Raw genomic sequence first — 69582 nt, 5'->3', positions numbered from 1 at the left:
TGCCACCATGTTAACACCTATGCATGCTTTGGAATAGCACAAACTTTTTCTAAATCAAACCATTTTCTAGAGCTCGCTAGTTACAATAAAAACAAATCTATAGGGGCCTAGGAATCCGAAAGCACATATATGTGTCTCTATTGTTTCTACATGCCTATTTTTTGACCCTTCTCTCTCTGCATTTTATCATAGGTTGCTACATAATAGGTATTGCTGGTTTCTGTTTGTTTCTAATAGACTAGGACTACCCTAAGTGACCATGAATTGCTAGCTATATCTTTGCCTAAGTTGATTTGAAAATTTAGGAATTTGGTCAATATATGTAAAGTTATTCTTAGAATTAACAAGGATATATATATATATATATATATATATATATATATATATATATCCTTAGATGTAACTACTAATCATCTATTTAAATTGATGTTAGGCATTATAGTAGAATGCTTTGGTTAAAAGATGAAAATGGAGAAGCGAGAAGGAAATGGAGTTTTGGGAAGGAGATGGGATTCACTCTCTTAAGAGAAGAAGAGGTTGTCTTAAACAGACTTCGCAGTTTGGAGAGTCGGGATTATAGGAGTGTTCAAAAGGAGAATAGTGTTTTAGATGATGAGTCTAATTAGCATGAACATAAGGGGGATATGAGGAAGTACGAAAAGATCTTACATAAGAGACTTGATTAGAAAATAGGAGGTTTGAATGGTTTGTGTACAGGAGACGAAGTGTGTAGAAATTGGTAAGGAAAATTGCTATTTTTTTGTGGGGCTCAAATGAAATTGAATGGGTGGAAAACGGGACAGTTAATAATGCAGGAGGAATTATTACTATGTGGAGAAGAAGTAGTTTTAATATGACGAGCTACAAGGAGTTGAGATACAAATTACGATAGTGAGTGTGTACAGTTCTGGTTCGTTGAAAGAAAGGAAGGAGGTATGGGATGAGGTTAGTGAACTCAGGAAGAATCAACAAAACAGGGTGTGGTGTGTTGTTGGGAACTTTTATTCAATTAGAAGGAGGAGGAAATAAAAAGTGTAGTTTCAGTTTCAGATTATAGTAGAGAGACCAAGGGATTCAATGGTTTCATCGAAAATGCAGAGTTGTTGGATATTCCGATGGTTGGAAGAAAGTTCATGTGATACAAGCTGAATGGAACACTTAAGAGCAAAATTGACAGGATTCTTGTGTCTAGGGAAGGGATGGATGTATGGCCAAATAGTAAACAACTAGTTCTTAGCATATCGATCTCTGACCATTGTGCTCTAGTGCTCAAAACTGCGTTGGTAGATTGGGGGAAAAAACCTTTTAGAAGTCTGGACGTATGGCAAAGTGACAGAAGGTTGTTAGATTTTGTTTGGAGTAAATGGCAAAGTTATGAAGTGTTAGGTGGAGGGATGTTTGTATTAAAAGAAAAATTGAAAAAGTTAAAGCTAGATTTGAAGAAGTGGAATATCGAGAACGTTAATCAAGAAGGGGACGAATTACAAAAGAAAATTCAAGAGTTGGATACAAGAGACGATGAAAACGTATTAGATGAGTTTGGGCGGGAGGAGAGGAGACTCTTGTTGGCTGAACAAAGTCGGAACTTATTAAAACAAGAAGCGGTCGTGCAACAAAAAGCAAGGAAAAAACGGTTGAAACAAGGTGACTTAAACACAAGAATTTTCCATTCATTTGTGAAGTGAATGAGAATGAGAAACGGGATAAACGAGGTAGAAGTGAACTGTCAGTAGTGTGAAGAGAAAGAGGTGGTAAAGACCAAGGCCAAAAAGTTTTTCGAAGCTAGATTTGTTGGGGAGTTCGAGCCATTGATTAGGCTGAATAATGTTCGGTTCACCTCATTATCAAACGAAGATAATGTGTAACTCATTGGAGCAGTGTCTGCAGAGGAAATTAAGAACATTGTTTGGAGTGGTGATAGTTTGAAGAGCCTTGGTCCTTCTTCTTCTCTACCAAAAATATAGAAAACCCTATGGTTCTTCTTCTCTACCAAAAATGCAACCCAAAACTCACCTTTAGATCAATAATGATAATGGATTCTTCTTCTCTACCTCCTCACCCATATGTTCCCTCTTTCACTTAAAGATTGGAGCTTTCAATCCGAGTTCAATTTCAAACTCCTTTTCTACATTATCATTAGGGTTTTTCGAACCACTACTCCCCAATGTAAATAGTAAAGGTATCCAAGATCACTTACCTTTTGTCACCATAGCCAACTGCTGATTACTGAGAAAAGGGGAACTCAGGTCCTCCACAAGGAATATAGGGCACAAAACCAAAAATTAGAAAGTCAAAGTGAACCTCTGAAACTTCTAGATATATTTTATCTTGATTTATATTCATGAGTTTTGGTATGACCACGACACTAACTTTTTAAACAAATAAAGCGTCCCAGAAACTAACACTATATATATTATTAAAAAAATAGTAATTTTGTATGGGCTAAACCTAGTATAGCTTTTCTAATATTTCCTTTAAATTATTTAAATAATTTTCATGTCACTTAGATCGCTGCTATGCTTATATTATTTAATTCAAAACATTGATTTAATGCCCACTTGTGTGTTCTTGAAATTGATGCATTATGTTTTATTTTTAGTGTGACCTTAGCATCTCCTTAACTCACTCAATATTTTCTATTTAAGTTAGTGTCCATCAGAGTGGGCTTGACCCACTCTAATAGCGTCCTCCACTTGACCTACACTCTACTAGTATTACTCACTTGGCTAATGTTGAAGTGGTAGCTAAATATTGATTTTTTTTAGTGTCTAGTTCAAGTAATTTATTTGTTTGTTATTTGTTTTAATTATTGAAAAATATTCATTCTATTATTTTTATCTTTGTAAAATATTTATTTTCAACTTTTTTCTCTTACAAAATATTTTCAAAATTACAAATTTAAAATAAAAATATATACTACAGATATTAAGAACCAAGTCTATTGGGGAATGTTCAAAGAAGCTTTAACCATTACACCAATTAAATTTTGTTGTCATGTTATGATTATTCTTATACTTATTAGTATGATTATCAATATTAATATAATTAATAAAATAAAAATGAATAACATTATTATATATTTAATATCATTAATATTAGTAAATATTATTAATTATTATTAATATTATTATTAATAATATATATTATTAATTTTATTATTACTAATATTATTAATTTTGTTATATTATTAATATAGTTAATACTATTAATATTACTAATATTATTATTATTATTCATATTATTAATATAATATTAATTATATTATTTATATTATTATATTAATATTATTAATTTTATATTATTAATAATATGTATACTTATTAGTTATGATTATTATTATTTATGAATATTAATTATGATTTTATAATTATTTATATTATAATAATATTTTAATATTATGCATATAATTATTATGATAATAGTTGATATGTAATAGAGATTTGTGGATGATAGTTCGTAGGTAATAGAAATTGGTGGATAATAGTTGGTAGGTAATGTTGAATTTACCTACGAATTCAGAATTTGTGGGTAATATCTGTAGGTAATGTTTTCCGTAGATAATGTTTTTCGTGGGTAATATCCGTAGGTAATGTTTTCCGTGGGTTATATCCGTAGGTAATGCTAAATTTAATTATGGATTCAGATCTGTGGATAAAAATCCGTAGATAATACTTATTTTTTTTTATAGTGAACTATATATAGTTTTAATATATTTTATAACTAAATTCTATAAAATTTTGAAAATGTAACTTTACATTACAAATAAGTTTTCTAAAGTTTAAAAATTTTATTTTAAAAAATCATCAAAATAATCTTGGATAATAAGAATTTCAACAACTAATCTTGGATAATATGTATTTCAACAGTAGTTGTTGGTAATTGGTTTATATAATTCTTAGTTTTTTTTACAAACTCATTCTTTAAAAACCTAACTCATTTTGTTTTATCTTTTGATGTGCGTATATTGTGCAATTTTAGTTTTAGTTATAATTGTTAATATTTAATTCTCATAATTTTGAAATATTTTAAAATAAGACCTTTATTTTAAAATGCATCTAATAATTAATTCACTGTAAAAGTGATAAGCGATAAAGTTAATTTCTCCCCAAAATATGTTCTTGCAATCTTTGATGTCATCGAAGCCAAGAACACACATGACTTTGAAGCACACATTTGAGAAATAATGCAATTATTAAGGATATATTAAACAATGATCAACACTAGTTGTTGCCGAGCTAGGATGATGGAAGAAGCAATGATAGTGTCTCATTTAGTGTTTCTTCTCCTTACATATAATATACATAAGTGTAGCTGAATTGTGATTTCTTGTTAGAACTATTGTCGACGACCATTGAGCCTCTACCGGAGAGCAGTGTGTCTTTGGTGGAAGAGAGAAGTTAGGAGGATCATGAAAAATGGGTTTGAAGGTTATTTCAAACGACAAGTCATGTTATGGAAATTTTGAAACTCATGATATTTTACGAAGGTTCTTAAATCCATGATATTTAACGAAGGTTTTAAACCCATGATATTTAACGAAGGTTTTAAACCCATGGTATTTAACGAAGGTTTTAAACCCATGGTATTTTATGGAGGTTTTGAAGTCCATTGTATTTAACGAAGATTCTTAAACCCATGATATTTAACAAGGGTTCGAAAAGACTTTTTCCATAATTTAAAAAAACCCAGAAAACATTTTCCTAAAAAATGTGGGAAACTGCAACCCTGAATAAATGACTTAATAGAGGTTTTAACCCTAGATAATGTAAAAATTAACCTCAACTAAATCAATTTTTTCTCGTAGTGTGAAACAATCTTTTTAAATAACAACGAAAATTAAATATTTTTTAAGAAAAACATAATTATATAACTAACAGTATATTAATGCAATTTTAGTATTTCATAATATTCCAAAATTTAATTTTAATTTCTATAAAAATGGTAAGTTTTTATTTTTTACATTTTAAAAGTAAGTTTTGGTTCTTATTAGGGATTAAAATAATGTGTTTATGAAAAAAAAATTAAAACTTATTAGAACTGAAAATGATTTGAAAAATCTAAATTTTTTTTTTGCAAACTATTTTATATAAAAAAATGCTAGAGGATATGGAATAAAAGTTATGCCCTTCTCACTTTTAGTATAGGTAACTATGGGATAAACTCAAATGAAATAATTTTAAAATTGGGTATCTTTAAATTATTATAGCTTATTCTAAAACGTGTTAGATCATTACGCCAAAGAAATAAATATCTTACAATTTAAGGCCTTATAAAACAGAGAATGATATCACTTTCTGCCAAACTTAAAAGAAATAATGTTTCTCTCTAGAGTAGGGAACACACATTTGGAGGTATGATGAGACTAATTAATTAGAAGCATAATCTCACTTAATAACTTGACATATTCTTCTTCAAACCAATTAATTCAGGAGTGAAACGGGATATATTCTTTCTACATTATTCCTATGACTATTTCTCATAGAAAACAAAGGTTAGTGGAGTAAAAAATTCAATCAGTGAAATCATGAAGCTTTAAAACTTTACCATTTTGTATTCTTCTTAACAAGAAAACAGAAAAAAAAATCATTTAAAAGATAATAAAATCATTTAAAAGATAATAGGTTGTTATAGTCTCATCAATCTTTTGAATGAATTCAATTCAAAAAAAGCAGCAGTTAGGTTGTTGATTGGAAAAGAATATTCATGACCACAAAAACAAGGCAAGAAAAAGCTACCAAGAAGTATTATTGGAACAAAGAAAAACTTTCCATTATGGAAGTACTTTACATATGTTTCACAAACCCTGGATTTGGTTAGCATGATAAACTCATTGTGGAAACCATGCACAAGACCTATCTGCAGTTTTAGATACTGTAGTTCTAAAGTCGCTTTCAAACATAATTGGTGGAACAATAGTGCACATGACAGAACATTTTGCAACAATTGTGCCAATTTTCTTAATCACAACAAGATTAAGGTGCATTTGATATATGAAGCAATATACTTACCATACTGCTGGAGGGAGTTAATCTTAACATTACTTTTCCTTATTTATAGTAATTTATGAGGAAAAGAAGTGTCGCCAAACTTGAGACAGCAACATCTGTGATCATGACACACAATTGGGCATGTTATGTGGCAATCAGCCGTCTAAATGTGTGGACATGAAAACAATATGCTAACAACCTCGTGCTGAAGAGTGGCTCATCATATTGTCCACTTCTCAATGAGGGCAAGAATATGGTTCACAAAGATTGGTCTATTCAAAATCCTCCTTCTCCCCACATATTTACTACCTTTCTCCTTCCAAATCTATATCAACATAGATAATGACATAATGTAAAAAAAGAGTGTACAAATAAAGTTGGTATTGCGTAACTTAAGTTAATCTTATTATGGACAACATGTGGATTGCGTTGGTTAGTAAGATATGGAGGCATAGAAATAACTGTTTATATATTTAAAGGTGGAGTGGTTAATCATACTGAAGTGTTCTCTCAGGCATAGATTAAGGTTTGGTCCTAAATCTCATCAAAGATACTGTCAACTAATTTCTCATTCTGTGATTGATGCTAGAATCCTTGGTATGTATGCATTCAATTTAGTATTTTACAAGGATTCATCCTTGTTATTCTTTTTTTTATTATTAGTAGAGATGAGATAGACGGTAGAAAGTTTTTTTGGTTGATATGTAGATGAAAATGTATTTTATGAACATTATTTTGTTGTATAAGGGTGAGACCACTCATAAAATGATATTTTTAATTTCATTGCTATTTGCTAAAAAAAAAATCAAAGTTGGTGAGATAAAGATAAGGGTTTATGTATCATTGTGATCTTCAAAATATACGGGTAAGATCTTGTGATTTTTTTACATACATACACATGTTGCCATGTTATGTTCCTACACTGCAACTGGTTCAATTTGCACTGGAGCAACACATTTGGCAGTTATGGTGGTTAAAGAAACTTTACTCTCATTCCCCAGAACAATTATTGCTACACACTACGTTAAGTATATCATGGTGAGATTTGAAAATGACAAGATTTTTTATTTTGGCCACATCTGTATTTAATTGATGATAAACTAAAGTGGAGTGGCAAAGGTATTTGTACTTTAGTCTTTCTTTTAATAAATTTACATCTAGATTTGAAGCATAAGGGTTTGTTTGTGTACGTTTTCTTTAGTTCAGTGACACAAGTTATTAATATGGGTATGGAAAACTTTGATTGACACTGTTTTTTTAAAAACTGTCCAGTGAAACTGTTGTTACAAATGATAATTTAGTAAATATTATATAAACCTTGAAAAATGGTTGGTTAAGAGAGTGTTACGGTATCACTACTTTATTATTAGACTTTGATATGTAGATAACCTTTTTTTCTACCTCAAAAACTTTACAATCAATAATATTATTATTTTAATATTTATTATATTATTTAATTATTAATATATTTTTATATATTTATTTATAAACTTACGAGTGTATGTCAAATTATAATTTTTCATTAATATTCACTCTAAGAAAATTATGAAATAGAAACTAATTTTTAGATACTAAAATAATTAGTTCTAATAGTAACTAAAATAGATATCATTTTAGAAACTAAAAAAAAATTGGTTTCTAAATTAATTTCAATTATTGTTAAATAGTTTCTAAATTGGTATCTAATTAACAACTAAGATTTTTGCTGCCAAATTTAAAAATTAAATAATTGGTAGTTAAAACATTGGTTGCTATTTAGATACCAATTTATAAACTATTTAACAATAATATAAATTAATTTAAAAACCAATATTTTTTTTTAGCTTTTAAAATGGTTTCTAATTTAGTTACTATTGCAACTAATTATTTTAGTTTCTAAAAATTAGTTTTTATTTTATGATTTTCTGGTAGTGATTGTATTATGAATTCTAATTATATCCATCCCCTTCAATTTTTTTTTCTTCTGTTTTTTTTTTCATGGTGTTACATATATAACTTTGAGAGCTCCTTTTTGTTTTTTTCCCTACAACCCTACAAGTTCAAGTTCAGTTGAAGCTTCTCAAGGAAGCTTTGAACTTTAACGAGAATAAAAAATGTCTATTTTCTCAAAATCTAAATTTAAATCTCTAATTTGATTAACCCTAAAATGACTACTTTTCAAACCAAATCATTTCATGTCTGACATTAAGAGACAAATTATCGAAATATTGAAATGTAAAAATTTAATTTTTCAATAAGCAGTTTTTCAAGAATAATTTTTTTATCAATAAATAATAAATTAAATAAATTGAACATACATTTTACATGAAGAATAAAACCTTCACATAATTTTTTTATCAGTAAAAAATAATAAATAAATATGAACCACTTCAGGGATGATCCAACCTTATTCAAACTAGAAACAATCAAATACTCCACTCAATCAAACTTAAGCTACTAAGCAGAGAAATATAATAACACCAAACAAGCGTTCTACCCAAACTAAAAGCTTACAAAGTCAATGATTTTTAATCATAAATAAACACGTTAATGGGTCTAGACACCAATCCGATCAAGAAAAACAGGCATGCACAACTTTAAATGTAATCAAAGACCAGACTTTTAGTTGGATCAAAGAAAATATTTCAAAATGATTTATCACTCCACATTTAAAGATGAATTTATTCTTATGCCTCCAATCTCACCAATAACGACAATCTAGACACTTCCCTAAAAGACATTAATATAGGTTGGAACATTACACAGTTTAAAATGCAGAAAATGTGAAACAGGATCAATATGATCTACCAATGCCACCTCAAGCCAAGCAAAACACTTGTTCCAAACTAACCAAGTAATTATATTAAAAAATGAATGCCTTGTGGTCTCTTCTACCACCCCACACAAACAACAAACAATACAATCAACCATAACCCCTATTCTTAACAGATTGGCTTTAGAAGCAATCGTGTTACCCATCACTCTCCAGGCAGTAAAATGAGCTGAGGGTATAGATAACATCTTCCAAAAAGATTCAAACACAGTTGAACAAACCCTTTCAGAAGAACCTCTCATTACACTGTAGGCCGAACTAACCGTGTACCTAGTAGTCACACCACCCTTTCAGACCCCAACAATCTTCCTTATCCAAGGCAAAACACAATCCATTAAGCGCCTGGAGAAGTTGAAGTTCCTTAGTCTTCTCCCAATCAAACAAGCCCATTCTCCAAACTAAATCCCACTTCTAAGACCTGTTAAGCCACTTGTCAAAAGAAGTCAAATTTGCATCTTTGCTAATACTTAAAGAAAACAATCTTGTTCAAATCTGGGTTGGTATGGAGCTGCCATAATATCACCACGTTCTGCTGTTGGAACCTTGGATTTGCTTTTGGTGACCTGCGGTGCCTCCATCCAATTTTGGCCACTTGTGTAGTTAAATAGCACGGTGGTGGAAAGTGCACTTTTACTCATAATAGTTCTTTAGAATTTATGCATTTTTCAGTAGGTTTTTTGGGTGCTCTGAATGTCAAGGTTGGTACCAATTTTTATCTAGATTAGGAGCATCCACTTGATGTATACGGGTTGGGACATCCCTGAAATGTCCCACTTTAATTATATTTATTCTTTGCTGATAAAAAAAAAAAATATCATCAATACCCACCCAAACATCATCCTCGTATGAAATTTTCTCCCCATTAACAACTGCCCACTCAAAACAATACTCAAAACTTCTACCCGACTCCATCTTCCAAATCCCCTTCAAAACTCTTTACCAAAGAGAGTCCTTGTTGTAAACACGATTTACTTTCAAGCTTCTCCTCCCTTCATATTTAAACTCAAGGACCTCTTTTCACAAGCCACCCTTATCAAAGCTCAAACGCCAAATCTATTTCCCCAACATAGCCACATTTTAGATCTAGAATACCTAGACCACCTTCTTTCCATGGCTCACATATCGTTTTCCAAGAAGCCCAAGCAATCTTCCTCCCTTCCGAACCCCAACCCCACAAGAAGTCTCTCTGTAATTAACAATTTACTTCAACACCAAAGAAGGCATTTTATACAGAGAAACATAAAACAACTGTATAAACCAAAGAACAGACTTAATTAAACAAATCCTCCCTGCCATCAACAAAAATCTACCTTTCCACCTATCCAGTATGTTTTTAGTTCTATCAACCACTCCAATCCAAAACACACCTCTCTTTTGACATCCCCCCACAAGCATCCCCAAATACTTAAAAGGAGTATTTATCACTTCACAATTGAGAATTGCAACAAAACGTAGGATCATTAACACCCACCCCACCAATCTTGCTCATCAAGAAGTTGACCTTAAGATCAAAGACTAGCTCAAAGCAATTCAAAATTATCTTGATTGTAAACAAAGTGTCATCTGCGAATTGAAGCATATTAACTTTTACCTTCTTAACCCCAACCTCAAAGCTTTCAACCAAATTCAACTCGACAACTTTTCTTAACACACCTGCTAGACCTTCTACCACAATAAAGAATAAGAAAGGTGTTAGAGGGTCACCTTGACGAAGACTCCTCCTCGGATGAAACTCCTTAGTTGAACTCTGATTAACTAGTACCGAAACAGAAGAAGAATCCAAACATGCTTTTATCCCATTAATCCATTAGCTGCATGTTGATAAACTATTAGTTTATTTTCCTAGTTTATATTTAATGTTTTTTATTTGCTTTTCTCTTCCTTCTCTAAAGCATTATATGCTCAACATAGTTTAATAATATTTTTTTGTAATGGTGAGTTCATGGAATATCATATCATATAGAAATTAAATAATTAAATTTCACTGGCGTATAGTGGGAATATACTGGAGAATAATTTAGCGTGAACACAAGATCTAGAGAAACAGCCAATCAAAATCATAGAAAAATACTAAAATAATTTAAGTAATAAGTTTATTAAAAATATTTTATTATTATTTAATGAGTTATGTAAAAATCTTCACAATGAACAAATTAACCATTTTTTGCATGACTTCTAAATTTTAACTCACTAATAATTGTACACTTAAAAATAAAATATAGAAATTTAAAATTAACATCACAACAGTATGAGTTTTGTTCATAATACTTGAATCCTTTATTTGAGTACATCAGAAACTCTTGATTTGTTGTGTTCATGTAAAACTTACTTGTACATGAAGAAGATGGGTACCCTAATTTTGGAAGGGTATATGAGTAATTGAGTGTGTGTATGTGAGTGATCAAGTGGTGTGGTCCTGTTATTTATGACTTGTGACAAGCTGTTTGGGTTAAAATCTCAGGCCCCGCACCCAACTAAGCCTTTCATTTCTTGTTCCCATCTCCCATTCCTCCCTTTAAAAACACTCTCAATTCCCTCTTTTGTTATACATCACTAGACTTCACCCACCTAAGTTGCAGATTCCACTCCAAATATTCACCACCTCTTTCTTTAGCCTTTCTGCTTCTTCAATAACTTTTCTTCCTTTTCTTCTAAGCCTCAGAAAACTACTATTACCATAGCAAGTCACATGATCATCAGAATTGAAGGTGCATGTTAGCAAGATGGAGAAGCAGGGCACGTGCAACACTGACTCATCAACACAACCCAAGGGGTCTGAACTCAGAAAATTCTCACATTCTTTTCTGTTATAGAGACCCTATATTTGCTGCAGCGAGTTAGTCCTTCATGTGCCCCTCTTCCCCATCATGACAACAGCACCTTATATTGCATTTCCAAGTGTTGAAGGATGGGGTTTTTATTGGCTTCTGTTCACAATCCAGCATCAAATTCAAAAGCTTCATATACAAGGTGAGTAGTACTGTATATCATCATCATCTTCATTCATTTTAGCCCCTTTTTTCTTGAACATTAGCATGCCTCAGTACTCAACATGTGTTGAGATCGAGAACACTGTTTGAAATCAGTGTAAACACAACAAAAAGGTGCATTTATAGCAATATATACTTAAAACATTTAGAAAAATCATTATTTGGTAGCAAGACTTGATTATTAAATGTTATGACTGAATCAAACAAGCATTTATTCAGTTGAATAGACATTCAAACTTTGATGATATTGAGTGGCTTGGAATATATATAAATGTAGGTTTTACAAATATTATGGTGTACATATAGAGTGAACTATTTTAATTGTGTCTTAATCAAAGAGCATTACATCTTAAACATGTATATTAATCAAAATGATGAAGGGGTTAGTGTGAGTCACAGTCTAATTCGTAGGTTTCGCGTTCCCTCTTTTTCTCTCTTTCTTCCCCCCAATCACCCATCGCAAAAAAAGATTTTCTCTGATGTGGAAAACCCAATGTTGCATAAAGATCATCATGCTTTGGCTTCAGTTTCATCTTGTGTCAACCGAGGTCATTCTCAATGAAGCACTAGTTATGTTAATGACCTTGCCACCCCCTCAATTTCTTATGGTTTTATTGTTTAAATTGACCAAAGTGGTATATGACTCAGTGCCAGGTTTATCCTCCTCAAAAGAAAAAGTTCATCTGTTGTGCGCACTTGGGAAATATATTGACATAGTGGCATGCTTTTTCATGGCATAACCATTGATTACACAAGTCTCTTGCAAAAAGTGGCCATATAATTTTACACCGTAAGTTTATGTTCATATAACTTCTTTTGCTCGTTTTGCATGCCATCATTGTGATGTCAATTGGAAGGAAGCCTTTGAACAAGACAAAATGAGTTTTGAACTTTTGTAATATACCTAGAGGAGTCGAAGGGGTAAAAAAAATGCAGGTATTCCATTCTCCTCTAGTTGTTGTGCTAATTTCCGCAATATGACAAATATGCATGGCTAGTTTGTAGTAGCTAGGTTTATCAAGCCTCAGTTTCTTCTTGCTTATTGTGTTGGTGTGGGGCTTAATTGTTTTTTTCTTTGTATCATCTATGGTTAAAATTAACTTTCAAACTTGATATGAAATTGTGGTCGATGTTGTTGCTAATGGAGAAATCTAAATTGTACTCATCGGCTGCATTTTTACTTGTAAATTTTCAGATTTTTTGCAGTCTTAGTAGTAGTGAATATTTTTTTTTTCTCCAATAAACTAATTACATTAAACAAAATGAGATAATTAAAGAATGTTTCAATATATATACAAGAGGCTAGATGCCTCCACACCATAATTCATTATAATCCAACAACATACTATCTAACAAAACCTATGTACATACTATGCAACCTCTTATTGAAATGATTTGAATATAAAAATTTAACTACAATTTCAAAAGATCACATAATAATGATGCAACAACTAATAAAAAAAACTAAAACTAGAAGCTGTATAGAGTACTTAGTGGTAAATATTAAAAATGGTCATAAATTCAGTCAGGGAATTAGGTGATCTTCACTATTATATCATCATAGTTGTTGATTATTGTCCTAAAGTCTTGAGACAACTATAAAAACTCCACCATGAGAGAACATATAGGCCAGATGTCTCTGGTAATACAAGCCAGATACTTACCAAAATTACATAAAATATAACTTCTTTGATACACATATAAGAAGTAATCCTGGTTGTTAACTGAGACAAATATCTTTCTAGAAGTCTAAAAGCATTAAAAGGTGAGCTACCTCACAAATAGGTTTCCTTCATACATACAAGAGCTAGTGTTTGAGAACCTGATCATTTATTTGAATTCCTTCTCTCATGAAGGACAATTTTATATATCACTTTGAATGCTAGCTAGTATAAGAATTGTCCCAAAACTTCATCAGTTTGTTTACCAGTTTGTGACAGTATAATTGATGGTGATGTTAAGAAAAAAAAAAGAAAAGGAAAGGATGTGAAAACAACAACGCGTCCAAGAGACAGCACATGTAAATGCCATAGTGAGGAGTCCCCATATGATGCTTTGGCCTTACCCTTTCCGTACACCTACTTAAAGGATCTGTCTTTAATTAATAACCACACTAAAAAGGGTTTTGAAAACTTTGCAAATATGTGATTGTTTCAAGGGACTGTTCGTTTTGTTTGCATATATAGCATCTAAGGAAACATGGGGTCGTGGATACAGCTGAGAAGGGATAAGACTTGAGTGTATTACCATTACTTATTGGTTATCTTAATTCAGATGCCAATTTATGACATCAATTCATCATTAACTCATCACTCACATTTTGGAACACAATAGGACCATTCCATTTCCATTACAAACCAAAAATTCATTGTGAGCCTGGGAAAGTATCAATCAAAATCCTCTTTTTTAACTGTGACAGTGATGAAGAAAATTGGCTTTTTTTCCTATCAGTACCTCGCCCTAGACAGCAATTGTCTATAGCAGGAGTCTTCATATTTTAAGATACGTGGGCCATTTTGTGATCAAGTGGTTTAGTATTTGCACCGACACACTCTAATTTGAAATTATCTACTCAAATTATTTTCTTTTTCTACATCTTATTTCTCTTGGTTTTCTGTCTTTTAAACATGGCAAAGCACTTGTCAAGGTTTAAACTGGAGATAAAACTGGGTGATTAATTAAGTCTAATTAACCTTAAATGCAGTTTTTTTTTATTTATTCAACTTGAAGCTTAATTCACCATAGTATCTTTTCTTTTTTACTTTCTAAGGTTTAATAAGGCTTTTTTTTAAGGGTTTAAGTTTTAATTTGACATAAAAATTTGTTCAAATGTTTATTTTATGATAGATTAGTTGTATACTTAAAAATAATTTTTAATTTCTATATAAAATCAGTTCCTTTTTTTGGTTCTTGTTATTAAAAAGAAATTAATTTGGTATGTTAGAAAATTTCCATACCTAGAAATCATTATTCTCTTATAGAGAAGTGAATTAGGTTGGTAAATATTCACATAAAGTTTCTTGGAAACCAAATACAATATGTTATTTTTATTAAAAACTAATCTATTAGTATATTAAATTATTTAACACAAGTAATATAATATTTTTCAATTTTTTTATTTTAACCAGGAAAAGTTAGAATTTTAACTTTCTCATAAAAATATTCTGTAGAAAACTTGGCTAAAAATCATTCATGCAAAAACCTGATTTCTCGAGTGTATTTTTTTTAAAAAGTAATCTAAACATCCAGAAAACTAAATTTATCTACTAGAAAAAGTTACCTTAATATTATCAGTAGACGTTGATATGTAGACCTTTTCATTTTAGAACTTGTACTTTCATTAATTATTTTTTTAAGTTTTAGTTCCAATAATTGTAATATAAAATATAAAACTACTGATTTTAGCTTGTATACGAGCATCTTTTTTAACTATTTTAGTCCCATCAATACTCTCTCTTTTGTTTGTTGTCTTTTCTTTTTCCTCCTCTTTTATTTTGTGGATTTTGTTTCTTTTATATTATCTTATATATTTTCATTTATTTAAATGAAATAGTGTTGAAGTTGCAAAAGTTCAAACATGTTTGTCGCACAAGACAAGGTAGCTTGCTCAGCGATTTATGTTCACTCCTTGTAGAGACCACACTTGCATCATTTTAATCTTTACATAAAACACCCAAAAACTTGGACCACTGTTTCAAATGCTGGAATATTTGCCTTGATTAGAGGTTTTCTAACATTGCCACAAAATAAAAAAATTTGACAATCAAAATGGTTACATTATCCATTGCAATATCACTATATATATAAATTAAGTAGAATATAAATATTTTATTATTTAACATAGGTTCAAAGTGTGTATATAAGAAGACATAAAAACAAAAATAAATATACAGTAGACGCTATGTTTTCACAAATACTTTTTCATAACATCATTCGTTCTTACGTTCAAACACAATCATCATAAATTTAGAGAAAATAAAAAAATAAAGATAAATTAAATTAAAATATATAAGAAAAAACACATAAAAAACCTTTAAAAAAATCATTAAATATAAATCAAATTTAAAGACAAATGAATAATTAGTTACTATATTCACTAATTTAGAGATTAAAAAAATTATTGATATTTAAATTAGTTCCATTGTTCCTAAATAGTTTCTAAATTATTATCTAATTAGTTATCAAGTTCTAGTTTCCAACTTTAGAATCTAAAAATTGGTAACTAAAATCTAGATAACTAATTATATACCAATTTAGAAACTATTTATCAATAATGGAAGCTAATTTAGATATCAATAATTCTTGAAGTGTATGAAATATTATTTAATTTATGTTGAATATCTCAAGCTACTCAAATAAATATGTTTGATGAAGTCATAAGCCTTGAAGAGAAGTCTTGTTGCCTCATGAGAGTCTAGGTAGTTTTGTCTAGTGTTTGTGTCTTAATTTATCGTCTATCTCAAGCATATGATGAAAGGTCCAAACACAAAACCTTTTCAAAATAGTTAAATTGTTTTTACTTGACTAAAAGGTTTTTCAATCAATTAAAAGAGCTTTTAACTGGTTAAAATTTTGTTTCCTGAAATACTGCAACTTTTGCAATTGGTTAAAACTGTTTTCAATTGGTTTAAATTTCTCTTACCCGAAAAGTATAATTTTTCAATTGATTATTTGAAGAAATAATCTGTTAAATTTTCTCTGATGAAGTTTATTTCTAAAATTTTTTTTTGAGTTAGTTTTGTTTCCATTTTTAGTTTTCAATTACTCAAAATTTGTTTTAAATCCGATTAAGTGTTTTTTTGAAAATCAACATGTTATTTCCTTTTTCAGCCTGTTATTTTCTTAACAGATTTCAAAACTATTTTGAATCTTGTTTCTGTTTTAAATCTATAAAAGGAAGGTTTGGTTTATGATTTGAGTATCTCTTCACTACACACATACATACTTGTTTTCAAAGCTTTAGAGAATTCTGAGTGAATTAGTATTTGGAGAGATTTTGAGTTTTTAAGAGTTATTGGTGCTTTCACTTTCATCCCTTGCTTGAGGTCAAGGATTCATCAAAGTGTGCTACTATTTGGAGGTCCCTTTAGAGTTTTCTAAGTCTGCAGAAAGGTGTTTTCATTATGTTCTCTTTACTGTATTGTAATCTTTATGGTTTTGTTTGTAAGATAGTGTTTCTTGGAAGTGGTGCACTTAGTGTTTTCAAGGTGTATTTCAGTTCTTGTAATGTTCAAGAGTTATTCTTGGTTGTATTTGTGTAAAAAGATACTTTGATTTAGTGAAATCCATCTTAGTGTGAGTTGGGACTGGATGTGCCTCATTTTGAGTGAATCAATATAAATATTTGTGTTCTTTAAGTTTTCTTTCCCTGCACATTTTCTTTTCTGCATAAAGTTGTGCTTACCGCGGTAAAATACAACCTATTGTTTTACAATTTAATCAATTTTTTTTCATTTGTTGGTTTTGTTATCCTGTTAACTGAAAAGATGATCTGCTAATTTTTCTTGACTGAGACTTGAATTAAAATTTCAATCTATTCTTTTCAGTTTTAATATGTTAAATCTGGGAGACTTAAATTGATATCAAGAACGACTGTTGTTCAAGAATATTAATAATCTGATGAAATTTCTTTTAAGTGAATATCTTGAAACCGGTTGCAAAAACTTTAGTTGCTAATTAGACACCAATTTAAAAATCATTTAACAATAATAGAAACTAATTTAGAAACCAAAATTTCTTTAATCTCTAAAATAGTCTCTGATTTAATCTCTATAGCAACTAATTATTTTTTGTCTCTAAAAATTGGTTTTTATTTCACTTACTTTCAATCATAGAAACCAAACTCATTTGCTATTAAATTTGTTGCCACACGATTCTAGACTTGTTAATTTTATCCCTTTCATATAATTTTTTGGAGACCGACACCATATTCCATTTCCATGTATTATTAATCCACAAACTCATATCCGACACTCTGACTAATTTATTATAGGAATTTTTGTATAACTTAGGAAATTTTTCATAAAGTGGAATATATCCATTCCACCTATCTTCTCAAAACCTCCATTTGGTTCTCTTACCTATTTTCCATTAGATAGTTTTGTCAAACCATCCTTTGTAACTACCACATTCAGTCAATTTCTTAATTGCCATCAGATAGTTTTATCTAACCATCCTTCGTAACTCCCACATTCAGACAATTTCTTAGTATCTTTCTACCAAATCGATTCATAATTACACTTAGTTTGTTGATTCAAGATCATTTAATCCTCATATTTTTTTATTATAATATTTCTTTCCATAATCCATGATCTACAGTTAAGAATTTTCATTTTATTTTCATTTTATTTGACTACAAGTGCATAATTAAACTATTGTATTCCTTTGTGCCTAAGTCTCCTAATTCTTTTGGCCTATAATTTTTTTCCATTTCACTTATGCTATTTTCTTTTGTCCAAAACCCCATTCCTATAGAAATTTCCTTTTATTTTTTCTAATTTCCTGTAGCACTAATTTTGGCATTACCAAAAAAGATAAAAAGAATAAGAGAAAAGCAAGAAATAACATACTTGAGCAAACATAGTCTTCTAGCAAAAGAAGGTGATCTCCTTTTCCATCGAGAAAGTCTCTTCTAATTTTAAGAATTATATTATCTCACATCATCACCTTTCTTGGATTTTCCCATTAGGTATTTGTAAATATGCAAATGAAAATTTGATCAATGAACAATTTAATATGATAGTAGATCTATCCAATTTTTTTGAATCCGTATACCCCCAAAACTACTTTTACAGAAATTTACTTTCAGCCTAGATACCACTTCAAAGCATCGTAATATGGTTATGAGAGATATAAAATTTTGTATTTTATCTTGATATATAAAAGGTGTGATCTACAAATTAAATCATATTTATTTCTATTTTCTTTTTATCCACCTTGAAACCTTTTAACATTTTTAAATTTTTCGTTTTCCTAACCATTTTTACCAGTCATTCAACTACAATAAAAAAAAAATAGAAATAGAGTTAGGGAATCTCCTTACCTTACCTAAGTCCTTCAGTGGGATTGAACTCCTATGTTGTACTTCTACCTCATACCACACCATTAATATTCATCCCTTTGATTCCATTTTTCTTTCTCTTATAATTAATTATTGAATGATAATACTTTTTAAGTTAGAATCTCCTAGATACAGTCTTTTGTTTATATACACTACAAGAAAATCATTAAATAAAAACTAATTTTAGATATCAAAATAATTAGTTACTATATTGATTAAATTAGAGACCATTTTATAAACTAAAAAATTATTGGTATTTAAAGTAATTTCTATTATTAATAAAAATTTATAAAGTAGTTTCTAAAGTAGACACCACCATCTAGAATTGTGCTTCTTTAGATTAGGGGCATAAGGATTCTTCCAAGACCCATATTTTGAGGTGATAATGTCTTTGCATAGACCTGTCTCTGTAGACCTTAACCTCCATTTCCATTTACCTAGTAGGGCTTTATTGAAACCATCAATCTGCTTAATACCCAGTCCACCTTCTAATTTGGATTTTCATATATTTTCCCATTTAATCCATGTGATTTTCCTTCCCTCAACACCCATCTCCAAAGAAAGTTGTGTTGTAGTTTTGTAATCTTTTTACAGATGCTCGATGGGGCTTTAAAAAAAGATAAGTAATACAAAGGGATTTCATTCAACACCAATTTAATCAAACAGACACAACCAGCATAGATTTTTACCTATCCAAATAGATAGTCTCTTCCTGATCTTTGTCATCATCGGATCCCAGAAAGTTTCCTTAACCGAATTCCCTCCTATGGGAAATCCAAGATAAGTGAAAGATATATTCATAATGTTGCATTGTATCACCTATGAGAACAAATCTAAAGAGTTCCTATCCACTCCCACTGCACCAATTTTGCTTTTGTGGAAGTTAACTCTTAGTCTATACCCGATTTCAAAGCACCTAAGCATAATAGTTCAAATATTTTTTATATTAGGTTCACACAAGAACAAGGTGTCATCAGTAAACTGAAGTAAATTCACTTCCACTTTATTTGCCCCAACTTTCAAACCTGGGAAGAGATTCTTTCTAGTAGTTTGGTTTACTAGTCCTGATAATCCCGGAGCCACACTATAAAGAAAAGGAACGAAGTAATCGAGTCCCCTTGTCCGAGACCTCTAAAAGGTTTAAACTCTTTAAAGGGCTTCTATTAACTAACACTGAGATGTACGAGTACTTCAAACTGTAAGAATTGATGGCTTAAACAAGAGGGGGGGTGAATTTCTTTATGAAAGATTTTCGCAAAGACTTGATTTAGAATGAATCTTTATTAAACAATCCAGATAAGTAATTAAGGAAAACAATCAATCAATGATACAGAAACAGCTTTCAGAATTATAACTGGTTAAAATTGCATTTTAATCGGTTGTTTATACCACCAGCAGAAATGGAATTAACACAAACAATTATAGAGAGAAAGAGATAGAAAGATTCACACAGCAGGAGTTATACTGGTTCACTCACTCTTGAGCTACATCCAGTTCTCAGAACAACCTCTGAGTTCCACTAGTAATCAAAACTAGATTACAACAACACACCACAAAGAGGTGACCTTGAAACCCACAAGATCTACTCACCCTCTTTGTAACACCAAACCCTCAAGACAGAACACACTCTGTCTTTACATGATTTCAAAAACACACAATAGGTAAAAGAAGTACTATTACAAGAATATACACAAGGATAGAAAACACCTGAATTCGCACAATATAGGAAACCCTATAATCAAATTTTGTTACCACAGCAAAGCTTGAACAACAATCTTGCACTTTCATAAACTCCTTTCAAAAACAAATCTCTTTTTTTGATCTCAAATCTGTATCAATACTTGTTGTGTTTTTTGCTTTGAGAGAAAGGGCTATATTTATAGCACTTGAAATGTAGTCGTTTAAGGCACTTTTAATCAGCTGAATAAGTTAAAACAAGTTTTCAAAAAGTTGTTGTGAAAACATACATTTATCCGGTTGAATGAGTTAGGCAGTTGCATAACTAATTCAAAAAGCAGTTTTAAAAACTCAAGCCAACTAAGTGACAAACAACCGATTATCTCGATGAATCAACCGGTTGTTTTCCCTTTGCTTGGAAAAACACTTTGTTTCTTTTAAATATGTTTGATCAAACTTTGTGTAGGATTAAGAACTAATATTAACAAAGATTCTAAACAACCTAATCTAAACCCAAACCAAAGAGCCTCATATCTTCAAGCTCCATGTGGATTTGAAACATCAAAGCTCTCATATTCAACACAAACTTGCTTTAATCCATTGTATCCATATATTGTAGAAGCCCATCCTTTCCATCATATAGAACAAGAAATTTCAACTAATCGAGTCATAAGCTTTTTCAAAATCAATCTTCAGAATTACCCCACTCCTCTTCTTCCTTTTTGGTTCATCTATAGCCTCATTTGCAACTAATACACTACTATCTAACAACCCCCTTTGCGATAAAAAAAAAAATTGTGAACCATCAATCACCTCTCTAAGAATTTTTTGATTTTGATAGACAAATTTTTTTATATAGCCTTGTAAATACAACCTACCAGAGATATGGGTTTGTACTCATCAAGAGATTGAGGGTTGGATGATTTGGCAATGAGAGTGATGAAAGATGCATTACATCCTTTTGGTAAAAGCCCCATAAAGTGAAAAACATGTATTGCCTCGGTGAAATCATTTTTTAAGATATGTCAATGGTTCTTAATGAAGTTAAAACTTACACTGTCAGGGTTGAGACTTTCACATCTCCCACAATCCCAAATTATTTTTTTCACCTCTATTTTCTCGAAAGGGGTGATCAACATGCAGTTGTCAGCATTTGATATCTACTGAAACACTATATTATCCAATCTAACCCCAAAATCTTCCACCATTGACATTTTATTTGACAAGAACTTGAAAACCTCTTTTTTTACCAGTCTCAATTCTTCAATCCATTTATCCTGGCAGAACACCCCCTTTAACTCAGTTTTTAATCTTCTCCATCTTATCATGGAATGAAAATACTTGGAGTTGGAGTCACCATGCTTGAGCCAAAGGATTATGGACTTTTGTTGGAGTGGAGACTCGTTTCTCATACTAAGGATGTGTAACTGGCTCATAATGTCCCTACGATCGTTAATCGTGTTGTCATGAAGGTTGTTATTGTCATCCAACTGATCCAACCCCTTAATTTGTTAATAAGGTCCAACCTTAAATCCTCAATTTAGTCAAACACTACTTTGTTCCACACTCTCATACCACTTTTAAGCATTTTTAATTTATCCTTAAGACCCTGCACTACATAATTATCCCATTTTCTTTGACAAAGCACTGAATCTCTTATCTTCCTGCCACATATCCAAAAACCTGAAAGGCTTAGGTCCCCAATCCATTATGTTGACAAGCTTGTTAACTTCAAGTTTATTCATAAAGAGCAACTTCATTAGTATAATAGGCTTCCATCTAGTATTTTCTTAGAATTATTTATTAATAAATATAGATTACCTATGTATCGCTTTTGTTAGATTTTTTATATATGGATTTTGGTCTAGTTCCCCCATATTTTTTTTTCTTTTTTTGATAATACTTTTTTCATGTGTTGGTAGATGATTGTTGTTACTTGAGGTATCAACCTAACTAAGATGTTAAGTTTCAAAGTGATACCTAACATAAAAATTTTTATAAAAAAAAAAAACAAGTGAACTCATTAACCTAGTTATAGATTTCGTTATAAATATTTTAATAGACTTTTGGTTAAATTAAACTTTTAATTGGGTTAAGTCTTAAGAAATATTTCCATATTAAGTAAATAAGTTAGATTTAAATTATTAATTTAAAAATAGATCAGATTCATTTATGATATTTAACTTCAACATCTCCTAATCTTAGAGTTCTCGACGTACAAACATTGTTCACTCCTTTTTATTAAATGTTCTGAAGGTCCTAGATCGATATCAAGTTGAATTAATATTTGAAAAGAAATTTTGTCATCCATAATAATTTTAACCAGTTGAATAAAAGTATTTCTCGTAAAAAAATACATGTAGTCTGCCAGAAAAACAATATAGTTTTATCAACTATTATTGTTTTCAAATGAAGTCTCCAGCAATTTTACAGAAACTAACCTGCGTGGCTTCTATAAATTAGAAATATTCTCTCTGTTAATCCTTTTTACATCTCTATATAATTTTGAAATACTAAATATACTCTTGATAGTAATTATATTGAGTTCGTTAATTCGGATATTTCTGTTTATTTAAAGTGAATATCAAATTATAAAATTTGGACATTTTGTATAATTTAAATTTAAAGTTGAATTTTACGTTCACATTATATAATAAAATATTCAATTAAATAAATAGAGGTGTCTGATTCACCAAATATAAATATTGTTAAGAATATATTTATCATTTCAGGAAGAATTTGGCAAAAATTATTTCTTATTTTTTTGTTCTCAGATATAATTTTTTACATAAATCTCTTTATGGAGAATTATCAGCACCGATTAGAAATTTATTCACCAAATTAGCATTTTACTTTGTACTATGAAGAGATCACATTAAATTTATTCAACGATTGACACTACTGTTTTAATTTATGACGAAGCTAAATTAGGAGATCATGATTTTTGTTAATCTTCAAATCAGCAGAATTTTGACTGAGTACAATTGCATAATCACCATTTATTTTGGAAATATTTCATGAACATAACAATGACTTTCAGAGTTTAAACTCTTCCATTAATATCACTTGCTATCGATTTCATTTTGATAATTGATAAAGGTTGATGGAGACTTGTGGTCCATAAATAAAAACCATATAAGGTGAGGTAAATGCAGGGGCCATATATGTGAGAAAAAAAACACCAAATATGTTCCACATAAAACAAATTCAAAAGCACAAGCAAGTGAATGAACTGATTAATACAGTAAAAAGATAAAGTTTGTGTACTAGATATTATCAGACAAGATCTTCTGGATTTTATTTTGCTGTGACGAGGATTGGACTTCATGCAATTTATAAAAATCTCCATCAACAAATTAATGACTTTTAAAACGTGTTTGGTTTGGTATACATCAATTTCAATACACAGTTCTTTTCTTTTTTTACCACTAGTTTGGTTCCTCATTAGCTCTTATTTTCTAATGCTGAGTTATCAATTCTGAGGAAGTGTTAAGGATAGTGTGAATAGAAATTGAAGCTATGCTACAATAAAGAGCTATAAGTTTACTACAAATTTGACATGGTCATTTTAGATTTTTCCACCACAGATAATTGATTTTGCTATCTCTAAAAATTTGAGAATTGTTTCTGCCACAATCAAATTCAAAATAGTTAATTTGTGAAGGACCAATTTTGCATGTAAAAATTTTAATTTGCCTTATAATACCAACTTTAAAATTTAAATAATTGATAATTAAAAAGTTAATTAAATATCAATTTAAAAATTATTTATCCATAATAAAAACTAATATAAATATTAATAATTTTTTAATCTTTAAAATAATATCTAATTTAGTTAATATAATAATTAATTAATTTTTGTCTTTAAAATTATTTTCTATTTAATAATTTTTTCGTAGTGATTAAATTTTTTTAATAAATCAGTTTCTATCCAGATCCATTTTTTATATTTTAAATATAATCCAATTAGTTGGACACTAACTATATATTTCTTTGGATTTAAAAAAAAAATAATGATCATCCTAAAACGTGACTTAATCAAGACATGTTTTTTGTTAGTTTTAGTAGGGCAAGTCATTGACCTGAAAACATTGTGGACTCAACTTTAAATGTTGTCATTGACTTGTTATCATATATTCTGAAAACAGATTCTTCATCTTAATTGAAATATTATTAAGTCGACTAAAATGTTCAATTGCAAATGTTCAATTGCGATTCATAACTAAATTTAAAATCATATTACATCTAATTGAAATAAAAAATCAAAATTGAAACTAATTTTAAAAGTCTAAACCAATTTTATCTAATAAAATGGATACAAATTTGAAATGCAATCTTGAATTTAGATTTGAAATCCACTCCATGTAGGAAAAATTTAAATGGGATGCATAAAAAAGAAGCTGCTGCATTAAAGTTTATTTAATTTAAGGAAAAGAGTTGGTAAGAATGTTTTTAAAAATAGATATATTATTTTGAGTCAATTACATGTAAAAATGTACTAATATCTTATAACATCTCTTTTGTTAAAAGACATAAGATGAATGTATAAACTAACAATAAATTTATTTTACTCCATTGCCTAAATAGCTAAAAAATGTGTATTTATTACTTTTAATAATGTACTTCTATTTCATTAAAATTGGATTTTTATCTTAAAAAGGAATTAGTACACTACAAGAAAATCATCAAATAGAAACAAACTTGAGAAATCATAAATAATTAGTTGTTATAGTAACTAAATTAGATACCATTTTAAAAACTAAAAAAAAATAGTTTTTAAATTAATTTCTATTATTGTTAAATAGTTTCTAAATTGGTATCTAATTAGCTAGTAATGTTTTAACTACTAATTATCTAGATTCTAAATTTGGTAACAAACCTTGATGGTTAATTAAATACCAATTTAGAAACCATTTAACAATAATAGAAACTAATTTAGAAACCAAACTTTTTTTTAGTCTCTAATTTAGTCACTATAACAACTAATTATTTTTTGTCTCTAAAATTAGTTTCTATTTCATGATTTTCTTGTAGTGATATGTCTTAAATACAAATGAAGAAGTTTAAGCTAAATATGTTTTTGTTGGTTGGTTATTACTTTTAGAACTAAAAAAACTAATTTATCTAAAACTTAGGGATTATCATATCATTTAAGGTAACCTTTCTCTTTTTAAAAAAAAAAAACTTGGCTCTAAATCTTTTACCATATAAAAACTCACGTAAAACCATTCAGAGATTAATATTAGAGCTCCGGCAAACAGAATCAATATACACAAGTCAACAAAACTTACAAGAATCCTCATGTGCAGCAAAACGCACGACAACTGAGAAAATTTGAAGTTGGCTGCAAACATGAGAATGCATGACAGTGGTTTGAACAGTCGTTTTTGGAAGTTGGAAATTTTGGTCTCACCATCACTATTTTGTACATTGGTCAATCATTAAGCAAGTGTCCTACTTCTGCAAATGCTGCCATCCTATCCAACTCGCTTTCATGTCCGGGTAGTGGACGATCACCTTCTTCCCTTTCACTTCAGAGATCTTATATTCCAAAAGCACATGATATGTTCAAACATTCAGAAATTGTACAGCTTTATATTTTCAGATTAATAATCAACAATTGGAAGTAATGTTCTCATCACAGTATTTGGAAAGTGGCTGATGAAAGAATCGATCCTATTATCACCATCAGCTTAAAAGCAAGCAAACAATTTAACGAATCAGTGAATGAATCTAACAACTCCTGTTGTGCTGCTAGCTGTGCTTACTTAAAAAAACCTCGCAAACATACTGAACACAACTTTTAATACAAGGAGAGTATGTTTACATTTCATAGCAAAAGCAAACTACCAATAGCAAAGGTTTAGGACCCAAACCCAAATATTCATTATGCACTTCAGTCAGTATATAAATAGATGAGGCGAAAAAGTAATAAACAAGAGAGTGAATGGGACGCAAGAGCCTCGTCAAATGTCATATGTCGTCGATTGTCAAGTGTGAACATATTCTAAAACGGGCAATCCATTCTGAGAATAATACACGTGCCATTTAAAATGTTATGACAATATCTAACACCTAAACCCAGCTGCTAGAAGAAATATCAAACCTGATAAATTTAGCAGTCACAACAACAAGAATGAGTAACAACTTGAACATTGTGCCAGCAAGGTTCGTAAACCCCTGAACACATGGTAGTCCACATATGAGAAAGAAAAGGTCTTCTAGCATTGTTGTCATCCATAGATAAACATATGAAACACTCACAACCTCTTGAAAGGTTGAAGGTTTTTATTTAAAAGACAATATCTGTCATGACTTGTCATAACTTATTATGAGTGTCAAGATGATTTAAATTTATCTCCTTTTTATCATCCGAGCTCTCAATTGCTCACATCATTTTACTTTCCTTATGTGCTTCTATTTTGACTTAGAAAAGTCATCTAAAGACTTCTTCTTTATCTGCACTACAATAAAGTCCTTTTTAAATGTGATTTTTTTTTTTGCAGTTCATTTTCTACAAAGACTACATCAATACCTCTTCACATTGCCAACATAACCCAAGAATATATACACTTCTTAGATTTTGGATCCAACTTTATTCTTTCTTTATGGAGAACTTCAAGAGGAGATAAATATGCTCTATCTAAAAGGTTTTGAAAGAACAAGAACACTTGGTTTGCATGTTGACTAAGTCTTTGTATTGTCTAAAGCATACGCTCAGGTATTGGTACAAAGATTTGATTCCTTCATTGTTAGTCTTGGTTGCAAGAGATTATGTTCAAACTATTGTCCCTATTACAATAGATTTGATGAGAATGCTTTTATCATCTTACTTTTGTATGTGGATGACATGTTGGTGGTAGGTCGAATCCAAAAATTGAAAGCACAATTGGCGAGGAAGTTTGATCTAGAGGTCTTCAGACCAACAAACAAGATTTTAGGAATGCAATATCATCGAGATAAAAAAGATAGGAAGGTTTGACATTCTTAAAAGAATTACTTACTGAAGTGACGCTTCAACATGCTTAATTGTAAGCAAATTTCTACCCCAATTTCTATCAATTATAAGTTTTTCTCAAGTATGACTCCTAATAACGAAGAAGAGAGGATAAAAATGTCTTGAGTATCGTATAGTGGGAAGTCACCTTATGTATGTCATGATCTGTACAAGACCAGACATAGAAGAAGCACAAGACCAGACATAGTAGAAGCAGTGAGATTCATCAGAAATCCCTATGAAGAGCATAATAAGAGGATCCTTAAATACATCAAAAGAAAATCAGGTGTTGTTGCAATATGTTTGGAAGATCAAAATTAGTTGTCAGAGACTATTGATTCAGTTTTGCAAATGATCTTGATAAATTGAGATCTACTACTGGCTATGCATTTACATCACTTGCAAGAGGGTCATTATTGAAGTTAATGTTGTAGTTTGGTCTACTACTACAAAGGTTGAGTACATGACAACTACCCAAACATACAAGAAAGCTATAAAGATTAAAAGGTTACTGGAGGAACTTGGGCACACGCAACAAAAGATAGAGTACCTTGCACATTGCAAGGAATTCTACCTTTCATTACAGGAGAAAACACGTAGGAATACAATACCACTTCCTTTGTGTAGTAGAGGAAGGAAGTGTGTATATGCAAAAGATTCACGCAAATGAAAACCTAACATATATACTATTCGATCAACACTCACAAGTTTATATAGGGTCTATCCTGCTATGGCCTAACAAAAAAATAAGCAACATGGAAGAGAAAGAATAAAGCATAGCATGAAGATATGATTAATTTAATGAAATCTTCATGTGAGAGAGTGTGAGGAGAGAAGTCCAACATTAGACAAACTTTATTATAGTGATTGTTTTTCTTGTTATAAATTAAATCGTGTTTTCTTAGAAAAACACCAAAATCACTTCTACAACACTATTTCATCATCAATTATGAGATAATACTATCAATAACTGAACTCTGATGCCACTATGGTTTAGGTACCAAAGTGACAAAATAACAACTCAACTAAATAAAAGATGAAAAAGAGAAACAAAATTGATAATAGGCAAAAAATGTAATTTTATTACAAAAAAGAAAATTACAATATCTCTCTCTATAAATCCAAGAGGAAAACAATAACACGTTCTCTTAAAAATAAGAAAACACAACTATTGAGAGAACCTTAAAAATAAGAAACTATTTTTCTTCTTTTATTTCTCATTCACCAAAATATCAGAAAAGAAAAAGGAAGTGATTTTGGTGTGTTTTATTAAGATAACATAATGCCTCTTTTATAACAAGAAAAAGAAGTCAAGTTCCTCTTATCAGTAACTTATTTTCTTACATAATGAATCATTAAAGGTGGTAAGGTAAGTTCTGGCCTATGACAAGTTGGTTAAATCTATTAAGTTTAACAAACTAAGAAACTTGATATTGTTTTCAAAAATAGCGAAGCAATTCAGTACAAATAAATTACTGTTGCAGCTAACGAAAACTTGATATCTTTAATTTATACCAAAAAAAATTTAGAGATTGTATCATAAGAAGAAACTAAAAACAAAGTATAGACTAAATAAGAACGGAATGGTTGGGACCATGTTGAGGAGTTAGTAATGGATCCTTATTTACACCAAGTGAAGCAAGATTACACTTTATTTTCACAAGCATACCATGCAAGCAAAATTGAAACACAAAACAATGAAATGAAAAACGAAAAACAAATTGAAGGAACAAAGGTCAGATATAATACAGAAGAAATGCACAAAGATGAACCTGGCATGACTGCATGAACGGCAAAGAGAGGACTCTGCACGGGGTAGCAAGCGCACCAGAGAGAGCAATTGAAAAATTCCAAATTCTTAAATAGTTTAAGTGGAATTTGAAATTATATAATTAAAGGTTATAAAAAATACCTATTAAAAATATTAGAATTTGAAATTCTTTCTAAATACAGTACTCAAACAAATTATTTTATCACAGAGTATTCTAAAATTTGCTAAAAAACTGAATTACTCGGTTAAAATTCATTATCCAAACATACCGTCAAAGGTTTCTTTTCCATATGCCCATAGAAGACTCCATCATGTCTACAGTTAGTTAACTGCTGATATGGTTTAGCTCTTCTACCAAGAAGCGAATCTAAATATTTTCAATAATAGATCGGTTACCTGAGCCAGTTTGACAACTGAGATTATTTATTTGGCCCAACAAGCCAGAAAATGTGGTTTCTGAAAACCCAAGTTTAGATCCTGATTTAAGAAGCAGTGCTTCCCAAGCCCTGGCCCCAGGAACAAAACTTTTCGCAACAATTTTCTTGGTCAATTCTATAGCTTCAGCAATCAAGCCCTTTTGGCACATCTGAAATATTATATGATCAAATGTTGAAGATCTAGGAAAGAAACACTTCTCCAACATTTCCTCCAACAAAAAGCATGCTTCACCAATCTCACCTTTCCCAACCAAACCATCAAGCATTATCCTGTATGAATGCAAGTTGAGCCCAACACCCTTCCACCCCATCTCCTTCATTACCCCCCTTGCCTTACGTAAATCCCCTGCTACACACAACGCACCCAATAAAGTATTGCAAGTAACCACATTTGGTCTGCATTCTAACTCTTCCATAGAAGCAACAATTTTAAGCGCTTCGTCTACGTTATTCTGCTTACACAAACCATTTATATACACATTATAAGTATAAACATCAGGAACGAGTCCAAATACAAGTATTTCATCAAATAGTTCTTCTAACTTCACATACTCCCCTTCTGCTACAATCCCACTCAAGACCATAGTATAACAAACAACATCTGGTTTAATTCCATCTTTTTTCTGCTGGTTAAGAATATCCAAAGCATCCGTACCCTTCCCTTCCTTCACCAAGAACCTAATCATGTTGGTATAATCCATGACCCCAGGACAAAATCCTAGTTTCCTCATATCCCTCCAAATAACCAAAGCCTCAACACTGGTCATATCCTCTTGTTCACACAATGATGATATTATCAAAGAACATATTGTCTCATCCAAACCATACCCACCTTCTATCATATAATTCAGCATCTTAATGGCATAACCCACCCTCTTAATTCTACACAAGGCCTCGATCAAAACCTGAAATGTCGATTCCTCAACGCGAATGTTCATATGCTGGCTCTTCAGCAAGATCTCGGGAACCATTTTGAGACATTCTCTCTTCCTACAAAGCAATGAGAGAACCAAGTTCAATGACCAAACAGTTGGTGTGCACCTGAACCTGGGGATTCTGAGAAACAAATCCACGGCATCTTGGACCCTGTCAGAAAGACCATAGAACCTAATAAGGTATACAAGGATAAACTCTGGAGTTTCAAACGTCTCCAATTGTTCAAGGTGGTCAAGGACAGGAGGAATGTCCTGCAAATGGGAGGTGCTGGTTAAGGTTTTGATGACAAAGTAGTAAGCTTTTGGAGTTGGGTCACAGCTGTAAGCTTTGAATGCGTCAAGGAGAGTGGAGAGAAGAAAAGGGTGGGGAAGGTTGGGTGTTTGGGGACAACCCATTTCAAGGGTTGCTTGTTTGAGCTTATGCATAGCTTGTTGTTCACCAAAGTTGTGGTGCCATGAGGTCTTGTAAGGAGAGTGTGGCCATTTCCTGAATTTTCTGAGGTATTTGTTGGCTCTCTTGGATAAAGGGTGTCTCACCATTTCAATTTGACGAGGAACAGAGCAAGAACGGACATTGAAGTAAATCAATCAAACCAGACAAACTAAACCAATATTTTGCTTTGGGATTGATGACGATGCCAAAACCTTCAACTGAAATTCATTTTGACAAAAGTATACACGTACGGTTGTATAATAATAAATACTATTTATTGATAAAAAAAATTAGAATACCGTATAAGCTATAATTTAGAGTTTATGCTTTCACATGAATATATATAACACTAAATTTTATAATAAATAAATTGCCTGAATATTAAAATATTATAAAAACATATAAATATTATATTTTAGATTTACAAGAAACCCTTTATATCCTTATTGTTCTTAAAACAAGGACGAAAAACACTAGAATAAGGTTGACAAGATTAACTCATATACAAATCTTCCAATCTTGAGTTGGACTCTCTCAGTTTCTTCTTGGGCTGGATACTCTGGGCTTCTCCTCACGTTGGGTGCTCTCGGCTTCTCCTCAAGGTAGGTGCTCTCGGCTTCTCTTTCGGCTAGGTGTTCTCGGCTTCTCTTTCGGCTAGGTGCTCTCGGCTTCTCTTTCGGCTAGGTGCTCTCGGCTTCTCCTTCAGCTAGGTGCTCTCGGCTTCTCTTTCACACGGATGGGGGGTGTACCTGCAAGTCGCTCTAATGCCAAAGTCAGAAATGGTTTAATGTTCATCAGATAAAAATCACTCTTACTTACCTCTTATGTTACCTCCTATTTATATAGTTTCCTTAATAGGCTTATGCTCTTACCTTTGGGCTTTCTTTCTACACCTTTTTATAATTTGTGCACCCCTTAATGCAGGCTTTTATTTAATTGGGCCTTATTATAATAATAATATTTATATTTTGTTTTATTCTTTTATGCATAACCTCTCGGTTATGTTTTGTATTTAGCTTTCGGCTTAACCTCTCGATTTTAGCCTACCAGTACACTGGCCCCGAGACATAAAGATTTTTATTTAAGTTTTAAGAAAAGTATTTATGTCTGAATATAATATAATAGGTTTGAAATGTGATTTGATTTGATATTAAATGCCTCGTTTTTTGTGATTTATTTTGTTCAGACTAAGTGATTTGACATGAATTTGTTGTTTTAACCGTTAGATGATGTATTTTTGAACGGTTTCAAGTTTTTGGAACGTTTCAAATTCTTGGGTTTGATTTGGGTTATAAATAGGTCTCTCACTCAATCTATTATGGTTTTATGTGAGTTTCGTTGCTTTCTGAAAGGAAGTTCGTTTTCAAGCTTCATTTGTTTCTTTTAAAGGTAATATGTCTATTTCGCGTTCTTCTTCTACTACTGATGATTTGAGTGGTTTTTCAAGCACGGGTGGTGAATCCACTGGCCGAGTGGTTCGAGAAGAAGAGCGTCCTGAATCAAAGTCTTCGTCTGCTACTCCTTGTATGAAGGATTCGAATGGAGCTCCTACTGTTGATGCTCCTCCAATATTCGAAAGAATTATGCCTCCGAAAAATCTTCGTCCAGGTTATCAGTGGGTTAAGCCTAAGGTTCAAGAGTTCTTTTCTCGGTACCATTCTGCTAGTGAGCTTCGTAGTTTCCTTTCCCATTCTCAGATTTATTATTCTAATATTGAGAATGATATAATTTCTTTTCGGCGTGTTGGGAATGTTGATAACGTTTGCCATGGCCGAGAGGGTGATAGCTATGAATTTTTTTATTTTTCTGCTTGTTTTTTTAGAGATCTTCATATTCGATTGCCTTTGAACGATTTTCAAATGGGAGTCCTTAATTTTCTTAATATTGCTCCTACCCAGCTTCACCCAAATGGTTGGGCGTCAATGCAAGCTTTCAGTATTTTATGTAAATTACTATCACTTTCTCCTAGCCCGACATCTTTCTTGTACTATTATAGCTCTCGGCCTAGTAAACGACCAGGTTGGTTGTCCCTTATTAATAAACCCGATATTTGTTTTCTTAAACCTTTTACCTCTTCATATAAGGATTTTAAGGGAGGATTTTTCAAAATTCTAATAGAGGCAGAAGGAAGAGAGTATTTTTTTAATGGAGATTCTCCGAAATTTCCTTTGTATTGGACGAAAGATCCTTTGAAGTTTAACTCAATGTCTTTTCACTCAATGGATGTTGCCGATCATCATGTTATTGAAGTTTTTAGTCACCTCTCGTATCGGATTCCCACTCGCGCCTTGCTACAATTGTACACTTCATCAAGACCCCGAGAATATCTTATTTGTATGTGGTTGTTTCACATTTTCTCGCTTTATAGGATGAGATTTTTAACTTTTCTAAATTTTTTATTGATTTTCAGCTTTGATGGCGAGCACCAATCTGAAAGCTCGATCTTATTTCACAAGGCTTCTCAACAAAGTAGGTGATGTAACCCCTCGGCGTGAGAACGTGGTCAATCCTGTGGTGGAAGTGGAGACTGTAGAACCTGTTTCACGCGTTGAAGCAGCTGAACCTACAAATGATGCTCATGTTGCTGGTCCTTCGAAGAAGTCTAAGAAACGAGATAGAATTAGCAAGAGATCTCACTCTTCTTCTCGGCGCCATCGCCACGCTGAAGGTGGTTCGACTGAACCTCTTCCTGAAACAATCTTTGGTGCTTCAACAAAATATGCGAAGTTTGTTCAAACCTCTTTTAGTGAATCATCTTATAATATGTTGAAAGCCACTGATGTTGCTTCTCTAGCTGATTCTATTATCGAGCTTTCGAGTAGAACTCTTTTGATTGGGAAGATGATGAAAGCGAAGAATGGAAATTGTGTGTCTCTTGCTGAGTTTGAAAAGTTGAAGAGTGAACTTGCCGAGACTAATGAGAAGATGAGTTCGTTAACTTTGCAACTAGAAGAGATGAATATGTAGAAAAATCAACAAGAGACAGAAAAAGGAAATCTTGTAAAGCATATCTCTGAGTTAAAGGCTGAGAACTTGAAGATTGATGAAGATAACATTTGCCTTCGTAGTGAAAATCAACTTTTGGATGAGAAGATTTTGGAATTATCTGCTGTAAAGGAATCTAACACAAGCACCATCACAGTTATGAAGAAAGAGATAGAGCAGTTGAAGGTGAATGTTTTTGAAGACGAGAACTTTATCTTGGAGCAACATAAATTAGGCTTTGATAAGGCTCTTCTACAAGCGAAGTATTTTTATAAGATTCCTATCGATGAAGGCAATTTTGATGTTAAGAAGGATTTTTACAAAGGTGAATTAATTCCTGTTAGTGAAATTCCTGAAGAGGATGCTGAAGATGTGAACGTCGTGAACTAGATGAATATAAGTTATAATTTTGGTTTGTAGCTCTCGATTTGCTTATCGAGAAGTGGATTTGTTTTGGAATGCCATGATATCTGATGAATGTATTGATGCTTGCATTCTTAATGTAATCACCTTTTGAACTTATCGGTTAGAATTTATAAACTTTATTGTTTTCTTTTAATTCGAGCCATTTTTTTGTTACCATTTAAATATCATTTTATACCTTCCGGCCTAACCAATTTTTTTTTTATTTGAAATATTTAATGTTATTTTTCGGTTACCCATAGATATTATCACAGACTTCTCAATCTTGATCTTTCGGTTATGTGATTTGATTGATTAATTTTGTTTTTCGGTTACGAGCAAATGCTATCATAGGCTTCTCGGTCCTAACTTCTCGGTATTATTCTCTCGGTGCCAACCTTTCGGTCTAAATAATAATTTTATTTAACATAGGTATGCATGAAAGACAAAATTAGATGATCTAATATAACCAACTTATCAGGTTCCACCTTTTCGGTTTTAGTATTTGGTTTTAGTTAACCAAAATAAAATAACATTCTCGGTTTTATCTTTGATTTAATTTTCCAACCTAAGATAAATTCATCTTACCTTTTCGGCTTTAATGAAAACGAGATCTGCACTTATTCTTTGGAAAAGAGTTGATTTAATACATCTTCAATTAGACCTTTGGATTGTCAAAGCATAAAATTATTAATCATCTTATAACCAGAACCTTTCGGTTTTTGAGGTTGAACCGTAAACAGTTTTATGAACTTCCTATTTAAAGTTCTCAATTTTTCTAGTTAGAGATGAATTTTGACTATTTTTATAGGTTTGAACTTTTGGACTTGATACTGATACGCCAATGTTTGGTTAGACTTCTCGGTTTTGCTTTAAGACCTCTCGATTTTGCTTTAAGACCTCTCGGTTCAGTATGTTTAAAATATATATTAGTTTAATGAATCTAATATACCAAACATGAGAACTATAGATTATATTCTTTGGAAAATAGCTGGTTTAATATACCTTTAATTAGACTTTTCGGTTTTGAAAAATAAAATTATTGACCACTTTGCAACTTGGATTTTTTTATTTTTAAATAAAATTATTGAGCACTTCGCAACCTAAATCTTTCAGTTTTGAAGTAATTATCAACTACCTTTCGATTTTGAATTATAAAATTGTTGCTCTAGACCTTGTGGTTTTGAAGGCATAAAACCATTAATCGCTTTGTTAACTTGGACCTTATGATTTTGTTTTAAATATGTAAAAAATTTAAGAGTTTTTTGCTTTACATTTCACTATACGTGATATCGGGAGGGTTTTCACTTAAAGTGAAAGCATCCAAGCCCGAATTGTTTTTTGATTTGTTTTCTTTGGCAGGGTTTCAATTATGATGAAATCTTCCAAGACCAAAGAATTCTTTCGGTTGGGTTTCACCTGGAATGAAATCATCCATGACCGAAAATTGAAAGTAAATGAGATGGTTTCTATCTTCTTCTTCATTAAACAAAAAAATATGTACATCAAAGTCTTTTTTTTTTTTTTTTACACCTTCTGCCTTAACTAAAATAAAACTTCAAATGGCTCGCATTCCAGGTTCTTGGTATCACTTTTTCTTCCAAAGTCTCTAATCTATAGGCTCCATTTTGCAAATTTTTCAGTATCCTAAAAGGACCTTCCCAATTAGATGCTAGCTTTCCATGTCGCGAATCTTTTCGAGCATCAGTTCGCATTCTCCAGGCCAAATCCCCTTCTTTAAAATCTCTTAACTTTACTTTTGCATTAAACCTCTTCATTGCTCTTCTCTTTACTGCTGCTTCCTTTATCTTTGCTCGTTCTCTAAGTTCTTCAATAAGATCAAGGTCAGTTCTTAAACATTCATTGTTGATATTCCAATCTTCCATTTGCCTTTGTAACGTTGGTTCATTAACTTCTACTGGTAGCACTGCATTTGTTCCATATGTGAGATTGAATGGTGTTTCACCAGTTGAAGTTTGTGGTGTGCACCTATATGCCCATAATATCTCTGGCAACTTCTCTGCCCATAAACCTTTAGCGCTTCCTAACCTCTTCTTTAACTGTCCGAGAATAACATTGTTTGCAGCTTCGACTTGTCCATTCGTTTGCGGATGTTCAACTGAAGTGTTTGTTGACTTGATCCCCAAATCTGCATAAAATTCCATAAGTTTTTTGTCAATGAATTGTCGGCCATTTTCAGTTATAATGGTGTGTGGGATTCCAAATCGACATATTATATTTTTCCATACAAACGTTTGAACTTGCTAAGCCGTTATCTTAGTCAATGCTTCTACTTCTATCCATTTTTTAAAGTAGTCCACAACTACTATCATGAACTTGGTTTGTCCTCGCCCAAGTGGAAATGGACCAAGTATATCAATTTCCCACTTTGCAAATGGCCATGGAGAAACAATTCCTTGCAACTCTTGTGCTGGTTTATGGTTTAAACTTCCAAACTCTTGACATTTTTTACATGCTTTAACATAGGTCTCACAATCTTCTCGAATTGTTGGCCAGTAGTATCCGGCCCTGCAGACTTTTGTTGCCATTGTTCGAGCTCCACAATGTAATCCACAAATTCCTTCATGAAGTTCTTTAACTACATATTGCGCTTGCTCTCTCTCTCGAGACACTTTAGCAAAGGCATAGAATATCCTCTTTTGTAAAGTTCATCACCAATTAAAACAAAACTAGCCACTTTCTTTGCCATTTTTGTATTTAGTTCAACACCTTGTTCTTGGCTCTTTATAACTTCTATATATGTGTTTATCCATTCATCTTTTGATGTTGTAATATTGAGGCATTCTTCCAAACTAACTGTCGGATGGCTGAGGGTTTGTTGTATGACTGAATTATGTTGCACTTGTCGTTGTTGACTTGCTAACTTAGACAATGAGTCTGCTTTCATATTTCTCTTGGAATATATTTTATTTCGGCCTTATTAAAGCACTGCATAATATTTAATACTTTATGATAATATTTCATCAATAATGGATCTTTTACTTGATACTCCCCTTGCACATGTCCTACCGAAAGCTGAGAGTCACTTTTGCAAATTACATTTTCGACTCCCTTGTCCCTGGCTAACAACAATCCTGCAATAAGAGCTTCATATTCGGCTTGGTTGTTGGATGTTCTGAACTCAAATCTCAATGTCATCTCTACTTGGAAGTTATCTGGTCCTTCAAGTACTATCCCTGCTCCGCTTCCCTTTTTGCTTGATGCGCCATCTACATATAATGTCCACTGTTCCTGTTGTGTTGTTGTCGGCATTTGAATAATGAAATCTGCAAGGGATTGAGCTTTGATTGGTCCTCTTGGTTCATATTTTATTCCATATTCTGAAAGCTCCATCGACCATGTCACCATTCTACCTACAAGTTCTGGTTTTCTCAAAATTTTAGATATTGGGTAGTCTGTTCTCATAATTATCTGATGATTCTGAAAATATGGTCGAAGACGTCTTGCGGCATACACCAGTGTTAGGGCGACTTTTTCAACCTTGAGATACCTGGTTTTGGCATTTTGAAGGGACCTACTCACAAAATATATTGGTTTTTGATCTGGGTTTTCTTGGACTAAGGCAGCTCCTATAGCTTCATGTGAGGTTGCTAGGTAAACTATGATAGGTTGGGTTGACACAGGTTTAACTAAGATTGGTGGTTCGGCTACTATTTTTTTGATTTGAGAAAAGGTTTGTTCACATCGCTCATTCCACTCAAAGGTTTCAGATTTTTTCAACAAGTTTACTATCAGTTTAGTTCTCTCGGCCAATATTGGTAAGAATCTTGATAATGAGTTCAACTTTCTTACTAGTATTTGTACTTCCTTCAACTTTTTTGGACTTCCCATCTTCATTATTGCTTCACATTTATCAGGGTTTGCCTCAATACCCCTGTTTGTTAACATGAACCCCAAAAATTTTCCTCCTCTTACACCGAAAACACACTTTTCTGGATTGAGACGAATTTTGTACTTTCTTATTCGTGCAAACACCTCCTCAAGGTCTTCTAAATGTTTCTCTACTTCTCCTGATTTTACAATCATATCATCAACATAAACTTCCATGTTCTTTCCAATTAAATTTTTGAACACCTTGTCCATCAACCTTTGATATGTTGCTCCAACATTCTTCAAACCGAAAGACATGACTTTATAACAATAATTTGCAGTATCTGTGGTGAAAGCTGTTTTTGGAATATCCGGTTCATACATTTGTATTTGATTATACCCTGAATAGGCATCAAGAAAGCTCATCATCTCTTGTCCAAACGCCCCATCCACCAAACGGTCTATGTTGGGTAATGGATATGTGTCTTTCGGGCAGGCTTTATTCAGGTCTATATAGTCTGTGCACATTCTCCATTTTCCATTCGGTTTCTTAACAAGCACCACATTAGATAACCATGTCGTATACTGAGCCTCTCGAATGAAACCAACTTGCATAAACTTTTCGGTTTCTTCAATTGCTGTCTTTCGTCTTTCTTCTCCCAACTTTCTTCGTTTTTGAGATACCAGTCTTGCTTCTCGGCAAACAGACAACTTGTGACAAATTACCTCCGGATCAATCCCAGGAATATCAGATGGTTTCCAAGCAAATAAATCTTTGTTGTTACGTAACACCGTGATGAGTTTGTTCAACAATTCTTCAGGCAAACTTCCACCTATATAAGTACATTGTTTCTCGTCCTGGCCCAATACCACAACTGTTGTCTCTTCTTTTGGTTCTAACCTCTCATCATTTAATCTGGGGTCCAAATCTACCATTGCCACCATTCTTTCAGTATCTTTATTTGCTTTCAAATTCATCTTCAAACCTGCTGCATAACACTCTCGAGCATCTTTTTGATTGACATAAATTGTTGCTATCTCCCCCTTCTCTGTTGGGAATTTCATGGCTAAGTGCGGTGTTGAGACTATTGCTCCCAATTTATTCAAAGAAGATCGTCCCAAAAATACATTGTATGATGTGGAAGCATCCACCACTAAGTACCTGATTTTGATCTTTTTAGTCTTACTGCCTCTTCTGAATGTTGTCATTAAATCAACATATCCTTTTGTGCTAACTCTTTCACCCGAGAAGCCAATGATTTGTTCTCGGAAAGGTACAATATCTTCTTCTTTCAAGTGCAACCTTTTGAAAGTATCCCAAAACAAAATATCAACTGAACTCCCCTGATCAATCAAGGTTTTCATGACGGCATACTCGGCTATTTCTACTGTTATCACCATAGAGTCATCATGATCAGGATCAATTTCTTGAAAATCTTCATCTGTAAAAAGCATTGGTGGCAAAGTTCTTCTTTTAAAAATATGATTAATGGTTCTAATACTTCTCCAATGTTGTTTTCTTGCTGACGAGGATTCTTTTCCAGAGAACCCACCTGAAATTGTGTTTATAAACCCCCTGACCGGCCTTCCCAAACTTCGCTCCCTATTTCGCCTTACTGACTGTGTGTTTTGATAAACTCTATCTGGCATTCCGCCCCTTCTATCATCTCTCTTTTCTATTATTTTATTTTCTCTTCTTTCAAATCTTTCCACCCTTCTCTCTCATATCTCACCCCCTCTCAAACCTCTCTCCGGACTTAACCTCATTCTTGTATTTCCTCCTCGAACAAAACGTTTCAACTGCTCTGCTTGAATTAATTCTTCTATTCTATCTTTCAACCCAATACATTCTTCTGTATGATGACCATGATTTTTATGATATTCACAATGTTTAGTGTGATCTGCTCTCTCCGGTGTTCTTGCTTTTCTTGGTGGCGGTATTATTTCTGCAGCCATAGCTTCCTGTAGAACTCTTGTTCTGTTTGTATTCAAAGGTGTGTATTGTTGGAATTTTCGACTTCTAAACTCTTCTCAGGCTCTTCTGACCATAGGTCCACTTTCTCTTTCCATCACCCTCTTCTCACCTCCATCAACCCTTACCTGGTTTCGGAACTCTCTTAGTTCTTCCATCTGCATAAATTTTGACGCCCGCTGCCTTAGTTCATCCAAATTAGCTGCGGGTTTTTTGCAAAGGCTGTCGGCAAATGGTCCCGGTTTTAATGTTGTTATCATATGATGCATGGTAACCTCTGGGCTGAGATTTCGAATACCCAAGGCGACCTTTCCAAAGCGTTCCATGAACATTCTTAACGACTCTCCCTTCTCTTGTCTTATGTTTACTAAGGCAATTGATGTTAAATGATGAGGGCGAATAGTTGCAAAATGAGCACCAAACTTTTCCACCAATGTATCGAAACAATCAACACTCAAAGGTGGGAGGCGCGTGAACCAACTTAATGCTGCTCCTTTCAGCGTCGTAGGGAACACCCTGCATATAACAACATCATTCCATGTATATAAACTGATCTGAGTGGTGTATATTGCAATATGTTCATCAGGGTCTGTACTTCCATCATATTTGTCAATGGTCAAAATTTTCCAATTGTCAGGTAATGGAGTATCAACTATAACATCATAGAACGGATGCTTTCTGGAAGATGCTCCTGCAAAACCCCCAGAGTTTTCAAGCAATCTTCTTTTGGTTTGGGAACTTTCATTGTGATGAATCCTTTCGTTCACATGTGCTCTAGGCTGAACAGTTTCAAAGGATGAATTTAAAATTGTTTCCTCTTGTAACTTTCTTCTCATATGTGCATTTTTGGCTCTCAACATACTTAATTCTTCTTCATTATTCTTCTTTAACATCTCAAATTCTTTTTGTAGTTGTACCAACATTGCCATTGACATGTTAATATTGTCTGCCTGCTCTCCACCTTGTTCTTCTCTTTGATTCATCTTGTCTTCAACCTTTTTCAGCTACTTCTCGGCCCCACGGTGGGCGCCAAAATGTTCTTACAACAAGGACCAAGAACACTAGAATTAGGTTGACAAGATTAACTCTTATACAAATCTTCCAATCTTGGGCTGGACTCTCTCGGTTTCTTCTTGGGCTGGATACTCTAGGCTTCTCCTCACGTTGGGTGCTCTCAGCTTCTCCTCAAGGTAGGTGCTCTCGGCTTCTCCTTCACACAGATGGGGGGTGTACCTGCAAGTCGCTCCGATGCCAAAGTCAGAAATGGTTTAATGTTCATAAGATAAAAATCACTCTTACTTACCTCTTATGTTACCTCCTATTTATACAGTTTTCTTAATGGGCTTATGCTCTTACCTTTGGGCTTTCTTCATACACTTTTTTATCATTTATGCACCCCTTAATGCAGACTTTTATTTAATTGGGTCTTATTATAATAATAATATTTATATTTTATTTTATTCTTTTATGCATAACCTCTCTGTTTGTATTTAGCTTTCGGCTTAACCTCTCTCTCGGTTATGTTTTGTACACTTATCATCACATTAAACAAGCTTAATAAAATAACTTATCCTTATTTTTGTAATAGTTTACCTTTTCATGATATGATTCATTGTGCGGGTGGAATATCTCATTTCTTATTAACATAGGTTGACATTTCAACTTTGTCAGTCAAAACGGGTGGTCATCATTGCAGATAACAAAACGGGTGTCTCATTTCTTATACGCAAAGAAAATGTATCCCTACAATAACATGCTTCACCATTGCAGATAACAAAGTTTCAGTTTCTGATTCTGCAAATTAAACTATCATATTCTTCTGCCTCATCCTTGAAACCATCAAATATGGCAGACCAGTTATCACCACCCTTTGGCACCCCCATCATCGCCTCTCACTACTGTGCTCCAGGTATATATATGATCTTATGCATACATATTTGCAACGTATTCATATGTATACTTTGATATACATAACTAAATTATTTTAAACTTCTTATTTCCCCTTTGCTGTCATTTAAGTTTTCTTTTAATATATGTCGTTTACGCTATCTCTTCATTCTTAATTATAATTCATCTTCATCTTGTTCATCTTGTTAGCTATGGTAATTCAAATTTGTTTATATTTGTTTTTGTAAATAATCAGTTAAGTATAATAAAAAGAATTACAGAACAATAAAAGTAAACAATAAAAGATAAAATGACTCTTTCCAAAATTAATTAATTTCTGTGTAATTATGACTAAAAACTACTAAAGATATGTTTAATTATTTTAATTATTAACAAAATTGAAATAAAATTAAAAAAATTAAATTAATACTATAATATTTTTCTTTATTATACTAAAAATAAAATATATTTTATAATTAATTGATTATTTACTTTTTTTAATTAATTTATAGTGGTTATTTGTTAATTATATAATACTGCAGGTCCAGATTCTGTTCATCTGATAATCACAAGGGAGAGGAGTATAGGTGAAAAATTCACTGTGACAAACAGCAATGGAAACATAGTTTTCAGTGTCAAGAGCAGTATTGCAAGCATCCGCAGACACATGTACTTGTTTGACGCTTCTGGAAATCCCATTGTTCATCTTCGCGGATCGGTTAGTTCATTCATATCTTCAACTTTTTTTTATTCAATAATGTTGGAGATCTCTTATAAATGGTTTTATAAAATTAAATTAAATTTAAAATTTATGTTATATTTTTAATATATGATATAAATTTAAAAATTTATTATAACTAGTTGATCTTAACCGAGTACCTCAAACCGCTATCAAATAAAGTATAATTTGTAATTAATTCATACTTTTTTCCTCTTTAATTAAACACCAACATCTCATGCAGTCCTGATGTATATATGTGCATATGTTACTTTGTCTGTAAGATATTTATTTTCTTTTTCTTCTTATTTTCGAAAAAAAAAATATTGAAACGTACCCATATATCATTTTATCAAAATGGCATGAAAGAATAAAATTAATGGATCGATTTTGATGAACCAAATATTAGTGTCTTAATCAGTGTCTTAAATTGAAGTGTACGAGTATTTGATGGTTGCTGAGATTTAAGTTTGAAAGTTGTTGGATCATACAGATTTGGTGTGATAGTTGGAAAGCATTTAGAGGTCAAAGTGCAGAACCTAGGGATTTGATCTTTAGAAGGGAAAAATCCTCATTATTTCAGCTAAGGACGAAACTATGTGTTCCTGGCAAATAATCTCACTGGTGTTTGTGACTTCAAGGTCAAAGGAAATTGGTTTGGATCCTCTTGGGATGTTTACATAGGCGATTCCAACATTCTTGTTGCCCAGGTAATTTAATTTTAATATGTAATTATCATTTTGAAGGAAAATATATGATTATTTAATCACATTATATATAATTATATATTATAGCTTGTTACTCATAGAAATAATTGTTGCTGCAGATAAGTAAAAAGTCTGGCCCCATATTCAGCAGAGAGAAGTACATGGTGACTGTGTGTCCAAATATCGATCATGCATTTATTGTTAGTCTAATTGTAACTTGTTTTGTGAGATCTAACGCAGGTGGTGGTGGCGGCGTTGGTGGATAAATTTTATTTTATAAATTTTATGAAATTGGATTAGGTTTAAAATTTATTTTTTAATATTTTGAAGTTTTAATCCATTATAATATGATAGATCATATTAAAATTACTCAAAAAAATTATATGTGTATTTGACTCTTTTGATTACTATTATTTAATTGTTTTGGAATTTTGTGAATTTTTCAGTATTATTTAAAATGTTATTCATGCATTAGTTATCATAAAGTAATTGAAGATTTCATGAGTGGCATCTTATGCATTAAAGAGGAAAGGTAGGTCCAATTATAAAATAGACACAATTTGCAAAAGGAAAGGGACGAAGAAGAAGGATATCTGATCTCACCTAAAAAATGGCTATATAATATTGGGGTAGTAATATCATGATAAGATTAACCTTGTGAACCTCTTCCTGCAATTCACCAACCCACATCACCTTCAGAGTAACATTTTAGAAGGTTAGTTTATTTTTATCAACAATAAAAATTAAATAAATGTGAATCATTTCAGGGGTGGTTTCAACCCTTATACAAAATATACAATGAACAACTTTTAAATTAAAGCTGTCAAACTAACCAAACTAAAACACGAATCTTACTAAAATCCTAACATACATCAAAAAACCATTCTCATACATTCTAAAGGTTCCAAACACCAGTTAGAGAAGGAAAACGAGACAGAACGAAATTTTGCAGAAATCCAAGACTACACCTTTGCTTGCACCATTGCACACACTTCTGATGCGTCAGCCACCCTCCTATTGAAAATGATAAAGTTCCTGTGATTCCAGATTTCCCCCACAACCCCAACCCAAATTGTGCTCCATACATCATTAAATGAATCAGAAAACATGTTCAACCTGAACTGAGCAAAGTTTGACGAAGGATCAATGTGAGACACAAACGACACTCCCAACCACTTAAAGCAAAAACACCAAACCCGCCAAGCAAAACTGCAAGCGAAAAACAAATTGCGGTGAGACTTTTCCTCCTTCCCACACATACAACACAAAGAACTTTCCAACAACACCCCACACCTTTCCAGATTTACCCTAGTAGCAATCTTATTCTCCAACACCCTCCAAGCTGTAAATAAAGCAGACAATACAGCTTTACAACTCCATAACTTATTGAAACCCGGAGAAAAATCCACCTCACAATCCCTCCTAACAAGAAAATAGGCAGAGTTAACTGAAAATGTCTGAAGACCCCCAGCCTTCCAAACTCACATATCCGCCTCTCCCGAAGCCAGCCTAGCCTCAAGAAGTGCCTGACACAATTGATCCACCAAAGGCTTCTCCCAATCAAAAAAAGGTCTACGCCAGGCTAAATGCCAAATCCAAACACCGTCAGACCAAGACCCAAGCTCAGCCACCTTTGCATCTTTTGCCGAACAAAGAGAAAACAGTCTTAGAAAGACTCTCTTTAGCACATCACTACCTAGCCAACTGTCCTCCCAGAAAGAAATATCCTTCTCATCACCAATTTTCCACTTGAACCCATCTTCAAAACTTCTACCCCAACCCTCCGAAGCCCACACCTTATCCGAACCCAACCTCCATATCCACTTACCTAACAAAGCCAGATTAAAAAACTTTAAATCAATAATACCAAGCCCCTCAACTTCGACAGGCTTACAAACCTTTTCCCAAGAAGCCCAAGTGATCTTTCTTCCTTCAGAACCCCACCCCCAAAGAAAATTCCTTTGGATCCTAACCAACTTATCTGTCACCCCGGAAGGCAATTTGAATAAGGACATAAAGAATAGTGGGATAGAAGAAAGAATAGACTTGATCAAACAAATCCTCCCGCCAACGACAAGCACTTACATTTCCACCTACTTAGTATAGCCTGAACTTTCTTTATCACCCCATTCCAAAAGTCATCGCGCTTGTGATTCCCATCAATAGGCAGACCCAAGTAAACAAAAGAAGAACCCATCACGTCGCAATTAAGGATAACTGCAAAACGTTGTAGCGAAAGTTGATCCAGCCCTGTTCCGCCAATTCTACTTTTCAAAAAGTTAACCCTAAGCCTCGAGGCAAGCTCAAAGCATTGCAGAATCGCCTTAATATTGAAAATGCTTTTGGTGTTAGCTTCACAGAAAAACAAGGTATCATCCGCGTACTGTAACATGTTTACCTTCACTTTATGCCAATCTCCAAACTGTCAATCAGATTCTTTTCTTCGGCCATCCTTGACACCCCAGCCAGCCCTTCTGCCATAATAAGAAAGAGAAACGGAGCTAGCGGATCACCTTGATGAAGACCCTTCATAGGAAAGAACTCCTTAGTTGAGCTACGATTCACTAGAACTGAAACAAACGCTGATTCTAAACAGCCCTTTATCCAATGAATCCACATATCACAAAAACCCATCCTCCAAAGCATAAAATAAATAAACTCCCAACTAGCTGAGTCGTACGCCTTCTCATAGTCAACTTTGAAGAAAACACAACTATTTCTCTTTCTTTTGTACTCTTTCAACACCTCGTTAACTACTAGCACACTGTCTAACAAGCCTCTTCTTTCAAGAAAAGTCGACTGTCTGTCGTCAATAACTTTATGATCACCTTTTTCAATCGTATAGAAAGTGCTTTAGAAATGATCTTGTAAAGGCAACCAACTAAGGAAATGGGTCTAAACTCACCGAGCTACTGAGGGTTTTCAACTTTTAGTATTAAACAAAGGAACGAAGCGTTTGTACCTCTGGGCCAACAACCATTAACCGCAAAATCCTTCACTGTCACCATCACATCCTTCTTAATGATGTCCCAACAAAATTATAAGAAACCAAAATTGAAGCCATCAGGCCCAAGACTCTTTGAGTTGTCACAACTCCAAACCACAGCCCTAATCTCTTCCTCGGAAAACTCACCAATCAACAAATCATTATCTAAATCCAAAATGGAGCAAAACCTAGCATTATCCAGTCGAACCTGACATGCATCGTTCTTATCAAACCTGTCTTTAATGAACTCTTGAACCTTGTCCTTGATCACCTGCTTATCCTCACACCAGGTACCGTTAACAAACAACCAATGCAATTGATTCCTTGCTCTTCTCCATTTAACAGTGGAATGAAAAAACCTTGTATTAAGGTCCCCCTGTTTTAACCATTTTTGCCTAGCTTTCTGAAACATAATCGCCTCTTGCTTAAACCTTGTTTTGTTAAGTTCAGCAAGGAGAGCCTTTCTTTCTTCCCTTTCTGACTCAGCTAACCCACAATCATCGTCACGTGCGTCTAAAACCTCAATCCTCTTTTGCACTTCCTTACTAGCAAGATTCACATCTTTGAAGACTCCTTTATTCCATACTTTTAAATCTACTTTTAGCTTTTTCAATTTTTCTTTGAACACAAATATCCCACCTCCTACGACCTCATAAGAAGACCAACTCAAACTCACAAACTCCTTAAATCTACTATCTCTTTGCCACACATCCAAACACCTAAAAGGTTTCACACCCCAGTCCACGGACGCCTCTTTAAGTATTACTGCACAATGATCAGAGATTGATCTGCTGAACACGAACTGCTGACAATTTGGCCAAACTTCCAGTCATTCCTTTGAAACAAGCACCCTATCAATTCTGCTTTTTACCATTCCATTAGGCTTGTACCAAGTAAACTTCCTACCAACCAACAGGATATCAACCAATTCCGATATTTCAATAAAATCATTGAAACCTTTTATTTCTCTAGAATAATCTGACGTCAACATCAAACTATTCCTCTTCTCTTGCCATCTAATAGAATTGAAATCTCCAATAATACACCAAGCCTTTGACAGTTGATTCATTCTGACAACACTTATTTCCTTCCACACCTCCTTCTTTTCCCGTAAAGTGACAGAGCAATAAACATTCACTATAGTTACAAATACCCCATTACCAAACTTCCTAAAACCTTCAATCACCGAATAATTCCTTCCGTTTACAAAACTAATCATCTAAAATGACTTATTACTCCACATTGTTAAAACCCCACTTGCACTGTTTAACACTTTGTTCTCAACCCAGTTAACTTCATTACACCCCCAAAGAAGAAAAACTTTCTCCCTCCTAAAACTATAACACTTCGTCTGTTGTAAGCACACCATATCCACATGTTCCTTGCTAATCAGATCCCTTAAATAATTTCTTTTTAAGGTGCCTCCTAACCGTCTGATGTTCAAGCTAATTATCTTCATCAACAAACTTATTCCTTTCTCCCCTCAACTTCCTCGTACGATCACCACCCCAATTAGATAATGAAAGTAAATTATTTAGGATTACACCTTCGCGTCGAGGAAACGAAAATCCAACTTCTTTTCCTACACACTAAACACTAGAAGCCTCATTCTTATCTGTCTTCACCAAAAATATTTTATTACAATTCTCAATTGCGTTATCTAACACGAAGAAAGAATGAGTCGTATTGCCTGGTTGATGAACCAAAAGAACCTGATCTACCCGCACGTCCACCGAGTTACTCTCCTTGAGCAAGCTATCCGCGGAATCGTACCTGCCTCCAACCAAACCCGCCCCCGTCCTTAGAGCTAAATCCAATGTCCAATTACCTGAGTTTGTCCCCATGATATTAGTCATTTCCTTCACTTTCACCACGTTATCTGAAGGACTGACACCCTCGTACGCCTCCTTTCCTATGTTCACCTTGAAAGGACTGTCCGTCCCCATTCCCTCCCACAACAGCGGGACACCCACAAGAGACTCCTCCTATAAAATATTCGCACCTTGTTCACGAGCATTAACACCAACAGGGCCCAACGGGCTACCCTCTGTAAGATCTCTTCCACCACTACCATCCTCGCCCTGAGAACCGAAGCCAAACCTTCCCGAGGTGTCGTTTTCCCTTGTTCCGCTCTCCCGAGGTGTGTTTGCCTCCCCCTTTGCAAACGACGCCAGTAGATGTGAACTGGTCAGCCAACTCATCGTTCGAACAACCTACGTCAAACGTAGGACCATCTATATCACCTTCAACTACCACCTTTGCACCAGAATGTTCCATCTCTTCCATGTACCACTGCTTTCTGGTACGGAATGGAGGAGGGGAGGTGTTATAGGGAGTAACTAATCCACTTCTCACAAATATGCATACAACCTATATAGAACCTTTAATCATTTACCATTTTTTTTTATAATCATGTTATAGTGATTTTATTCTTATTATAAATATTATAATTTTATTAATTAATAGGAATATTATTATTAATAAAAATAATAATAATAATAACATTAATAATAATATTAATAACATTAATAATAATAATAATTTAATAATACTATTATTAAGGTATAATTAACTTTTTTTTTCTCCATTTAAGGTCAATATTCAATTTATTATGTGGTTTCTAAAAAATTCAATTTGGTCTCAAAGTTTTAAAAAAAATGCAATTGGATTTTTTTGTTAAATTTTCGCCAATGATATTAATTGTTGATGATATGGCACACACAATATCATTGGTATGCAAACATGGATGGTACACGTTGGTATGTTCCTCGTTGTTTGTTGTGCAATCGTTCATGATGGCACGTGGGAAAGAAAGAGACAACAGAGGGAGTGAAGGTTGAAAGCGGCGAGGGCGTTAAACGGAGGGAAGGGCCCAGTGCGTGGATGCGATTGTTGCGAAAGTCCACGACTAGGACCAGGATGATAATGTTTTCTAGGAGGGAGGGATCAGAGACTAAGGTTTCGACCACGAATGCGTCGAAGATCGCTGAGATAGTGCGATAGTGGAGGGATCCCAGCCTAAGCCATCCGGGAAGAGTTTGGGAAGCAAAAGTTGATGACGTGGATTACTGCCAGAACCATATTCCCACCACCTTTCCCTTTACCGTCATCGCAGGGCTACTTCCTCCCTTTCACACTCACTTACGCTTAGAAAACAACATTTGTGTCGCTCCATCGCCACATACCCATTCCATTTCCTTCTATTATCCCTGCCAAAGTGTTTATCCCAATTACGCCAATTTTGCTTCCAATCACCTTCAATGCCATTGATCCCTCTACCTCCACTCTTACGTCCTATGTCGATCACCAAGATGAGAAAAAAGATAAAATCCTAAAAATTGGTTTCTACGTGTACAATTCATATTTGCATATCAATGATCCTGTGTGTGCAAATCATCACCAGTTAACGCCATTTTTGAATATTTGACTGAATAAATCAAATTGCATACTTTTTTATAAAAAAAATGGGACTAAATTGGTTTTTTAAAAATCAATAAATTGAATATTAACATAATTAAACATAATATTAATAATAATAATAACAATATTAAAAATATTAATAATTGTAATAATAACAATAACAATAATAATAATAATAATAATATTGTTAATAGAATATTAATAATAATCTTAATAATAATATTAGCACTCATAATAATAATAATAATAACAAAAGCATTATTACTAATAATAAAATGATTGGTATTATCATTAAAATTATTAATATTGTTGATATTATTGTTATTAGTAATGTTATTAATATTATTATTATTATTATTTATAATATTAATATTATTATAATATGTATAGAAAATTTATTTAGTTATCGATTGAATTATCATTGAATAATATTCTCAACCATAAAACATGAAAATTATACATATATGATTGTTGTATAACTACTTTATTGTTACATATAAAAAAAATTCACAAATTACTCGATTTTACTTACAAACGTAATATCTACATATAAGTTTTTATTTATTCATGAATCCAAATTTATAGGTAATTTATAATTAAATAAATAATAAATTTTATTTTAATAAATAAAAGATAAACCTAAAATAACTTTGACCTAAAACAGATAAGAAAAATATATAAACATATTCCTATACTCGTGGTATTTAGACAACTCATCTATTTTAGTAGAATGTATGTTCTGCATAAAAAAAATACAAAAATAAAACTAGTGTGTTGTTGTATCATATGTTATTATCTTCTCTTTATCTTTCTTTCGATATTGAAAAGATTATAAAATTGGTGATTCCCACTTATATTTTTTCTTTTTCCTCAACTTTATAAGAAATCATAATCAGAGCATAATTTGTCTTTTTTCTATTCCATTTTTTTTTTCTTATTTTTTCTCGTTTCAAATATAGTTTTATAATGTTTTTACGACAACTGAAAATAAGAAAATTAAATATTACAAGATTATTTTAGCCTAGTGTCTCATAATTTGACTTCTAAGTTTTTGTACCAAATATTTGGACTATAGTCTTATTATTTACTGTATTTCATCTCCTGGTTTCGATAAGATTTGGTAAGAACATATTTATGATATTTTACTAAATAATAAGAAAAAACTTAAATTCACTCTTCTTTTTACATATTTCTCAATTAGTTCGTAAAAATTCTAATACTACATTATTTGGTTATTTAGTTTTTCAAAAATTAACAATTTTAGTCTCATAATATATCATTTAATTAGTAAAAAATACAAAATATATTTTTAGTGATAATAAATATTAAATATTACTATTAAACATTACTATTAGTGCCATAACTAACGTGGTTATTATTAACTGTACCGTTCAAAATCAGACTAGACATAAACATCTCGGTATTTGGTTCTTCTGATTGATGAACATGTTCAAAAATATATTAAGATCAAGATCAGATTAACAAGCCTAAAGTGTACTTAAAAAAATTAGGTAATATGTTTTTAATAACGATTCAAATGTTAATTCCGCCCAATAATAATTAGTCTATAATGAGCATATAAATAGTCACAACTTTTAACAAAAAGTTACATCATTATCGCACATTAATGACAATTTTTACAAGTGTCCTCTCGATCGAGAGCCTAGGAAGAAAAGAGAATTTGACCGGAGTAGAGGAGCAAGAGTAGAAATTAAACCAAAACGAAATTAAGAAGTGCAAGGAGGATTGTGAACTAACCCACTGAAAAGAGTTTAGCAGGTTGAAGAAGTTCTCTCAATCTCTTTTGTACGAGATCATTAACAAAATATGTGAATATTGTTTTTTGTTAAAAATTGAATACATAAAATTTATTTAATTTAAGAAAATTAAAAACTAAATAGTAATTTTTTTTTATAAAAATAAAATTATTATTTCAAAAAAATATAACTTTAAGCGTAACAGTAGATCTAATAAAAAGCACAAAATAATAATAAATACAGTAAAAAAAGACATTGTACTACCAGATTACCAAGAAGATCGACATGACCGAATAGCTAAGAAGGTCGATTGATTCCCCTAACCCCAACACAACGCATAAACCTACAATTAATTGTAATTAAGTCATGTTTAATGGTAAACCATGATTAAGGCATAGTTGGATCCTCTTTTGGATCCCGTGCAAGCCTACAATAGTTGAGGACCATAAAAAAGTATAAATATTAGAGGGGACCCTAGCACCAAAGGTAATTTTTCACTCTCAACTCACCTGCATATTGTACTCGGACTGACTTGATCGTCGGAGTGTCTTCGCAGGTATCCCCTCCCCTTCGGCTTGGAGAGAGGAAGAATCAACCGGATGAGATCATCCTACCTGAAGGTCAAGAAGACTGGAAGACAGAGACATAAGGAGTCACTATGATAGGATCTCGACCTTGTAAGAACATTTGACGTTCACTGTGAGTCTGGGAAGAAACCTTTTAGAGTGTCTACATGGTAACAACAAGGAACATGACAGGCAATGACAAAAATACTCAAGTAAGAGAGACTAACCAACTTGATCCAATGACATTGATTTTGCAAATGAGGAAGGAGATGGAGATGCCGAAGAAGAAAAACGAGGAAGAGTTCCAAAGAATGAAGAGAAAGATTGAGGAAGAGATGGAGGTGTTGAGAAGGAAAAATGCTCGGATAAACATGTTTAATAAAATAACTTATCCTTATTTTATATGATTCATTGTGCGTGTGGAATATTCTCATTTCCTATTAACAGAGGTTGACATTTCCTGGTTCAACTTTCTCGGTCGTAACTACTAGAGAATTCAAAACGATTAATCATCACAAGAAGTTTGATTTTTATACGCAAAGAAAAGCTATCCCTACAATAACATGCTTCACCATTGCAGATAAGAAAGTTTCAGTTTCTGATTCTGCAAATTAAACTATCATATTCTTCTGCCTCATCCTTAAAACCATCAAATATGGCAAACCAATTATCACCACCCTTTGGCACCCCCATCATCGCCCCTCACTACTGTGATCCAGGTATATATGATCGTATGCATACATATTTGCAACGTATTCATATGTATAGTTTGATATACATAACTAAATTATTTTAAACTTCTTATTTCCCTTTTGCTGTCATTTAATTAAGTTTTCTCTTAACATATGTCGTTTACGCTATCTATTCATTCTTAATTATAATCCATCTTCATCTTGTTCATCTTGTTCAAATCGTTTATATTTGTTTTTGTAAATAATCGGTTAAGTATAATAAAAAGAATTACACAACAATAATTTTGTTATATTTTAAATTTATAAAGTAAAATGTAAAAGATAAAATGACTCCTTCCAAAATTAATTTCATATTAATATTATTTTTTTGTGTAATTGTGACTAAATACTACTAAAAAGATGTTTAATTACTTTAATTATTAACAAAATTTAAATAAAATGAATAGAATTAAAAATGTATACTAATACTATAATTTTTTTCTTATTATACTAAAAATAAAATATGTTTTATATTTAATTGATTATTTACTTTTTCTTAATTAGTCTAAAGTGTTTATTTGTTCTGCAGGTCCCCATCCTGTTCATCTGATAATCACAAGGGAGAGGAGTATAGGTGAAAATTTCACCGTGACAAACAGCAATGGAAACATAGTTTTCAGTGTGAAGAGCAATATCGTAAGCATCGTAACACCCCGCAGACACATGTACTTGTTTGACGCTTATGGAAACCCCATTGTTCATCTTCAAGGATCGGTCAGTTTATTTATATCTTATTTTCTTCTTTTTTTACTCATTAATATTATCTCACATTAAAAACTAAAATATTTCATAATATATAAATAATTATAAATATTTATTTTATAAAGTTGAGTTAAATTTAAAATTTATTTTCTAATATAATATTAAAAAATAATTTAAGAGTTTATTATAACTAAATTTTGTTTAACTTTAACAGACTACATCAAATCATTTGTTATCAAATAAAGTATAGTTCCTAATAATTAATTCATACCTCTTCGTATTTAATTAAACACCAACATCTCATGCAATCCTGATGTATATATGTGCATATGTTACTCTGTCTATAAGATATTTATTTTCTTTTTCTTCTAATTTTTGAAAAAAATTATTGAAATTAACGTACCCATATAGATGGATCATTTTATCAAAATGGCATGAAAGAATAAAATAAATCTGGATCGATTTTGGTGAACCAAATGTTACTATCTTAATCAGTGTCTTAAATTGAAGTGTATATTTGATGGTTGCTGAATTTAAGTTTGAAATTGTTGGATCATACAGATTTCGAGTGATAATTGGAAAGCATTTAGAGGCCAAAGTGCAGAATCTGGGGATTTGATCTTTAGAAGGGAAAGATCCTCGTTATTTCAGCTAAGGACGAAATTAAACGTGTTCTTGGCAAATAATCTCACTGGTGTTTGTGACTTCTAGGTCAAAGCAACTTGGTTTGGATCCTCTTGGGATGTTTACATAGGCGATTCCAACATTCTTGTTGCCCAGGTAATTTAATTTTAATACGTAATTATCATTTTGAAGGAAAAATAATATGATTATTTTAATCACATTATATATATATATATATATATATATTTTACAGCTTCTTATTTGTTGGTGCAGATAAATAAAAAGCTTGGCACTATATTCAGCAGAGAGAAGTACATGGTGACTGTGTCTCCAAATATCGATCATGCATTTATTGTGGCTCTAATTGTAACTCTTGAATCTTGATCAATCACCACATGATAGATCATACTAAAATGTCTTAATTTCTTTGATATGTGTATTTGATTCTTTGATTATTATTTTTTAATTGTTTTGACATTTTGTGAATTTTTCATAATTATTATTTGAAATTTTTATTTTATAATGTTATCCATGCATGCATTAGTTATCACACAGAGTAATTGATGAAGAAGGATCTCTGACCTCACCTAAAAAAAATGGCGATCTAATATTGGTGTAGTAATATCCATGACAAAAGCTTAACCTTTGTAAGGAGTAAATCTCTTAGGGTGTGTTTGGATTAGGATGTGTGGGGGAGTGGAAAGTTGAGTGTGAGTGGGAGTGGAAGTGTGAAGAAAGTGTGAAGAAAGTTGAGGTTGTTTGGATTGGGGTATGTTAGAGTGGATGTGTGAAGAAAGTTTATTGGAAATTGTGAATGGTGTGATAGTTGTGAGAGTATTTTAATATATTTTGAATAGTAAAATTTGTAAGATTACAATTTTACCCTTTATATAAAAAAAGAATAAATAATGATTAATCCTATTTCATATTTTAGTTAATTATAATTTTAAATTAAAGTATAATTATATTATTTAACATTTTATTAATTAAGAATTATTTTTTATTTAAGTTAATTTATTTACATAATTTTAATATTATAAATGATTTTATAAATTATGTTATGTTATATATATACAAATATATATAAAATTAATTTTAATAATAATTTTCATTATTATGAATAGCAAAATAAATATATTTAAAAAAAATAGAAATTTGGAATATAACATGAAAATTAAGTAGGTGTCAAAATATATAATGTAAAGTCATTACATGAAGAACATAATAATGTTAATTAGAAAAAGAAAAGACATTCCTAGTAATAACATTTGAATCCTTCTTGTGGAGATCTTCAAACGGTTTTCTAGAAGACATATCTTATTCCGTTGTATGATAATAATTTCATCTTTTTCATCGGCAACGTCTTCAATGCACCATTTGAAAAAATTACAGCCTAGAACCATGCCACTTCTAATCTGTTTTGAAGAAAACAATAAAATTGAACAATGAATAAGTTTAAAATAACATTCTTAAGTTTGTTTGAAACCTAATTGAATAAATTTTACCTTGTACTTGGGACAACCCCAAAATTTTTTCCCAGCATTTTTTTGTGTTGTCGCTATTATCAAAACAGCAAATTGTCCACAATGACAAATAGGATCAACGAAGGCACTTGTGGTCCCAGTAGCATGGGTAAAAGTACCACGTTTTTGCACACTACAACCAGTACAACTAGATGACGACGTGTTGTGATACGTAGACATTAATGACACTTAACCAATGTTGTCGAAGTAATAAGATGGTAAAAAAGTTGCATTAAAAACAATATGATTATGTAAATAAGTAGCATGAAAAGTAGCATAAAACCTTAACAATAACAATGTCAACGTCAAAAATAACAAATACAATTCATCAATGTTCAACATGAAACTTAGAAATAAAAATAACAATGACAATAACATAATAATAACACACTCAATGGCCTTGATGACGTCGAATGTCAGCCAGAGTAACCTCCATTCTGTCCAATCGGGTATTCATTCTTTCCATGCCGGACAAAATCTGATTTAACAATTCCCTTTGAGTGGGGTTTTCCTCCTCAGGTTGACCACCTTCATCATCTTGTGGTGGCAATTCATCCTCTTCATCATCTTCTTCGTTTGCATGTTGTGGTCTACCAAGTTGCCATATGCCATTGACCTGGAATATATTTAATTTTGTCATACTTTTTTTGCCAAAGTAATGATTCCAGCCTAGCATTGTTGCTTGTTCATTGGACAAGTCAAAGCCATACACCTGCAAGATCCTCGTTATCAAATTTGCATATGGGAGAGGCATCTTGTTATCCCGGCATTTGATGATCTGTTGCATTATGTAATGAGGCCAATTAATGCGTACATTATTCTTGATTAACCACATCATGAAAATATATTCATTCAGCAGTTGTGCATAATTGCTTCCTCGAGGGCACAAGATATGCACCCATGTGTAATGCAACAGTCGGTCATTCATGTTCAGACTACCGACATTTTTCAGATTTTGACCTTCAACATCTTCACGAATCATGGTGGATAGTGCTAGTGCTCGATCAAAATTAACTTCCTCAGGGATCGTCCCGGGGGTTAACTTAAGACCGTCATATTGTAGATGAGCAATGGTCATCCAATCCACTTCTTTGATGTGTATCATTTTGCCGCAAATCTCAATGGCAAGGTGACCAGCAGGTGTGAATTTTGCATTTGTATAAAAAACCCTTACCAAATCCTCATAATACGGAAGATTAATTCCGAGGAAAGGTTGTAAACCTTGCCAATTCAGAAGATTTTGGAATTGAAATCCTGGACCAGCAAAAAATGGAGTATGCATCACTTTTGGTGGTAATACTGGTCTTGCGTGAAAGTTCTTTTCAAAAACCACCATTTGACGCCTGGTACTGAAGTATCTTGAATAATCAAGAACTTCTGGAATCCTCGTTGGTGGAGGAGGAACGTCAACATCTTCTGCTGGAGATTTACCCTTACGGGTTCTGTTACGTTTGTGGGATGATGATGCCATCTATAATGCAATTACTACAATAAATAACTAAACAGAAGTTAACATAATATCATAAAGCAATAATATAACAATGACAAAAACCAAAATATTACATTGCAAATGAAAGTAGGAGTTCACAAAACAAAATATTAGATGTCCAATAACTAATACAGACAGTCAAATATTACATACCCAATAAGTAAGAAAGAGAGTCAAATATTACATGTCCAACTACTAACAAAGACAGTCAAATATTAGATTAATAATAATTAAAGGTAACCCCACGCAGAGATATGACATCAATGCCTAGTCATAAAGCCAAACAATTTTGTCATTCGACGCTCATATGGCATCCCAAATAGTTGCTTAACTCTTTGGGGATGGTCACATAAAAACTCATAGCATTGATCCATGAGTTGTTCATCTTGAATGTTTAGCTCCACGAGCATTGTCCAAATATCAGACTCTGAGTACTGGTACGAGGCATGGCGTCGATGGTGGTGTACATGCTCAGCATATAGGTCGTTTCTTCGTCTAATTTCGGCAGCTATATCTTGAGCTGCCGCTGCCTGTGCACGAGCAATATTAACCAACTGAGAGGCATTTTCATTTCCATCCTTCATTGATGACACGCATTGTTGAAGATTAGTATTCAACATTGCAAATTGTTCATCAATGTCGTACATAGTGGGGCCTTTTCTCTTTGATCCTCGGGATGAGGATGTGCCCGCAGAGCCAGCAGACAGCATAGAAGGAGTGTTTGATGGTGTGTCTGAAGGAGTGTCATCAGATTGGAATTCAGCAGCTGGTGATCGTGGGACGTAGTCATCTGCCTCCTCAAAGTTCGGTGGTTCGGGGATATAATCCATATTATTCTCCCCAAGGTTGACATTGAAATTGGTCATGTCAGGAGGTGAATTCATGTCACGGGCTGTCCTCACCCGACTTCCCGTGGCTCTATCATTAGACCACAACTCTTCCATGAGGTCATAATGGCGAATGGGAGTGAAACGCCATTTTGCCGCAGATGGTTTGGCCTACATACATCTCACATATTAGTATATCATTCGACATGTGAAGTTAAATGTTCATCTTACGTAAAAAAGTACTTATCATTGTACCTTAATCAGCTCACTCCAAACTTCGTCCTCGGCTTCAAAAAGTTTAGTGGTCTGGTTCCATGCGAAACCACTCAATCCACCAAACAAATCATGGATTTCCCTCCACCTGTCCTTCAGGCTTTTCTGCCGGTTCTTCACATTATTTTTCTTAAGACCCGATAAACCAGCCTCATTTAAAGCCATAACTATGTTAGTGTATCCTTGAGTGGTCCAGCTACCATCAATTCTATACCCTTTTCGTACCTCGTCAATCATTGCATTGAGCAAAATTAGGTCCATCTCCGCCGTCCACTTGGTGAACTCTCGATAAGAACCTGATGAATTTGAAGCCACATTTTTTCCGCGATCCATCTAATTAACTTAAATAAAGTTAGGATGACAAACATTGAAAAATGGTAGAAAATAAATTATTTCATTAAATTAATTGTTTACATAATCTTGCCACATTTCGTTTGCTATATCATCCCTAATATCACACCCTATCCTGTAATCATGTTCACGAGCATGGGTGGTGCTTGGTTGGACATCTTGTTCTAACAATTCATTATCTACTTCTTCAAGCAGAGACTGATCATTGTCGACCCCGCGTAGAAAGTTATGCAGAATACAACAAGCTAAAACAATTTTTGTCATGGTATCCACATCATAATGTGGCTCAGTCCCACTGGCTATAATTGGAAAACGTTTTTTAAGCACCCCAAAGGTTCTCTCAATTACGTTCCTAAGTGATGAATGTCGATGATTAAACAACTCTTTTGCATTTTGTGGTCCTCTTCGCGAATATTCTTTCAAATGGTATCTGACCCCGCGATAAGGTGTTATTACATTTCGTTTTAACATAAAACCTGCATCACCAAGATAGTATTTTCCTACAAAGATTGTGGAAAACTGGGTTAGTATATATTACTAAAACCTTTTAATTTTTCTGCACACCCAATCCCCTATAACTAACCTTCTGGAATAACCAAAGGATCGCCTCGTACCAAAGCATCTTTCAATATCCTTGAATCGGAGGCAGTTCCTTCCCAACCGGCTAAGACATATGTGAACTTCATGTCAAAGTCACAGGCTGCAAATATGTTTTGGGTTGGCCAATCTTTTCTCCCTCGAAAACGAGGCGCATCAGCACGTGCAACCTTAGCACGTACATGACTCCCATCTATGGCCCCTAAACAATCCTAATGTAAACAAAAATTCATAACTTTAATTAACCACAACCTAAAGAAGACATTACACATAATTTGAAGTAATGTTTTTATCAACAAACCTTAAAGTAGGGGAAAAATCGACTGTTGTTAAGGATGTGTGGTTCTACAACCGTTCCATTTGGTTGAATTAAAAATTCCCCCTGCAACCTTAAAATGGCACTCAAAACATTATGAAAGTGACGGGAAACTGTTTCTCCAGACCGATGGAAAAAGAATGACACACTTCGATTCTTCACATTATGCCCAATAATGTGAAGAAATTTCGCTACTTGTTCTTCCACGGTTGATCGATATGCATCTTTAACAAGTCCAGTTCCCCGTATTCGTTCACATAATTTAATGAAAGCTTCTGGTCCCATGCGAATAATGTGACGAGACTGTTCAGTGTGAACCAAGTACTCCATCAATTCTTGTCTGCGACGCTCTTTTTGTGGTTGGGACTCACTGATACAGTTGCTTGTAGTAGGCATTGTGCGTAACAATTTCAATCCAAAGGCAATCATACAAAGAATCATGACTGATGCACCTTCATTATTTTTTTTTATTTGTTCTTCGATTTGTGAAATTAAGTTCATGTTCGCCGCAACAAGATCGTCATAAATTGCAACTGTTTCCTCAAAGTGTACCATCTCTGCCTTGTCATAATTTCTTTCCGAATTCATACCGAACGCGGTTACCGTATCGGTGTAAAAGTACACCAATACAGTTACCCTAAAACGTACTTTTAATTAATTTTAATAAAAAAATTAATCAAAATTACTATATCATTCAATAACATTATTTAATCAAACAACAAATAAATATAAACAAATAAAATAAAATAAAAACCTAAAATTTCTATTTCTACTTCTAATTTTCTTTGCAATAATTTATTATCAATCTAAAATAAACTTTTTTTTACCTTTTAAATTAGTATAACATTTTTTTTTAACATTTAATTCTAACACCAATAATTTATGTCAAATACAAATAAAAAAAAACCTCAAAATGATATTTCTACTTTAAATTTTTACTTTTTTTTAATTAATACAACATTTTTATAATGTTTTCTATTATAACATTAATAAATTATGTTTAATTTACAAAAATAAAAACCCTATCAAAATATTTTTAAAATTTTAATTCCATTATGTAAAAAAAAAAAAAAAAAAAATCTGTTTCATAAACAATTCATTTTGGAATAAATAATTATTTTCTACATTTATAATTAAAATATCAATTAAAAATAGCACTTCTAAAATATCAATTACTTTTTAAAAACCTACAAATTAAAAATTTCTATTTCCACTTGTACAAATATTCATTTTAAATACATTTATTTTTATCTTTCTAATAATTTATGTACAATCTAAAATAATATTAACTACAGATTATTAACTACTTTTTAAGAAACCTACAAATTACACATTTGACATTATTCCACTTGTAAAAATATTCATTTTAATTACATTTATTTTTTTCTTATAACAATTAAATCTTATAACAAAAATTACAAAAACATTTTTTTTAATCTTTTCAACTAATAACATTAATAATTTATGTCCAATTAAAAAAAAATTAACCATACAGACTACAAATATACATTTAAAAAAATTATCTATTCTCTTATAAACAATTAAATTAAATGTTAAATAAAATTAACTTTGTATATTTATTATTATACAATAGTTCAGTTTTCTTATACAATATTTATTAACTTTGTATATTTATTATTATACAATATCTATTCTCTTATTAACAATATTTATCTTAAATTTTTCACTTTTCTTTAATGACAACAACTTTTTTTGTTTGATTTAATTATAACATTAATAATTTATGTTTAATATAATAAAAAACATAAAATTTACAAATTTCTGTATACATTCTCTAAATAAATCATTTCATAGAAATAAATTTTTTTCTTAAATGTTAAAAAATTAATAACTATCTACGAAAATTAAAACAATAAATCAACTGAAAAAATTAATTTAATTAACTAAACTCCTTAACATATTTAATTAACTATCTAGTAACAACTTAACATAATTAACTAAACTAAACTCTAAAAAAATTATATTACAACAACAGTCTTAACATAATAAACTAAAATAAATTCTAAACAAATTATATTACAAAACCATAATCATAAATATAAAACACAAATTAAATAAAATAATTTTACATAAAAAAAAATTAAAACCTGAAGATAAGCACTCAACAACAACAACAACAGCAATAGGATGCCTTATAGGAAGATCAACACACCTGAAAATACCAGAAAACAAATAAATTAACAAACAATTTTATTTCAAAAATTCAAGAACATAATCGATTATGGCATCACTTACACAGAGAGGATAATCGATTATCAATGCATAATCGATTATGCTGATAGGCTAAAAAAGACCATAATCGATTATCCCAAACACATAATCGATTATGTCCCGTTTCACACACATCACATAATCGATTATCAAAGCATAATCGATTATGCTGATAGGCTAAAAAAGACCATAATTGATTATCCCAAACAGATAATCGATTATCACCCATTTTACACACTATACATAATCGATTATCCCTCGAAAAATTTGCAGATTCCACCATAATCGATTATTTTGCCTGTGATATTTGACCCATAATCGATTAACCGTTGAATGAAACATATGAACTCACCTCAGATGAACCCACAGATGAACCAGATGAAGGCACAGATGAACCCAGAGATGAACACACCACTTTCAGATGAATAACCTCTACGTTAATGAAGCCCCTAACACACACAATCACTTACGAATCTCTCCAACTACACACTCTATGCTTCGCTCTGCTCTTCGCTTATCTGTGAATTGTTTCACTCAGAAGCAACGTTTATAAAGAAAAACCAGGAACCTCACACACCTACCTCTCACCCACTTCATTCATGAGGTCTCAAACTTTAAGGTGGTCAATAGATTCCTGAACCAAGTCAGGAATCTCTTGCTGTTCACTTCGCATCTTGCTGTTCACTTGGCATGCATGCAGAGGCATGTGCTTCTTGAATCCAGCAACAAAAAAGCAAAAAAGTGAGGGCAAGATTGGAAATGGGTGGTGATGATTTGGCACTTCCACTGCACAGTGACACTTTCTCTTCACCTTTCAGAAGAAACCAAATTCACTCAACTTTCTCTTTCGCTGCACTCTCACCCGCAACAAACCATGGAACCAAATGGGGTGCTGTTGTGACTTCCATCGTCGACAACAGTAGCACCCCTGGATCCAAACACACCCTTAGTGCAGTTCACCAACCCGCATCACCTTCAGAGGAACTTTCTCGAAGGTTAGTACAGATGTCAAAGCATGCTCAAAGAAGATACCGCTTCCTGCTACGGAATGGAGGAGCGGGAGGTGGAGATAGGGAGTAACTAATCCACATCTAACAACTATGCACACGTACAAAATACTTCATTAATGACAGCTTTTAAAGACGATTTAGAAAGAACTATCGTAAAAAGTGACGCGGTGGCAACTTCGTAATTTTTTCAAATTTTTTTAAACTTTTAACAACGGTTCCTGTTTAAACTATCGTTAAAAGTGTCGGTATTAAGTTTTAACGATGGTTCCTCCTTAGAACTATCGTTAAAAGTATATATTCCACGACGGTTCCTTTTGAACTGTCGTTAAAGGTATCACCGTCAGGATTTTTCAAAAGAACAGAACTTTGCCTCTTAATTTTCACTCTTCTTCAAACAGTTCACTCTCCATGTGCTATCCTAAGCGACCGACCAGCTCTGCAACCCTAAGCCTCTGCACGACCAACGACTCCGCGCGACCGCCAACCTCTATGCGAGCTCTGGCACTGACCGCGTGACCGCCTGCCCCGTTCCGCACGACCTTCGCCTGCGACTACTAACCCCGTGCCGCGCGACCCGCCGACCCCCACCGACCTCGTTCCGCCTGCCGCCAACCCCCTGCACAACTGCCAACCGCGAACGACCCGCGCTTGCTGCGACCGACCCGCAACTGCCCCTCACCTGCCGACCCGCGATCGCCCCTCGCCTGCCGACCCGCAACCGCCCCTCGCCTACCGCGACGCAAATCCTGTCGCGACCGCCTGCCGTGCCTCTCCGACTGCGACTGCGCCCCTTTTGAGGTTAGTATCATTTTGATTTATGTATTGATTCTATATATTGAACGAATTGATTCTGAGTCCGAAGGTGTCGGACCTTCGGCAATTGTGATTTAACTTTTAATATTTATATAGTGTTTTGAGATATTGAGCGCACTGATTCTGAGTTCGGAGGTATTCGACCTCCGGCAATTTTGATTTATTTTTTAATGGTTATATATTGTTTTTGTTGGGTTCAATAGTGTCAAAGTTCACGAGGGGAGGTGAATTGACCTTTTAAAAGTTTCGCACAGAATCAGATATTGTCACAGTACACAGAAAATAAATCGATTTATCTACCAATGAACAGATTTATTTTTATAATGTTTATGTATTTTAAGGTGTTTATCTTAGTTGAATAATCTTTGATTTTAAGATTGAATTAGATGATTTGCAGGCAAAGTCCAAATTGATTTTTGCAGAATTAAAATAGTGAGCTACAACAAATTTAATTACAACCTTTGAATGCAAAGCTAATGTTTGATTTTTCCAAAACACTTAACAGATTGTATTAGCATTCACAGAATACGAAATTCACTGATGTTTCACCACATATGAATTTATGCAGAAGTTCTTTAGAAAAACAAGAACAGTATATTCGTGCCCAGAAAGAACAGATTCAATTACAATTGAACATATTTATTTCTTGATAGTTTAGTTTATTCAGCAGTTATTGAGTGCAGGGATTATGAAAGAATGAACACAAAGCAATTATATTGGTTCACTCCAATGAGCTACATTCAGTCTTCACCTAATCCAAGGTGAAATTCACTAAAACACAATTCAAACAATTACAAAACACCACTGTTCTTGAACCCTACAAGAACATGGTAAACCTTGCTGAAAAACACTATTTCAGCACACACAACTCTTCAAGAAACCCTAACAAGAAGAGTTTATAACCACACTTTTACAAGGTATGAAATATGAAACGAATACACCTGATAGAGGATGCAGAAATCTGCCTTAGACTAGTAGAACAAATTGCTCACACAGTAGCAACACCTCTCACCAAGCCTTAGAACCAAACAAGAACAAGCACACTTTTGATTTTTAAAATCTTTCAAGAACACATGCTAATTCTCTGTAAATCTTCAATACTCTGATGTAAAACTTGTTTTCTCAAATGTATGATCAACTTCTAAGCGCAGTAATAAGTTTTCCTTTTATAGAAAAAACAACTTATAACAGTTTTTCAAAAAACAGTTAAACCCTAAACCCTATCAAGAAGAGTTTATAAAAAGAACAAATTGAAAATAAAATGAACAGATTTATTTTCAAAAGTAGTTAGAGAATCTGTTATGTGAAGGAGACCCAGTCAACCACTTTGGTGCAAGGACAAAACGAAAAAACCTTTTAAAATAAACATTGCATCAGGCTAAAGAGAATCTATTCATTTACAGATAACATATTTATTTTTCAAAAACGATAACAGAAAAGACTTAACTATGAAACACAGCCGTTTTGAAAGAGTGAAGACTTAGTCAAAATACTTGATGCACATAACCTGATTTTCAAAAGACTTAGTCAATGCATCAGTTTAAAAAAAAGAATATGTTCATTTAGAAAAGAACAGATTTATTTTTATGCAGTAAGAGTGTTTTTTGCAAAAACATGTGAAAATCAGTTTCAGAAAATTTGTGCTTGTTCTTATCACATGGTCAGGGGTTAAGAGGTGAGTTACCTAGCAAAAAGCCTACTCCTAAACAACCTCTAAACTCTACCTACGACATTCTTAAAGCAAAACTAAATATACATGAAATTTACACAAATGGCTTCATCAAACACATGTCTTGAAGGGGCAACAACCATCTTCAACAGTTTTGACATATTGAACGCACTGGTTGTGAGTCCGGAGGTGTCCGACCTTCGACAATTTTGATTTATTTTTTAATGATTACATATTGAATGCATTGGTTCTGAGTACACACTGGTTCTTAGTTTAGCAGTTCTATGGATCAGAGTTGGATTAATACACCACGAATAAGTGATACTTACGAAAAAGGGGTGGAAGAATTCATACAATTCGCAGAACATAATGCCGTTAATTGTAAGAATGGAGTAAGGATAAGGTGTCCTTGTGTCAATTGTTTAAATGGAAGGATATTGAGTGTTTCCGAAATTAGAGAACATCTTTTGTGTGATGGATTTTTGAAAAGTTATACAATATGGAAGTGGCATGGTGAATTGTTAGACTTGCCAAGTGTGCGTGAAGCTTCAGAGGAAGTTCATTTCTCAATGGATGATAGATTAGAAGACATGATTCGTGATGTGGGAGCAGAATCTTTTGCTAATGTAGTTTTCGAAAATATGTCTAATGATGCAGAGACTCCTTTGTATACTGGTTCAACAAACTTCACACGATTATCAGCAGTGTTAAGGTTGATGAATTTGAAGGCAATGGATGGATGGACAGACAAAAGTTTTACAGAATTGCTTCAATTGCTTAAGGACATGCTTCCAGAAGGAAATACCTTGCCCAATAGAAATTATGAGGCATAAAAAATACTTTGTCCAATGGGTATGGAGTATAGAAAAATACATTCATGTCCTAACGATTGTATTTTATACAGAAATGAGTGTGAAGATTTAAGAAGATGTCCTAGGTGTGGTTTGTCACATTATAAGGTTAAAGTTGGTGAGAATGATGAAATTGATGAATTCACAAAGGAAGGTCCTCCTGCTAAGGTTGTTTGGTATCTTCCAATAATTCCAAGGCTTAAGCGTTTGTTTGCAAATATTAGAAAATGTGATGGACTACTTCGTCATCCTGCTGATTCTTTGCAGTGAAAGAATATTGATAAAGAATTTCCTGAATTTGGAAAAGAATCAAGAAACTTAAGACTTAGATTGGCAACTGATGGAATGAATCCCTTTGGAAATTTAAGTAGTAATCATAGTTCATGGCCCATTTTGTTAGTGATTTACAACTTACCTCTTGCTTTGTGTATGAAGCGCAAATACATGATGTTATCTATGATGATCTCTGGTCCAAAACAACCTGGAAATGACATAGATGTTTATTTTAATCCATTGATTGAAGATTTGAAGTTATTGTGGAGTGAAGGGGTTGATGTGTTTGACGCGTTTAAGAATGAATCTTGCCGATTGCATGCAATGTTGTTTTGTACTATCAATGACTTCCCTGCATATGGGAACTTGTTAGGTTATAGTGTGAAAAGCCATAGAGCATGTCCAATATGTCAAGACAAGACATCTTATGAGCAGTTGAAACACGGAAGAAAAACCGTGTATCTTGGGCATCGTAGATTTCTAAAGAAATATCATCTGTATCATAGATTGAAAAAAGCTTTTAACGGAAACCAAGAACATGACATTTTTCCCACTCCTTTAAGTGGTGTTGAAATTTATGAAAAAATAAAAAATGTTAATGTGACTTTTGGAAAAAATTGAAGAAGTAAACTGTGAGTGAAATATGGAAGAAGAGATCAATCTTTTTTTACTTCCGTATTGGTGTAAGTTAGATGTCAGACAGTGTCTAGATGTAATGCATGTAGAAAAGAATATTTGTGACAGTCTAATAGGAACACTTCTAAACATTAAAGGCAAAACAAAGAATGGTGTGAATGCACGTCTGGATTTGATTGAGATAAATATACGAGAGGAATTGGCACCGGGAGAAGTTGGTAAACATACATACTTGCCTGCAGCGTGTTACACTTTGTCAAAGAAAGAGAAAACAAGTTTTTGTGAATGTCTGGTGTTAAGGTACCACAAGGCTACTCTTCAAATGTGAAGAGTATTGTATCTATGAATGATTTGAAACTAATTGGCTTAAAGTCACATGATTTTCACGTTCTAATGCAACAATTACTACCGGTGGCTAGCGGAATCTTGCCAAAAAATGTTAGGCATACAATCACTCGACTATGTTCATTTTTCAATTCCATATGTAGTAAAGAGATTGACTCTCAGAAGTTGGATGAACTTGAAGAAGAAATAATTGTTATCTTGTGTCAACTCGAGATGTTTTTTCCTCCATCTTTTTTTGATATTATGGTACACTTGGTTGTTCATCTTGTAAGATAAATCAGATTGTGTGGGCCAGTTTATATGCGATGGATGTATCCAGTTGAACGATACATGAAGATTTTGAAGGGATATGTGAAAAATCAATGTCGTCTGGAAGCTTCCATTATTGAAAGATACATTTCAGAAGAATCTATTGAGTTTTGTTATGAGTACATGTCAAAAGCCAAATGTATAGGAGTTCCTGAAAAAGGTTGGCACTCTTGTAGATTCATAAGTAAATCTTCAAAAGGTGTACATGTCATAAGCAAATCAAGAGAAGAGGTTTTGCAAGCACACTTGTATATCTTGAATAACACTGATGAGATGTTACCATACTTTTTTTTTTTTTATCAGCAATGAATAAATAAAATTAAAGGGGATACTTCAGGGGTATCCCAACCCATATACAGTAACCAGAAGTGGACTTCCTATATCATCCACAAGTGAAACTCTCCTTTATGGTTGGAGCAGAACAACCTTAAAGTGAGAAAACCCTACCCAAAAAAATAACCAACATCGGCGACCACCGATTACACATATGGTGGACGCCGCTTCATCAATCGGTGATCAGGTTGACCTATGGAGAACGTCGCTTCATCAACCGGCGATCAAGTTGATCTTTGCATACCTACGGCGACCATCGACTACGCACATGGAGATCGTTGTTTCATCGACTGGCGATCATGTTGACCTTGTATAACTTCAACAACCTCCGACTACACACATATGGAGAACGCCGCTTCTTCGATCGGCGATCATGTTGACAGAATGCCGCTTCATCAACCGGCGATCATGTTGACCTTTGCATACCTTCGGCGACCACCGACTACGCACGCATGGAGATCGCCGTTTCATGTTGACCCTTGCATACCTTCGACGACCACCGACTACGCCCGTGTGGAGATCGTCGTTTTATCGACCGGCGATCATGTTGACCTTGTATAACTTCGGCGAACATGGCGGAATTTGCCTCATACAAACCTTGCTGGATTTGGATCTGCACACATCAGTGAATACCTACAGCATATCATGGCCCCTTCTTGCAACGTTTCCCCCTTCTTGCACATGTGTCTCCTTAAGAGAATTCGCTCTATATCTTCAAACGTGTAGCACCCTACGTCCCTGCAATTTGATCACAGCTATAGCCCTCACAACCAGCTGTAGCAGGTCAGCATATGCAAAAAACTTGAAATCTGCATAATTTCAGATTATGCAGCATTTAATGCTATTGCTTGCCTTGACACTTGTTTCTCCAGCAACTCCCCTAACCTTCAGCATTGACCCACCGATCCTACCTTCCTTTCGATCACTCCAAAAAACTCGCCACAGAGATCACTCTGGTTTTCTGCCATCGCTTGGTACATAACCTTCCATTCAGCCCTCCACACTTCCTTTATCAAAACAATTACACCACTCCACCATCCGCACTCCACTCCTAACTAGCACAACAACCTTGTACCTGCCAACCACACCTTCTCAGCAACATCTCCCATATCATTAGACGTGTAGGCAAAGGCCTGGATTGAGCATCCAATCCGAGAAAGAACAACTAGTGGAACCCACCCCATACTTCAAACAGAGCCATGTGGACAGTTGTGTTAAATGTAAAGTTTCTTCAGCATCGGGTATCCCTTGTTTAAACACAATCAAGTTCCTCTGATCCCATATGCTCCGAATAATAGCAATCCATAAACCTCTGTTACCATACTTAGATACACACAAAGACATTGTC

The 69582-nt window shown here is 32.9% G+C and overlaps 4 protein-coding genes and 2 long non-coding RNA genes across 8 annotated transcripts; 3 read left to right on the top strand and 3 right to left on the bottom strand.

Moving 5' to 3' along the window:
- The first annotated feature begins 11270 nt into the window (after positions 1-11270).
- LOC137826665 (uncharacterized) lies at positions 11271-17146 on the top strand. Its single transcript, XR_011083568.1, has 2 exons — positions 11271-11769; positions 12438-17146. It is a non-coding gene; the product is annotated as an uncharacterized lncRNA (long non-coding RNA).
- An 8600-nt stretch (positions 17147-25746) lies between these two features.
- Positions 25747-31317, bottom strand: LOC137826375 (pentatricopeptide repeat-containing protein At2g38420, mitochondrial-like). The gene is made up of 2 exons (XM_068632319.1): positions 29564-31317; positions 25747-26067 (listed from the first exon to the last, which is right to left on the bottom strand). The coding sequence occupies exon 1, from the start codon at positions 31204-31206 to the stop codon at positions 29662-29664; it is 1545 nt and encodes a 514-aa protein (XP_068488420.1). The 5' UTR covers positions 31207-31317; the 3' UTR covers positions 25747-26067; positions 29564-29661.
- A 10668-nt stretch (positions 31318-41985) lies between these two features.
- On the top strand, positions 41986-44039 carry LOC137825382 (protein LURP-one-related 15-like). Of its 2 annotated transcripts, none has more exons than XM_068631055.1 (4): positions 41986-42198; positions 42725-42894; positions 43388-43604; positions 43721-44039. In XM_068631055.1, exons 1-3 carry the CDS (start codon positions 42135-42137, stop codon positions 43508-43510), a joined length of 357 nt encoding a protein of 118 aa, XP_068487156.1. In that variant the 5' UTR covers positions 41986-42134; the 3' UTR covers positions 43511-43604; positions 43721-44039. The 2 variants fall into 2 exon arrangements, with proteins under 2 accessions (XP_068487156.1, XP_068487155.1); XM_068631054.1 differs by having other exon boundaries at positions 41990-42198; positions 42719-42894.
- A 7561-nt stretch (positions 44040-51600) lies between these two features.
- Positions 51601-52688, bottom strand: LOC137825844 (uncharacterized). Its single transcript, XR_011083369.1, has 3 exons — positions 52558-52688; positions 52274-52469; positions 51601-52107 (listed from the first exon to the last, which is right to left on the bottom strand). It is a non-coding gene; the product is annotated as an uncharacterized lncRNA (long non-coding RNA).
- Positions 52689-52872: 184 nt separating this feature from the next.
- On the top strand, positions 52873-54862 carry LOC137825843 (protein LURP-one-related 1-like). 2 transcript variants are annotated; one of them, XR_011083368.1, is made up of 4 exons: positions 52873-53049; positions 53591-53775; positions 54325-54543; positions 54661-54862. XR_011083368.1 is itself a non-coding variant. In XM_068631628.1 (4 exons), the coding sequence occupies exons 1-4, from the start codon at positions 52986-52988 to the stop codon at positions 54769-54771; spliced, it is 429 nt and encodes a 142-aa protein (XP_068487729.1). In that variant the 5' UTR covers positions 52873-52985; the 3' UTR covers positions 54772-54862. The 2 variants fall into 2 exon arrangements, 1 of the variants encoding a protein (XP_068487729.1); XM_068631628.1 differs by having other exon boundaries at positions 54475-54543.
- Positions 54863-58114: 3252 nt separating this feature from the next.
- LOC137826643 (uncharacterized) lies at positions 58115-60233 on the bottom strand. The gene is made up of 3 exons (XM_068632707.1): positions 59749-60233; positions 59434-59659; positions 58115-59350 (listed from the first exon to the last, which is right to left on the bottom strand). The coding sequence occupies exons 1-3, from the start codon at positions 60202-60204 to the stop codon at positions 58902-58904; spliced, it is 1131 nt and encodes a 376-aa protein (XP_068488808.1). The 5' UTR covers positions 60205-60233; the 3' UTR covers positions 58115-58901.
- Between the last annotated feature and the right edge of the window lie 9349 nt (positions 60234-69582).

This window comes from Phaseolus vulgaris, chromosome 8 (genome assembly GCF_000499845.2).
Source record: "Phaseolus vulgaris cultivar G19833 chromosome 8, P. vulgaris v2.0, whole genome shotgun sequence".
In the NCBI taxonomy this organism is placed as follows: Eukaryota; Viridiplantae; Streptophyta; class Magnoliopsida; order Fabales; family Fabaceae; genus Phaseolus; species Phaseolus vulgaris.
This window is presented reverse-complemented; position numbering and strand designations above follow the sequence as displayed.

Excerpts from the sequence above, each read along its gene's own strand:
- LOC137826375 (XM_068632319.1), bottom strand. The coding sequence starts at position 31,206 with ATGGTGAGACACCCTTTATCCAAGAGAGCCAACAAATACCTCAGAAAA.
- LOC137825382 (XM_068631054.1), top strand. The coding sequence starts at position 42,135 with ATGGCAGACCAGTTATCACCACCCTTTGGCACCCCCATCATCGCCTCT. Across the intron at positions 42,199-42,718 it reads CTCTCACTACTGTGCTCCAG|GTCCAGATTCTGTTCATCTG; the intron begins GTATATATATGA and ends ATAATACTGCAG. Across the intron at positions 42,895-43,387 it reads TTGTTCATCTTCGCGGATCG|ATTTGGTGTGATAGTTGGAA; the intron begins GTTAGTTCATTC and ends TGGATCATACAG.
- LOC137825843 (XM_068631628.1), top strand. The coding sequence starts at position 52,986 with ATGGCAAACCAATTATCACCACCCTTTGGCACCCCCATCATCGCCCCT. Across the intron at positions 53,776-54,474 it reads TTGTTCATCTTCAAGGATCG|GTCAAAGCAACTTGGTTTGG; the intron begins GTCAGTTTATTT and ends TGTGACTTCTAG. Across the intron at positions 54,544-54,660 it reads CCAACATTCTTGTTGCCCAG|ATAAATAAAAAGCTTGGCAC; the intron begins GTAATTTAATTT and ends TTGTTGGTGCAG.
- LOC137826643 (XM_068632707.1), bottom strand. The coding sequence starts at position 60,204 with ATGATTCTTTGTATGATTGCCTTTGGATTGAAATTGTTACGCACAATG. Across the intron at positions 59,660-59,748 it reads GATTTTTCCCCTACTTTAAG|GATTGTTTAGGGGCCATAGA; the intron begins GTTTGTTGATAA and ends TGTTTACATTAG. Across the intron at positions 59,351-59,433 it reads TCCTTTGGTTATTCCAGAAG|GAAAATACTATCTTGGTGAT; the intron begins GTTAGTTATAGG and ends CAATCTTTGTAG.